Source organism: Agelaius phoeniceus, chromosome 36 (genome assembly GCF_051311805.1).
Source record: "Agelaius phoeniceus isolate bAgePho1 chromosome 36, bAgePho1.hap1, whole genome shotgun sequence".
NCBI classification, from domain to species: Eukaryota; Metazoa; Chordata; class Aves; order Passeriformes; family Icteridae; genus Agelaius; species Agelaius phoeniceus.
The window spans coordinates 1485451-1542998 of NC_135300.1; the positions used below are offsets into that span (position 1 = coordinate 1485451).

Below are 57548 nucleotides of genomic sequence, written 5' to 3' on the forward strand. Positions count from 1 at the left end.
AATCCCATCAAAATCCACAAAAATGCCATCAAAAATCCCCTGAAAATTAAAAAAATCCCATGAAAATTGGAGCAAATTCAACCAAATCCCCTCAAAAAACCCAAAAATCCCATGAAAATAATTAAAAAAAAATCCCATGAAAATGGGACCAAACTCACCCAAATCCCATCAAAATCCCCCCAAAAAATCCCCACAAAAATCCCATGAAAATCGCCCCAAAAAATCCCATCAAAATCCCATTAAAATCCATCCAAAAATCCCATCAAAATCCCAAAAAAACCAAAAAAATCCCATGAAAATCAGACCAAACTCACCCAAATCCCATAAAAATCCCAAAAAATCCCCACAAAAATCCCCTGAAAATTGCCCCAAAAAATCCCATCAAAATCCCATTAAAATTAAAAAAACCCCAAAAATTCTTGTCAAAATCCCATCAAAATCCAAAAAAAATCCCATGAAAATTGGACCAAACTCACCCAAATCCCATCAAAATAAAAAAAAAATCCCAACAAAATGGACCCAAATCCCATCAAAATCCCCCCAAAAAATCCCATAAAAATCCACAAAATCCCCACAAAAATCCCATGAAAATTTTTCAAAAATCCCATAAAAATTCACAAAAAAATCCCACAAAAATCCCATCAAAAATCCCCAAAAAATCCATGAAAATTAAAAAAATTCCCATGAAAATCGGAGCAAATTCAGCCAAATCCCATCAAAATCAACCCAAACCCAACCACACCGTGAACACCGGCCCGTAGCGCTCGCTCAGCTGCCAGGGGGAAATTCCATTAAAAACCACAAAAATAAAAAAAAAATCCCATGAAAATCCCAAAAAATCCCATAAAAATCCCCCCAAAAAATCCCACCAAAATCCCATCAAAATCCAAAAAAAAAATCCCAACAAAATGGACCCAAATCCCATCAAAATCCCCCCCCAAAAAATCCCATAAAAATCCACAAAATCCCCACAAAAATCCCATGAAAATCGCCCCAAACAATCCCATAAAAATCCCCCAAAAAACCCAAAAAAATCCCATGAAAATTAAAAAAAATCCCAACAAAATGGACCCAAATCCCATCAAAATTGCAAAAAATCCCATAAAAATCCCCAAAAAATCCCCACAAAAATCCCATCAAAATCCAAAAAAAATCCCATGAAAATGGGACCAAACTCACCCAAATCCCATAAAAATCCCCCCAAAAAAATCCCATAAAAATCTCCACAAAAATCCCATGAAAATCGCCCCAAAAAATCCCATCACAATCCCATCAAAATCCCCAAAAAATATTTCCAAAAAAATCCTAACAAAATCCCAAAAAATCCCATCAAAATCCCAAAAAATCCCCACAAAAATCCCATGAAAATCGCCCCAAAAAATCCCATTAAAATCCCAAAAAAAGCCCCAAAAAATCTCATCAAAATAAAAAAAAACCCAAAAAATTGGAGCAAATTCACCCAAATCCCATGAAAATCCCAAAAAAATCCCATAAAAATCTAAAAAAATCCTCAAAAAATCCCATAAAATCCCCCAAAAAATCTCATCAAAATCCCCAAAAAATCCCACAAAAATCCCATGAAAATTTTAAAAAATCCCATGAAAATCGGAGCAAATTCACCCAAATCCCATCAAATTCCCCCAAAAAATCCACAAAAATCCCCACAAAAATCCCATGAAAATTTAAAAAAATCCCATGAAAATCGGAGCAAACTCACCCAAATCCCATCAAAATCCCACAAAAATCCCATGAAAATCACCCCAAAAAATCCCATCAAAAATCCCCCCAAAAATCCCCACAAAAATCCCAAAAAATCCCAAAAAACCCAAAAAAATCCCATCAAAATCCCCAAAAAAATCCCAACAAATCCCATCAAAATCCAAAAAAAATCCCATGAAAATCGGAGCAAATTCACCCAAATCCCATCAAAAAACCCCAAAATCCCATCAAAATAATTTAAAAAAAATCCCATGAAAATGGGACCAAATTCACCCAAATCCCATAAAAATCCCCCAAAAAATCCCCACAAAAATCCCATGAAAATCGCCCCAAAAAATCCCATCAAAATCCCATTAAAATCCATCAAAAAATCCCATCAAAATCCCAAAAAAACCAAAAAAATCCCATGAAAATCAGACCAAACTCACCCAAAAAATCCCATCAAAATCCCCCCAAAAAATCCCACAAAAATCCCATGAAAATTTAAAAAAATCCCATGAAAATTGGAGCAAATTCACCCAAATCCCATCAAAATCAACCCAAACCCAACCACACCGTGAACACCGGCCCGTAGCGCTCGCTCAGCTGCCAGGGGGAAAATTCCATTAAAATCCACAAAAATCCAAAAAAAATCCCATGAAAATGGAAAAAAACCCCAAAAAATCCCATGAAAATAAAAAAAACCCCATCAAAATCGGAGGAAATTCAGCCAAATCCCATGAAAATCCCCAAAATCCCCATAAAAATCCTATGAAAATCGCCCCAAAAAAATCCTATCAAGATCCCATCAAAATCCCATTAAAATCCCCAAAAAAAACCCCCAAAAATTCTCGTCAAAATCCCATCAAAATCCAAAAAAAATCCCATGAAAATTGGAGCAAATTCAACCAAATCCCATGAAAATCAAAAAAATCCCAACAAAATGGACCCAAAAATCCCATCAAAATCCCCCAAAAAATCCCACAAAAATCCCATGAAAATCAAAAAAAATCCCATGAAAATCGGAGCAAATTCACCCAAATCCCATCAAAATCCCAAAAAAATCCCCACAAAAATCCCATGAAAATTGCCCCAAAAAATCCCATCAAAATCCAAAAAAAATCCCATGAAAATTGGACCAAATTCAACCAAATCCCATGAAAATCAAAAAAAATCCCAACAAAATGGACCCAAATCCCATCAAAATCCCCAAAAAATCCCCAAAAAATATTTCCAAAAAAATCCTAACAAAATCCCAAAAATCCCATAAAAATCCCAAAAAATCCCCACAAAAATCCCATGAAAATTTGAAAAAAAATCCCATAAAAATCCCCAAAAAAAGCCCCAAAAAATCTCATCAAAAATCCCATCAAAAATCCCACAAAAATCCCATGAAAATTTTAAAAAGTCCCATGAAAATCGGAGCAAATTCACCCAAATCCCATCAAAATCAACCCAAACCTACCCAGCACCGGCCCGTAGCGCTCGCTCAGCTGCCAGGGGGGAAATTCCATTAAAATCCACAAAAATCCCCAAAAAATTCCATGAAAATCCCAAAAAATCCCATAAAAATCCCCCCAAAAAATCCCACAAAAATCCCATCAAAATCCAAAACAAAATCCCAACAAAATGGACCCAAATCCCATCAAAATCCCCCCAAAAAATCCCATAAAAATCCACAAAAATCCCCACAAAAATCCCATGAAAATCGCCCCAAACAATCCCATAAAAATCCCAAAAAAAACCCCAAAAAATACATGAAAATTTAAAAAAATCCCATGAAAATTGGAGCAAATTCAACCAAATCCCATCAAAATCCAAAAAAAAAAATCCTATCAAAATGGACCCAAATCCCATCAAAATCCCCCAAAAAATCCCATAAAAATCCCACAAAAATCCCATAAAAATCCCACAAAAATCCCATCAAAATCGGAGCAAATTCACCCAAATCCCATCAAAATCCAAAAAAATCCCATCCAAATGGACCCAAATCCCATCAAAATCCCCCAAAAAATCCCATAAAAATCCCAAAAAAATCCCCCAAAAATCCCACAAAAATCCACAAAAATCCCCACAAAAATCCCATGAAAATGGAAAAAAACCCCGTCAAAATCGGAGCAAATTCAGCCAAATCCCATCAAAATCCACCCAAACCCAACCCAGCACCGGCCCGTAGCGCTCGCTCAGCTGGGAGGGACAAAATCCCATTAAAAACCCAAAAAATCCCCCAAAAAATCCATGAAAATAGAAAAAAACCCACAAAAATCCCATGAAAATCAAAAAAAATCCCATGGAAATTGGAGCAAATTCACCCAAATCCCATCAAAATCCCAAAAAATCCCATGAAAATCACCCCAAAAAATCCCATCAAATTCCCCCAAAAAATCCCACAAAAATCCCATCAAAATCCCAAAAAACCCCAAAAAAATCCAATCAAAAAAAACCCCAAAAAATCAGAGCAAATTCACCCAAATCCCATGAAAATCCCCTCAAAAAATCCCATAAAAATCTAAAAAATCCTCAAAAAATCCCCACAAAAATCCCATCAAAATCCCCAAAAAATCCCACAAAAATCCCATCAAAAATCCCAAAAAAACCCCAAAAAATCCATGAAAATTAAAAAAAATCCCATGAAAATCGGAGCAAATTCACCCAAATCCCATCAAAATCCCACAAAAATCCCATTAAAATCCCCCCAAAAAATCCCATCAAATTCCCCCAAAAATCCCCACAAAAATCCCAAAAAATCCCAAAAAACCCAAAAAAATCCCATCAAAATCCCAAAAAAATCCCACAAAAATCCCATCAAAATCCAAAAAAAATCCCATGAAAATCGGAGCAAATTCACCCAAATCCCATCAAAAAACCCCAAAATCCCATGAAAATAATTTTTAAAAAAATCCCATGAAAATGGGACCAAACTCACCCAAATCCCATCAAAATCCCCCCAAAAAATCCCAAAAAATCCTCACAAAAATCCCATAAAAATCCCCCCAAAAAATCCCATCAAAATCCCATCAAAATTCCAAAAGTCCCATCAAAATCCCATCAAAATCCAAAAAAAAAATCCCAACAAAATGGACCCAAATCCCATGAAAATCCCAAAAAATCCCATCAAAATCCCCCCAAAAAATCCCACAAAAATCCCATGAAAATTAAAAAAAATCCCATGAAAATCGGAGCAAATTCACCCAAATCCCATCAAAATCCACCCAAAAATCCCACAAAAATCCACAAAAATCCCCACAAAAATCCCATGAAAATCGCCCCAAAAAATCCCATCAAAATTCCAAAAGTCCCACCAAAATCCCATCAAAATCCAAAAAAAATCCCAACAAAATGGACCCAAATCCCATGAAAATCCCACAAAAATCCCATCAAAATCCCCCCAAAAATCCCCAAAAAATCCCCTGAAAATTAATAAAAATCCCATGAAAATCGGAGCAAATTCACCCAAATCCCATCAAAATCCCCCAAAAAATCCACAAAAATCCCCCCAAAAATCCCATGAAAATTTAAAAAAATCCCATGAAAATCGGAGCAAATTCACCCAAATCCCATCAAAATCCCACAAAAATCCCATGAAAATCACCCCAAAAAATCCCATCAAAAATCCCCCAAAAATCCCCACAAAAATCCCAAAAAATCCCAAAAAACCCAAAAAAATCCCATCAAAATCCACAAGAATCCCACAAAAATCCCCTGAAAATTAAAAAAATCCCATGAAAATTGGAGCGAATTCACCCAAATCCCATCAAAAAACCCAAAAAAATCCATGAAAATACAAAAAAATCCCATGAAAATCCCAGAAAAACCCAAAAAAATCCCAAAATATCCCCAAAAATCCCAACAAAATCCCCCCAAAAAAATCCAAAATCGCCCCTAAAGGTCCCTAAAAACACACAAAAAAAATCCCAAAAAACGGCAAAAAAACCCGGAAAAAAAATTCCAAAAAATTCCCCCAAATTCCCCAAATTTACAAAATCCCGAAATTTCCCAAAATCCCCGAATTTTGCCCCAAAATCGCTGAAATTCCCCACCTTGAGCAGGGACTGGAAGGTCCGAGAGGGGCCAAAATCGCCCCTAAAAAAGCCGAAAATCCCCTTAAAAAACCCCAAAAAATCCCAAAAAATTCGGAAAAAATTCCCAAACATTCCCCAAATTCCCAATTTGCCCAAAATCCCCGAATTTTGCCCCAAAATCCCCAAAAATTCCCCCAAAATCGCTGAAATTTCCCACCGTGAGCAGGGACTGGAAGGTCCGAGAGGGGCCCAAATCGCCCCTAAAAAAACACGAAAAAAGCCCAAAAAAACCCCAAAAAAATCCCAAAAAATTCGGAAAAAATTCCCAAAAATTCCCCAAATTCCCAATTTGCCCAAAATCCCAAATTTTACCCCAAAATCCCCAGAATTTCCCACCTTGAGCAGGGACTGGAAGGTCTGAGAGGGGCCAAAATCGCCCCTAAAAAAGCCGAAAATCCCCTTAAAAAACCCCCAAAAAACCCAAAAATCGCCCAAAAAAATCCCAAAAAATTCCCAAAAATTCCCCAAATTCCCAATTTGCCCAAAATCCCCGAATTTCACCCCAAAATCCCCGAATTTCCCACCTTGAGCAGCGATTGCAGCGTTCGGAACGGGTCCAAAAATCCCCTTAAAAATCCCAAAAAAAATCCCCAAAAAACCCAAAAAAAAACCCCCAAAAAAATCCCAAAAAATTCCCAAAAATTCCCAAATTCCCAATTTGCCCAAAATCCCCGAATTTCACCCCAAAATCCCCCCTTGAGCAGAGACTGGAGCGTGCAGGGGGGGTCCTAAAAAACCCGAAAAAAATACGAAAAAACCCCCAAAAATCGCCAAAAATCGCCCAAAAATCGCCCAAAAAATCCCAAAAAATTCCCAAAAATTCCCCAAATTCCCAATTTGCCCAAAATCCCCGAATTTCACCCCAAAAATGCCCAAAATCCCCACCTTGAGCAGCGATTGCAGCGTTCGGAACGGGTCCAAAATCCCCTTAAAAAAACCCAGAAAAAGCCCAAAAAATCCCCAAAAATTTGGAAAAAATTCCCAAAAATTCCCCAAATTCCCAATTTGCCCAAAATCCCCGAATTTCGCCCCAAAAATGCCCAAAATCCCCACCTTGAGCAGCGATTGCAGCGTTCGGAACGGGTCCAAAATCCCCTTAAAAAACCCCAGAAAAAGCCAAAAAATCCCCAAAAATTCGGCAAAAAATCCCCAAAAATTCCCAATTTCCAAATTTTCCCAAAATCCCCGAATTTCGCCCCAAAATCCGCCCTTGAGCAGAGACTGGAGTGTGCAGGGGGGATCCAAAATCCCCTTAAAAACCGCAGAAAAACCCCAAAAAATCACCAAAAAAACCCCAAAAATCGCCCAAAAAAATCCCAAAAAATTCCCAAAAATTCCCCAAATTCCCAATTTGCCCAAAATCCCCGAATTTTACCCCAAAAATGCCGGAATTCCCCACCTTGAGCAGCGATTGCAGCGTTCGGAACGGCGAGAGCTGCAGGAGGTTCCCGAGCAGCGGCAGCGCGGGGGGACCCGGGGGGAGCCTCGAGGCCACCGCGCGATGTCGCGACAGAAGCGACAGCAGCGACAGCAGCGACAGCAGCAGCGACAGCAGCAGCGACAGCAGCAGAGGCGACATCGCGGTGGCGTTTGGGGACAGGGAGGGGACACAGAGGGGACAGAGAGGGACAAGGGGTAAAGGGCGGGGGTGGCGCTAAGGGAGGGGACAGGGAGGGGACAGAGGGGACAGGGAGGGGACAGTGACACCATGGGGACACCGTGGGGACAGGGCAGGGGACAGGAGGGGACAGTGACACCATGGGGGCACCGTGGGGACAGGATTGGGGACAGTGACACGATGGGGACAGGGAGGGGACAGTGCTGGGGGTGGCACTGGCACCGTGGGGACATCATGGGGACAGGGAAGGGACAGAGAGGGGACAGTCCCAGGATGGCACTGACACTGTGGGGGCACCATGGGGACAGGGAAGGGACAGTGACACCATGGGGACACCATAGGGACAGGGCAGGGGACAGAGAGGGGACAGGAGAGGACAGAGAGACCATGGGGACAGTGACACCATGGGGGACAGTGAGGGGACAATGCTGGGGGTGGCACTGACACCGTGGGGACAGGATTGGGGACAGGACTGGGGACACTGGCACCATGGGACAGGATTGGGGACTGTGCTGGGGGTGGCACTGGCACCATGGGGACACCATGGGGACAGGGAGGGGGCAGTGGCACCATGGGGACAGTGAGGGGACAGTGCTGAGGGTGGCACTGGCACCGTGGGGACAGGATTGGGGACAGGAGAGGGACAAGGGGTAAAGGGCGGGGGTGGCGCTAAGGGAGGGGAGGGACGGGAGGGGACAGGGAGGGGACAGGGAGGGGACAGGGAGGGGACAGTGACACCATGGGGACACCGTGGGGACAGGATTGGGGACAGAGAGAGGGGACAGGATTGGGGACAGAGAGAGGGGACAGTGGCACAATGGGGACAGGACTGGGGACAATGACACCATGGGGACACCGTGGGGACAGGATTGGGGACAGTGACACCATGGGGACACCATGGGGACAGGAAGGGACAAAGAGGGGACAGGAGGGGACAGGGAGGGGACAGTTCCAGGGTGGCACTGGCACCATGGGGACACCGTGGGGACAGGATTGGGGACAGTGGCACCATGGGTACCGTGAGGGGACAATGCTGAGGGTGGCACTGACACCATGGGGACACCATGGGGACAGGGCAGGGGACAGAGAGGGGACAGGAGAGGACAGTGGCACCATGGGGACACTGTGGGGACAGGATTGGGGACAGTGACACCATGGGGACAGGGAGGGGACAATGCTGGGGGTGGCACTGACACCGTGGGGACAGGGCAGGGAGGGGACAGTCCCAGGGTGGCACTGGCACCATGGGGACAGGAGGGGACAGGAGGGGACACCGTGGGGACAGGAGGGGACAAAGAGGGGACAGGGAGGGGACAGTGGCACCATGGGGACACCATGGGACACCGTGGGGACAGGGAGGGGACAGGAGGGGACAGGGAGGGGACAGTCCCAGGGTGGCACTGGCACCATGGGGACAGTGAGGGGACAATGCTGAGGGTGGTGGCACTGACACTGTGGGGACACCGTGGGGACAGGGCAGGGGACAGGGAGGGACAGGAGGGGACAGTGGCACCATGGGGGACACCATGGGGACAGGATTGGGGACAGGGAGGGGACAGGGCTGGGGGTGGCACTGGCACCATGGGGACACCGTGGGGACAGGATTGGGGACAGTGACACCATGGGGACAGGGAGGGGACAGTGCTGGGGGTGGCACTGGCACCGTGGGGACACCGTGGGGACAGGAGGGGACAGAGAGGGGACAATGCTGAGGGTGGCACTGGCACCATGGGGACACCGTGGGGACAGAAAAGGGACAGGGAGGGGACAGTGGCACCATGGGGACACTGTGGGGACACTGTGGGGACAGGATTGGGGACAGTGGCACCATGGGGGACACCATGGGGACAGGATTGGGGACAGGGAGAGGACAGAGAGGGGACAGAGAGAGGGGACAGTGACACCATGGGGACAGTGCTGAGGGTGGCACTGACACCATGGGGACAGGATTGGGGACAGTGAGGGGACAGAGCAGGGACAGGGAGGGACAGAGAGGGGACAGGGAGGGGACAGGGCTGGGGGTGGCACTGACACCATGGGGACACCATAGGGACAGGATTGGGGACAGTGACACCATGGGGACAGTGAGGGGACAGTGCTGGGGGTGGTGGCAGTGGCACCGTGGGGACACCGTGGGGACAGTGAGGGGACAGTGCCAGGGTGGCACTGGCTTGGGGACACTGAGGTGACACCATGGGGACACCTTGGGGACACCTTGGGGACACCACGGGGACAGGGCTGGGGGTGGCACAGGCTTGGGGACACCTTGGGGACACCATGGGGACACCACAGGCAGCGTCCCCAGCCCCTGTCCCCGGTGTCCTCACGGGGTCCCCGTGGTGTCACCTCAGTGTCCCCAAGTGCCACCCCCAGTGTTGTCCCCACAATGTCCCCAACGGTGTCCCCATGGTGTCAGTGCCACCCTGGCATTGTCCCCACAATGTCCCCAACGGTGTCCCCATGGTGTCAGTGCCACCCTGGCATTGTCCCCACAATGTCCCCAAGCCTGTCCCCACGATGTCCCCGTGGTGTCACTGCGATGTCCCCAAGTGCCACCCCAGCGTTGTCCCCACATTGTCCCCAACCCTGTCCCTGTGGTGTCCCCATGGTGTCAGTGCCACCCCCAGCATTGTCCCCACATTGTCCCCAACGGTGTCCCCATGGTGTCAGTGCCACCCCCGGCATTGTCCCCACAATGTCCCCAACGGTGTCCCCATGGTGTCAGTGCCACCCTCAGCATTGTCCCCAAGCCTGTCCCCAACCCTGTCCCCACATTGTCCCCAACCCTGTCCCCTGCGGGTGCCCCAGGCCGGGAGGAGCAGGGAGGGGACAAAGGGGACAAAGGGGACAAAGGTGACAAAGGGGACAGGGAGGGGACAAAGGGGACAGGGAGGGGACAAAGGGGACAGGGAGGGGACAGAGGTGGCGCCTCTTGCACAACGCCGGGGGCGGGGACACGGGGACACGGGGACAGGCAGGTGACACCGAGGGTGGCACTGGGGACACACACACAGAGGTGACAGCGAGGGTGGCACTGGGGACACAGAGGTGACACCGAGGGTGGCACTGGGGACACACACACAGAGGTGACACCGAGGGTGGCACTGGGGACACACACACAGAGGTGACACTGAGGGTGGCACTGCTGTCCCCAAGGCCCGGGAGTGTCCCCAAGGCCCTGGTGGCACCCTGGGAGTGTCCCCAAATCCTGGGAGTGTCCCCAAGGCCTCAGTGTCACCTTTGGGAGTGTCCCCAAACCCTGGGAGTGTCCCCAAGGCCCTGGTGGCACCCTGGGAGTGTCCCCAAGATTTTGGTGTCACCTCGGGAGTGTCCCCAAGGCCCCAAATTGTCCCCAGGGCCTCGGTGTCACCTCGGGATCTGTCACCAAAGCTCAGGGGTGTCCCCAAACCTTGGGAGTGTCCCCAAGGCCCTGCTGGCACCTCAGGGGTGTCCCCAGGGTCTGGGGGTGTCCCCAAGGCCCCGGGGTGTCCCCAAGGCCCTGGTGGCACCTCGGGAGTGTCCCCAAGGCCCAGGAGTGTCCCCAAGGCCCCAGTGTCACCTTTGGGAGTGTCCCCAAGGCCTCGATGTCACCTCGGGAATGTCCCCAAGGCCCAGAAGTGTCCCCAAGGCCTCGATGCCAACTTTTGGAGTGTCCCCAAATCCTGGGAGTGTCCCCAAGGGCTCGTTGTCACCTCGGGAGTGTCCCCAAGGCCCCAGAGTGTCCCCAAGGCCTCTGCGTCACCTCAGGAGTGTCCCCAAGGCTCGGGAGTGTCCCCAAGGCCTCTGTGTCACCTCGGGAGTGTCCCCAAATCCTGGGAGTGTCCCCAAGGCCCTGGTGGCACCCTGGGAGTGTCCCCAAAGCTTGGGAGTGTCCCCAAGGGCTCAGTGTCACCTTTGAGAGTGTCCCCAAAGCCTGGGAGTGTCCCCATGGTCTCGGTGTCACCTCAGGGGTGTCCCCAAGGCTCAGGAATGTCCCCAAGACCTCGGTGTGACCTCGGGAGTGTCCCCAAATCTTGGGAGTGTCCCCAAGGCCCCAGAGTGTCCCCAGAGTTGTCCCCAAGGCCTCAGTGTCACCTCGGGATCTGTCCCCAAAGCTCAGGAGTGTCCCCAAGATTTTGGTGCCACCTCAAGAGTGTCCCCAAAGCCCAGGGGTGTCCCCAGAGTGTCCCCAAGGCCCTGGTGTGACCTCAGTGACCTTTGGAGTGTCCCCAAGGCCCTGGAGTGTCCCCAGAGTGTCCCCAAAGCCTCTGCGTCACCTCAGGAGTGTCCCCAAATCCTGGGAGTGTCCCCAAGGCCTCGAAGTCAACTTTGGGAGTGTCCCCAAGGCCCCAAATTGTCCCCAAGGCCCTGGTGTCACCTCAGGAGTGTCCCCAAGGCCCAGGAGTGTCCCCAGAGTGTCCCCAAGGCCTCGGTGTCACCTCGGGATCTGTCACCAAAGCTCAGGGGTGTCCCCAAATCCTGGGAGTGTCCCCAAGGCCTCGCTGTCACCTCGGGGGTGTCCCCAGGTCCAGGGGTGTCCCCAAATCCTGGGAGTGTCCCCAAGGCCCAGAATTGTCCCCAAATCAAGGCCTTGATTTGTCCCCGAGGTCTGGAGCTGTCCCCATGGCCTCAGTGTCACCTTTGGGAGTGTCCCCAAGGCCCAGAGTTGTCCCCAAGGCCCTGGTGGCACCTTAGGAGTGTCCCCAAGGCTCAGGAGTGTCCCCAAGACCTCAGTGTGACCTCGGGAGTGTCCCCAAATCTTGGGAGTGTCCCCAAGGCCCCAGAGTGTCCCCAGAGTGTCCCCAAGGCCCCGGTGTCACCTCAGGGGTGTCCCCAAAGCTCAGGAGTGTCCCCAAGATTTTGGTGCCACCTCAAGAGTGTCCCCAAAGCCCAGGGGTGTCCCCAGAGTGTCCCCAAGGCCCTGGTGTGACCTCAGTGACCTTTGGAGTGTCCCCAAGGCCCTGGAGTGTCCCCAGAGTGTCCCCAAAGCCTCGATGTCACCTCAGGAGTGTCCCCAAGGCCCAGAATTGTCCCCAAATCAAGGCCTTGATTTGTCCCTAAGGTCTGGAGTTGTCCCCAAGGCCTCAGTGTCACCTCGGGAGTGTCCCCAAGGCCCGGGAGTGTCCCCAAGGCCTCAGTGTCACCTCGGGGGTGTCCCCAAGGCCCAGGGGTGTCCCCGTGTCCCCTCTCCGGGGTGTCCCCAAGGTCTGGAATTGTCCCCAGGGTCCGGGGGTGTCCCCAAGGTCTGGGGGTGTCCCCGTGTCCTCTCTCGGGGATGTCCCCAATGCCCCAGAGTTGTCCCCAGGGTCCAGGGGTGTCCCCAAGGCCCGGGGGTGTCCCTGTGTCCCCTTTCGGGGGCGTCCCCAGGGTCCGGGGGTGTCCCCAAGGCCCGGGGATGTCCCCAATGTCCCGGGGTGTCCCCAAGGCCCGGGGGTGTCCCCAAGGCCCAGAGTGTCCCTAAGGCCCAGAGTTGTCCCCAAGGCCCTGGAATTGTCCCCAAGACCTCGGTGTCACCTCGGGGGTGTCCCCAAGGCCCGGGGGTGTCCCCAAGGCCCGGGGGTGTCCCCAAGGCCCCAGCATTGTCCCCAATGTCCGGGGGTGTCCCCAATGTCCGGGGGTGTCCCTGTGTCCCCTCTCGGGGGTGTCCCCAATGTCCGGAGTGTCCCCAATGTCCGGGGGTGTCCCCAAGGCCCCAGCATTGTCCCCAATGTCCAGGGATGTCCCCAATGTCCCCTTGGGTGTCCCCAAGGCCTCGGTGTCACCTCAGGAGTGTCCCAAATGTCCGGGATGTCCCCAATGTCTGGGGTGTCCCCAAGGCTTGGGGGTGTCCCCAATGCCCGGGGATGTCCCCAATGTCCGGGGGTGTCCCCAATGTCCGGGGGTGTCCCTGTGTCCCCTTTCGGGGGTGTCCCCAGGGTCCGGGGTGTCCCCAAGGTCCGAGGGTGTCCCCAAGGTCTGGAATTGTCCCCAATGTCCGGGGGTGTCCCCAATGTCCGGGGGTGTCCCCAAGGCCCAGGGGTGTCCCCAGTGTCCAGGGGTGTCCCCAGTGTCCAGGGGTGTCCCCAAGGTCCAGGGGTGTCCCCAATGCCCGGGGGTGTCCCCAGTGTCCGGGGGTGTCCCCAAGGTCCAGGGGTGTCCCCAGTGTCCGGGGGTGTCCCCAAGTCCCCAGAGTTGTCCCCAATGTCTGGGGGTGTCCCCAGGGTCCGGGGGTGTCCCCAATGTCCGGGGGTGTCCCCAAGGTCTGGAATTGTCCCCAGTGTCCAGGGGTGTCCCCAATGTCCGGGGGTGTCCCCAATGTCCGGGGATGTCCCCAAGGCCCAGGGGTGTCCCCAGTGTCCAGGGGTGTCCCCAATGCCCGGGGGTGTCCCCGTGTCCCCTCTCGGGGTCCCTCTGTCCCTCCCCTCCCTCTCCCTCCCCCTTCGAGTGTGGTTGGAAAAGCCCGGGAGAATCCCGGAGCCTTCATCCCATCATCATCATCATCATCATCGTCATCATCATTGTCATCTTCATCATCAGCATCATCATCCTCATCATCATCATCATCTTCATCATCCCGGAGCCTTCATCCCATCCTCGTCATCCTTGTCATCCTCATCATCCTCATCATCATCATCATCATCATCGTCATCTTCATCATCCCGGAGCCTTCATCCCATCATCATCAGCATCATCATCATCATCATCTTCATCATCATCATCCTGGAGCCTTCATCCCATCCTCGTCATCCTTGTCATCCTCATCATCATCAGGACCCCGGAGCCTTCATCCCATCCTCATCATCATCATCGTCATCATCATCCTCATCATCCTCATCATCATCATCCCAGAGCCTTCATCCCATCCTCATCATCATCAGCATCATCATCATCATCATCTTCATCATCCCGGAGCCTTCATCCCATCCTCATCATCATCATCATCGTCATCATCATCATCATCCCGGAGCCTTCATCCCATCCTTGTCACCATCATCATCATCATCATCCTCATCATCATCTTCATCCCGGAGCCTTCATCCCATCCTTGTCACCATCATCATCATCTTCATCATCATCATCATCAGGACCCCGGAGCCTTCATCCCATCCTCATCATCGTCATCATCATCATCATCATCATCCCGGAGCCTTCATCCCATTCTCATCATCCTCATCGTCATCATCATTGTCATCGTCATCTTCATCATCCCGGAGCCTTCATCCCATCATCATCATCATCATCATCATCATCATCATCATCATCATCCCGGAGCCTTCATCCCATCCTTGTCACCATCATCATCATCATCATCCTCATCATCATCATCGTCAGGACCCCAAAGCCTTCATCCCACCCTCATCATCATCATCATCATCATTATCCGGTCATCCTCATCACCCTGGAGCCTTCATCCCATCCTCTTCATCCTCCTCCTCATCCCGGAGCCTTCATCCCATCATCATCATCATCATCATCATCATCATCATCATCACCATCATCCCCTCGGAGCCTTCATCCCACCCCCATCATCATCATCATCATCATCATCATCCCGGAGCCTTCATCCCATCCCTGCCATCCCATCCTCCTCCTCCTTGTTATCCTGGGGCCTTCATCCCATCCTCCTCCTCCTCCTCCTCCTCCTCCTCCTCCTCTTCATCATCCCGGAGCCTTCATCCCATCCCCGCCCCCTCTGCTATCCCGAGGCCTTCATCCTCCCCCTCTTCTTCCTCCTCCTCCTCTTCATCATCCCGAGGCCTTCATCCCCCCCCCCCTCCCTCCTCCTCCTCCTCCGCTATTCGGGGACCTTCATCTTCATCCCCCCCCCCCCCCCCTTCTTCCTCCTCCTCCTCCTCCTCTTCGTCATCCCACGGGAAATTTTTTTTCCCCCCTCCGTCATCCCCGGAGCCTTCATCCCGCCCCCTCCTCCTCCTCCTCCTCCTCCTCCTCCTCCTCCTCCTCCTCGTCTTAGTCATCCGGGGGCCTTCATCCCGCCCCCTCCTCCTCCTCCTCCTCTTCGTCATCCTGGGAAAAACTTCTCCGTCATCCCGGGGCCTTCCTCCCATCCTCGCCCTCCTCCTTTTTTCCGTTGAGATCTTCATCCCCCCGCCCTCCTCCTCCTCCTCCTCCTCCTCTTCGTCATCCCGGGAAAGTTTTTCCTCCTCCGTCATCCCGGGGCCTTCCTCCCATCCCCGCCCTCCTCCTCCTCCGCCTCTTTTCCGTTATCCCGGGACCTTCCTCCACCCTCGGGACCTTCCTCATCCTCCTCCTCCTCCTCCTCCTGCTCCTCCTCCGTCATCCCAGGACCTTCCTCCCCCCTCCTCCTCCTCCTCCTCTTTTCCATTAACCCGGGACCTTCCTCCACCCCCGGGACCTTCCTCATCCTCCTCCTCCTCGGCTGTCCCGGGACCTTCCTCCCGCCCCCTCCTCCTCCTCTTCGTCATCCCGGGAAAGTTTTTCCTCCTCCGTCATCCCGGGACCTTCCTCCCATCCCCGCCCTCCTCCTCCTCCTCCTCCTCCTCCTCCTCCTCCCCGGCTGTCCCGGGACCTTCCTCCTGCCCCCGCCTCCTCCTCCTCCTCCTCTTCGTCATCCTGGGAAAGTTTTTCCTCCTTCGTCATCCCGGGATCTTCATCCCCTCCCCGCCCTCCTCCTCCTCCTCCGCCTCTTTTCCGTTATCCCGAGCTCTTCCTCCACTTTCGGGACCTTCCTCATCCTCCTCTATCCCGGGACCTTCCTCCTCCTCCTCCTCCTCCTCCTCCTCCTCCTCCTCGGTCCCGGGACCTTCCTCCGGCCCCCGTCTCCTCCTCCTCCTCCTCTTCGTCATCCCGGGAAAGTTTTTCCTCCTTCGTCATCCTGCGATCTTCATCCCATCCCCGCCCTCCTCCTCCTCCGCCTTCTTTTTTCCGTTATCTCGGGACCTTCCTCCACCCCCGGGACCTTCCTCATCCTCCTCCTCTATCCCGGGACCTTCCTCCACTCTCGGGACCTTCCTCATCCTCCTCATCCTCCTCTATCCCGGGACCTTCATCCCGCCCCCGTCTCCTCCTCCTCCTCCTCTTCGTCATCCTGGGAAAACTTTTCCTCCTCCTTCGTCATCCCGGGACCTTCCTCCCCTCCCCGCCCTCCTCCTCCTCCTCCTTTTTTCCGTTATCTCGGGACCTTCCTCCACCCCCGGGACCTTCCTCATCCTCCTCATCCTCCTCCTCGGCCGTCCCGGGACCTTCCTCCCTCCTCCTCCTCCTCCTCCTCCTCCTCTTCGTCATCCCGGGAAAACTTTTCCTCCTCCTCCGTCATCCCGGGGCCTTCCTCCCATCCCCGCCCTCCTCCTCCTCCTCCTCCTCCTCCTTTTTTCCGTTATCCCGGGACCTTCCTCCACTTTCGGGGCCTTCCTCATCCTCCTCCTCCTCCTCGGCTGTCCCGGGACCTTCCTCCCGCCCCCGCCTCCTCTTCGTCATCCTGGGAAAGTTTTTCCTCCTCCGTCATCCCGGGACCTTCCTCCCATCCCCACCCTCCTCCTCCTCCTCCTTTTTTCCGTTATCCCGAGCTCTTCCTCTTCCTCCTCCTCCTCCTCGTCCCGCGGGGTCTCGGGGCCATGGGGGGGGGTCTCGGCGGGGCCCCCCCGTTTCTGTCGCCGTTTCTGTCGCCGCTGTCGCCGCTGTCGCCGTTTCTGTCGCTGCTGGTGGCGGCCGCCGCCCTGGGGGCGACCCCGGCCCCGCCCGGTGAGTGAGGAGGGGGGGGGACCCCAAATTTTGGGGGCGGGTCCCGGTTTTGGGGTGTCCCGGTTTTGGGTATCCCGGTTTTGGGCGGGTCCTGGTTTTGGGCGGGTCTCGGTTTTGGGGTGTCCCGGTTTTGCGGTATCCCAGTTTTGGGGTGTCCCGGGACAGAATGATCCCGAATTTGGTTTTGGGGTGTCCCGGTTTTGGGGTATCCCGGTTTTGGGGTGTCCCGGGACAGGAGGGTCCGGAGTTTTGGGAATCCCGGTTTTGGGGTGTCCCGGTTTTGGGGTGTCCTGGGACAGGAGGGTCCCGGTTTTGGGGAGGATCCCGGTTTTTGGCGGGTCCCGGTTTTTGGCGGGTCCCGGTTTTGGGGTATCCCGGTTTTGGGATGTCCTGGTTTGGGGGTGTCCCGGTTTTTGGCGGGTTCCGATTTTGGGGAGGATCCCGGTTTTGGGCGGGTCTCGGTTTTGGGCGGGTCCCGGTTTTGGGGTGTCCCGGGACAGGAGGGTCCCGGTTTTGGGGGTGTCTCGATTTTGGGGTTTCCTGGTTTTGGGGTGTCCCGGTTTTGGGGAATCCCGTTTTTGGGATGTCTCGGTTTTGGGGTGTCCCGGTTTGGAGGATCCCGGTTTTTGGCGGGTCCCGGTTTTGGGGAGGATCCCGGTTTTGGGGTGTCCCGGGACAGAATGATCCCGGTTTTGGGGTATCCCGGTTTTGGGGTGTCCCGGTTTTGAGGTTTCCTGGTTTTGGCGGGTCTCGATTTTGGGGTGTCCCGGTTTTGGGGATCCCGGTTTTGGGGTGTCCCGGTTTGGGGGATCCCGATTTTGGGAGGTCACAGTTTTGGGCGGCTCCCGATTTTGGGGAGGATCCCGGTTTTGGGGTGTCCCGATTTTGGGGTATCCCGGTTTTGGGGGATCCCGATTTTGGGAGGTCTCGGTTTTGGGGTGTCACGGGACAGGAAGGTCCCGGTTCTGAGCTGGTCCCGGTTTTGGGGTGTCCCGGTTTTGGGGATCCCGGTTTTGAGGTTTCCTGGTTTTGGGCGGGTCTCGGTTTTGGGATATCCCGGTTTTGGGATGTCCTGGTTTGGGGGTGTCCCGGTTTTTGGCGGGTTCCGATTTTGGGGAGGATCCCGGTTTTGGGCGGGTCTCGGTTTTGGGGTGTCCCGGGACAGGAGGTGTCCCAGGACAGAATGATCCGGATTTTGGGGTATCCCCGTTTTGGGGTTTCCTGGTTTTGGGCGGGTCCCGGTTTTGGGGATCCCAGTTTTGGGGTGTCTTGGGACAGGAGGGTCCCGATTTTGGGGATCCCGATTTGGGCGGGTCCCGGTTTTGGGCGGGTCTCGGTTTTGGGGTTTCCCAATTTTGGGGTGTCCCGGTTTTGGGGTGTCCCGTTTTTGGGGTTTCCTGGTTTTGGGGTATCCCGGTTTTGGGGTATCCCGGTTTTGGGCAGGTCTTTGTTTTGGGGTGTCCTGGTTTGGGAGGTCCCGGTTTTGGGGTGTCCCGGGACAGAATGATCCCGGTTTTGGGGTATCCCGATTTTTGGCAGGTCTCGGTTTTGGGGTGTCCCGGTTTTGGGTTATCCCGGTTTTGGGGTTTCCTGGTTTTGAGCGGGTCTCGATTTTGGGGTGTCCTGGGACAGGAGGGTCTCGGTTTTAGGGTGTCCCGATTTTGGGGTGTCCTGGTTTTGGGTTATCCCGGTTTTGGGGATCCCGATTTTGGGCGGATCCCGGTTCTGGGCGGGTCTCGGTTTTGGGGTGTCCCGGTTTTGGGGCTTCCTGGTTTTGGGCGGGTCTCGGTTTTGGGATGTCCCGATTTTGAGAGGTCCAAGTTTTGGGGTGTCCCGGTTTTGAGCGGGTCCCAGTTTTGGGGTGTCCCGGGACAGGAGTGTCCAGATTTTGGGCGGATCCCGATTTTGGGGAGGATCCCAGTTTTGGGCGGGTCTCGGTTTTGGGGTGTCCTGGGACAGGAGGGTCCCGGTTTTGGGGGGTCCCGGTTTTGGGGAGTGTCTCTGTTTTGGGATGTCCTGGTTTTAGGGGTGTCTCGGTTTTGGGTTGTCCTGGTTTTGGGGGTGTCCCGGTTTTTGGCGGGTCTTTGTTTTGGGGTGTCCCGGTTTTGGGGATCCCGATTTTGGAGGTCTCGGTTTTGGGGTGTCCCGGGACAGGGACAGGGTCTCGTGTTTGGGTTATCCCGGTTTTGGGATGTCCTGGTTTTGGGGGTATCCCGGTTTTTGGCGGATCTTTGTTTTGGGCTGTCCCGGTTTGGGGGTGTCCCGGTTTTTGGCGGGTCCCGGTTTTGGGGTGTCCTGGGACAGGAGGGTCCGGATTTTGGGGCATCCCGATTTTGGGGTGTCCCGGTTTTGGGGTATCCCAATTTTGGGGTATCCCGGTTTTGGGGGTGTCTCGATTTTGGGGTGTCCCGGTTTTGGGGTGTCCCGGGACAGAATGATCCCGATTTTGGGGTATCCCCGTTTTGGGGTTTCCTGGTTTTTGGCGGGTCCCGATTTTGGGTTATCCCGGTTTTGGGGTTTCTTAGTTTTGGGCGGGTCTTGATTTTGGGGTGTCCCAATTTTGGAATGTCCCAATTTTGGGATGTCCTGGTTTGGGGTTTCCTGGTTTTTGGCGGGTCCCGGTTTTGGGGTGTCCCGGTTTTGGGGATGTCCCGGTTTTGGGGTATCCCAGAACAAGAGGATCCCGATTTTGGGGCTTTTGTGGATTTTGGGGTGTCCCAATTTTGGGGATCCCAAATTTGGGGGGGGTCTCAGGGTCAGGGGGATCCCGATTTTGGGGAGTCCCAATTTTGCGGTTTTTGGGAAATTTTGGGGGTCCCGATTTTGGGGTTTTTGGGGATCCCAAATTTGGAGATTCCCGATTTTGGGGAGTCCCGATTTTGGGGGTTCCCAATTTTTTGGGAGGATCCCAAATTTAGGGAATTCCATTTTTGGAGTCTCCCAAATTTTGGGCTCTCCCGATTTTGGGGCTCCCAAATTTTGGGGGTTCCCAATTTTAGGGGTTTCCCAAATTTTGAGATTCCCAATTTTAGGGGGATCCCAATTTGGAGTCTCCCAAATTTTGGGGTGATCCCAAATTTTGGGGTCTCCCAAATTTTCGGGTTCCCCAATTTTGGGGGATTCCAATTTTTGGGGTTCCCAAATTTTGGGGTTTCCCAGTTTTAGGGGGATCCAAATTTTGGGGGATCCCAATTTTGGGGGTTCCCAAATTTTGGGGTCTCCTGATTTTCGGATCTCCCAATTTTAGGGTTCCCCAAATTTAAGAATCCCCAATTTTGGGGGTTTCCCAAATTTTGGGGTTCCCCAATTTTGGGGGTTTCCCAAATTTTGGGGTTCCCCAATTTTTAGGTATCCCAAATTTTGGGGTTTCTTTATTTTGGGCTTCCCCAATTTTAAAGGATCCAAATTTTGGGAAATCCCAAATTTTGGGGTTCCCCAAATTTTGATATTCCAAATTTTGGGATCTCTTCAATTTGGGCTTCCCCAATTTTTGGGGTGTCCGAATTTTGGGGTTTTCTGATTTTGGGCTTTCCCAGATTTTGAGATTCCAAATTTTTGGGGCCATCCCAAATTTTGGGGTTCCCTAAATCTGGGGTTCCCCAATTTTGGGGCGTCCAAATTTTAGGAAATCCAAATTTTGGGGTCTCCCAAATGTTGAGATTCCCAAATTTGGGGGATCCCCAATTTTGGGGGTTTCCCAAATTTTGGGGTTCCCCAATTTTTTTAGGATTTTTCCCGGGTTTTTTTTGGGTGGGGCCCAAAATTGGGGGCGGGGCCCCCCCGGGGGGATGGGCGGGGTCCCCTCCCCTCCCCCACCCCGCAGCTGCGGCCCCTCCCCCACCCAAATTCGGCTTTTTTGGGAATTTCCCGAAATTCCCGAAATTCCGGAGCCTCCCCGGGGACCGGGAGGGAGCGCGGGAAACCGGAAACGCCGAATTTGGGCATTTTTGGGCGATTTTGGGGCATTTTTGGGGGATTTTGGGGCATTTTGGGGGGATTTTTGGGTCATTTTTGGGTCATTTTCGGGTGGATTTTTGGGGTGATTTTGGGGCGATTTTATGGTGATTTTTGGGGGGATTTTGGGTGATTTGAGGCCAGTTTTTGGGGTGATTTTGGGTCATTTTTGGGTGATTTTAGGGCGATTTTATGGTGATTTTTGGGTGGTTTTATGGTGATTTTCGGGTCGATTTTGGGGTCATTTTAGGGCGATTTTTGGGGTTGATTTTGGGGGATTTTGGGGTCATTTTAACGTGATTTTGGGGTCATTTTTGGGCGATTTTTGGGTCATTTTTGGGTGATTTTATGGTGATTTTTGGGGCAATTTTGGGGTCATTTTTGGGGCAATTTTGGGGTCATTTTTGGGTCATTTTAGGCTGATTTTAGGGCGATTTTGGGGTAATTTTCGGGTGATTTTATGGTGATTTTCGGGTCGATTTTGGGGTCATTTTTGGGCGACTTTAAGGTGATTTTATGGTGATTTTTGGGATGATTTTGGGGTCAATTTTGGAGTTATTTTAGGGTGATTTTGGGGCCATTTTATGGTGATTTTTGGGGTGATTTTGGGGTCATTTTAGGGCGATTTTTGGGTCATTTTTGGGTGATTTTATGGTGATTTTTGGGGTGATTTTATGGTGATTTTTGGGGTTATTTTGGGGTAATTTTCGGGTGATTTTATGGTGATTTTTGGGTCGATTTTGGGGTGATTTTAGGGCGATTTTTGGGGTGATTTTGGGGTGATTTTTGGGTGATTTCTGGGGTCATTTTAGGGTAATTTTTGGGGTCATTTTGGGGTGATTTTATGGTGATTTTTGGGGTGATTTTGGGATGATTTTAGGCTGATTTTGGGGTCATTTTTGGACGATTTTAGGCTGATTTTCGGGTCGATTTTGGGGTGATTTTTAGGTGATTTTATGGTGATTTTTCAGGTGATTTTGGGGTCATTTTAGGGTGATTTTAAGGTGATTTTTGGGTCGATTTTGGGGTCAATTTTGGGTGATTTTATGGTGATTTTTGGGTCGATTTTGGGGTCATTTTTGGGTGATTTTTGGAGTCATTTTGGGGTGATTTTAGGGCGATTTTTGGTTGATTTTGTGGTGATTTTTGGGGTCGTTTTTGGGTAATTTTTGAGGGATTTTCGGGTGGATTTTTGGGGTGATTTTGGGGCGATTTTATGGTGATTTTTTGGGGGGATTTTGGGTGATTTTAGGCCAGTTTTTGGGGTGATTTTGGGTCATTTTTGGGTGAGTTTAGGGCGATTTTTGGGTGATTTTAGGGCGATTTTATGGTGATTTTTGGGGTGATTTTTGGGTGATTTTAGGGCGATTTTGGGGCGATTTGGGGGTGATTTTATGGTGATTTTTGGGTCATTTTGGGTGATTTTATGGTGATTTTTGGGGTGATTTTATGGTGATTTTTGGGGTGATTTTGGGGTCATTTTAGGGCGATTTTTGGGGTGATTTTGGGGTCATTTTTGTGTGATTTTATGGTGATTTCTGGGGTCATTTTAGGGCAATTTTTGGGGTCATTTTGGGGTGATTTTATGGTGATTTTTGGGGTGATTTTCGGGTGGATTTTTGGGGGATTTTCGGGTGGATTTTTGGGGTGATTTTGGGGCGATTTTATGGTGATTTTTGGGGGGATTTTGGGTGATTTTAGGCCAGTTTTTGGGGTGATTTTGGGTGATTTTTGGGTGAGTTTAGGGCGATTTTTGGGTGATTTTAGGGCGATTTTATGGTGATTTTTGGGGGGGATTTTGGGGTCCTTTTTGGGTCTTTTTTAGGCGATTTTTGGGTGATTTTATGGTGATTTTTGGGCCATTTTTGGGGTGATTTTAGGGTTATTTTTGGGTGATTTTGAGGTCATTTTCGGGTGATTTTTGGGTCATTTTAGGGCGATTTTGGGGTGATTTTTGGGTGGTTTTATGGTGATTTTTGGGGAGATTTTGGGGTCATTTTTGGGCGATTTTATGGTGATTTTTGGGGTGATTTTGGGGTTATTTTAGGGCTATTTTTGGGTCATTTTTGGGTTGATTTTGGGGTCATTTTAGGGCGATTTTGTGGTAATTCTCAGGTGAATTAATGGTGATTTTTGGGGTCATTTTTGGGTCATTTTGGGGCGATTTTGGGGTCAATTTTGGGTGATTTCTGGGGTCATTTTGGGTCGATTTTGGGGTCATTTCGGGTGATTTTATGGTGATTTTTGGGGTCATTTTTGGGTGATTTTATGGTGATTTTTGGGTCGATTTTGGTGTCATTTTAGGGCGATTTTTGGGGTCATTTTTGAGCGATTTTAGGGTGATTTTTGGGGTGATCTTGGGGTCATTTTAGGGCGATTTTGGGGTGATTTTTGGGCAATTTTATGGTGATTTTTGGGGCGATTTCGGGGTCATTTTTGGGTGATTTTGTGGTGATTTTCGGGGCGATTTTGGGGTCATTTTGGGGCGATTTTTGGGGTGATTTTGGGGTAATTTTTGGGTGATTTTATGGTGATTTTCGGGTCGATTTTGGGGTCATTTTTGGGTGATTTTTGGGTGATTTTTGGGGTCATTTTGGGGTGATTTTGGGGTCATTTTTGGGTGATTTTTGGGTCATTTTGGGTGATTTTATGGTGATTTTTGGGGTGATTTTATGGTGATTTTTGGGTCATTTTGGATGATTTTATGGTGATTTTTGGGCCATTTTTGGGGTGATTTTGGGGTCATTTTAGGCTGATTTTTGGGTGATTTTGAGGTCATTTTCGGGTGATTTTTGGGTCATTTTAGGGCGATTTTGGGGTGATTTTTGGGCGGTTTTATGGTGATTTTTGGGGAGATTTTGGGGTCATTTTTGGGCGATTTTATGGTGATTTTTGGGGTGATTTTGGGGTCATTTTAGGGCTATTTTTGTGTCATTTTTGGGGTGATTTTGGGGTCATTTTTGGGGTGATTTTGGGGTAACTCGGGTGAATTAATGGTGATTTTTGGGGTCATTTTTGGGTCATTTTGGGGCGATTTTGGGGTCAATTTTGGGTGATTTTATGGTGATTTTTGGGGTAATTTTGGGTTGATTTTGGGGTAATTTTCGGGTGATTTTCGGGTCGATTTTGGGGTCATTTTTGGGCGATTTTTGGGGTCATTTTTGGGTGATTTTATGGTGATTTTTGGGGTCATTTTGGGGTAATTTTCGGGTCGATTTTGGGGTCATTTTTGGGCGATTTTTGGGCGATTTTATGGTGATTTTTGGGGTGATTTTATGGTGATTTTTGGGGCAATTTTTGGGTCATTTTTGGGTGATTTTATGGTGATTTTTGGGGGGATTTTGGGGTAATTTCAGGGCGATTTTGGGGTCATTTTTGGGTGATTTTATGGTGATTTTTGGGGTCATTTTGGGGTCATTTTTGGGTGATTTTAGGGTGATTTTGAGGTATTTTTTGGGCAATTTTTGGGGTCATTTGCGGGTGATTTTATGGTGATTTGGGGAGATTTTGGGGTCATTTTTGTGTGATTTTATGGTGATTTTTGGGGTCATTTTTGGGTGATTTTAGGGTGATTTTTGGGGCGATTTTGGGGTCATTTTTGGGTCATTTTAGGCTGATTTTAGGGCGATTTTGGGGTAATTTTCGGGTGATTTTATGGTGATTTTCGGGTCGATTTTGGGGTCATTTTTGGGCGACTTTAAGGTGATTTTATGGTGATTTTTGGGGTGATTTTGGGGTCAATTTTGGAGTCATTTTAGGGTGATTTTGGGGTGATTTTATGGTGATTTTTCGGGTGATTTTGGGGTGATTTTTCGGTCATTTTCGGGCGATTTTATGGTGATTTTTGAGGTGATTTTGGGGTCATTTTGGGGCGATTTTTGGGCCATTTTTGGGGTGATTTTGGGGTCCTTTTAGGGTGATTTTTGGGTGATTTTGAGGTCATTTTGGGGTGATTTTGGGGTCATTTTAGGGCTATTTTTGGGTCATTTTTGGGGTGATTTTGGGGTCATTTTAGGGCGATTTTGGGGTAATTCTTGGGTGAATTAATGGTGATTTTTGGGGTCATTTTTGGGTCATTTTGCGGCGATTTTGGGGTGATTTTTGGGTGATTTTATGATGATTTTTGGCGTCATTCTGGGGTAATTTTTGGGTGATTTTTGGGTCATTTTGGGGGGATTTTATGGTGATTTTGGGGGGATTTTCGGGTCATTTTGGGGCGATTTTATGGCGATTTTCGGGTCGAGTTTGGGTCATTTTGGGATGATTTTAGGGCGATTTTTGGTTTATTTTATGGTGATTTTTATGGTGATTTTTGGGTCATTTTTGGGTGATTTTAGGCTGATTTTCAGGTCGATTTTGGGGTCATTTTGGGGGGTTTTATGGTGATTTTTGGAGGGATTTTGTGGTGATTTTAGGGCGATTTTGGGGTCATTTTTGGGTGATTTTATGGTGATTTTCGGGGCAATTTCGGGGTCATTTTTGGGCGATTTTTGGGGTGATTTTGGGGTAATTTTTGGGTGATTTTATGGTGATTTTAGGGCGATTTTGGGGTCCTTTTTGGGTCATTTTTTGGTGATTTTTGGGTCATTTTAGGGCGATTTTTGGGGTGATTTTGGGGTCATTTTTGGGCGATTTTGGGGTCATTTTTCAGTGATTTTATGGTGATTTTTGGGGTCATTTTGGGGTGATTTTATGGTGATTTTTGGAGGGATTTTATGGTGATTTTTGGGGAGATTTTTGGGTCATTTTTGGGTGATTTTAGGCTGATTTTGGGGTAATTTTTGGGTGATTTTATGGTGATTTTGGGGTCATTTTTGATTGATTTTATGGTGATTTTTGGGGTGGTTTTGGAGTCATTTTGGGTCGATTTTGGGGTCATTTTTGGGCGATTATGGGGTAATTTTAGGGCAATTTAATGGTGATTTTTGGGGTGATTTTGGGTCATTTTTGGCCGATTTTAGGGCAATTTTTGGGGCAATTTTGGGGTCATTTTTGAGCAATTTTTGGGGTCATTTTGGGGCGATTTTGGGCGATTTTTGGGGTCATTTTGGGGCGATTTTATGGTGATTTTTGGGGCGATTTGGGGGTCATTTTTGGGTGATTTTAGGGCGATTTTTGGGGTGTTTTTGGGGTGATTTTTGAGTGATTTTAGGCTGATTTTCGGGTCGATTTTGCGGTGATTTTATGGTGATTTTTGGGGTCATTTTTGGGTGATTTTGCGGTCATTTTAGGGCGATTTTGGGGTAATTTTTGCGTGATTTTATGGTCATTTTCAGGTGATTTTATGGTGATTTTCGGGTCGATTTTGGGGTCATTTTGTGGCGATTTTATGGTGATTTTATGGTGATTTTTGGGGTGATTTTGGGGTCATTTTTGGGTCATTTTTGGGTGATTTTATGGTGATTCTTGGGCAATTTTGGGGTCATTTTTGGGTGATTTTATGGTGATTTTTGGGGTGATTTTGGGGTCATTTTAGGGCGATTTTGGGGTCATTTTAGGGCGATTTTTGGGTCATTTTTTGGGTGATTTTGGGGTCATTTTTGGGTGGTTTTATGGTGATTTTTGGGGGGATTTTCCTGGATTTCAGGGTGGTTTTTTTCCCCATTTTTTCCCCATATTTTCCCCATCTTCCTCCATTTTTTCCCCATTTTCTCCAATTTTTTTCCCCGTTTTTTTTGGAATTTCGGTATTTTTTTCCAGAATTCCCATTTTTCCCCCATTTCTCACCCATTTTTCACCCATTTTCCCCCAATTCCAGGTGTGACATTCCGGGGTAGTTTTTGCCCATTTTTTCCCCATTTTCCCCCCATTTTCTCCAATTTTTTCCTGTTTTTTTGGAATTTTGGTAATTTTTTTTGGAATTCCCATTTTTTACCCATTTTCCCCCATTCCAGGTGTGACATTCCAGGGTGGTTTTTGCCCATTTTCCCCCCATTTTTCCCCCATTTTCCCCCCATTTTTCCCCCATTTTCCCCCCATTTTCCCCATTTTTCCCCCATTTTTCCCCCAATTCCAGGTGTGACATTCTGGGGTGGTTTTTTCCCATTTTTCCCCCATTTTTTCCCCCATTTTTCCCCATTTCCCCCCATTCCAGGTGTGACATTCCGGGGTGGTTTTTGCCCATTTTTCCCCATATTTTCCCCATTTTTTCCCCATTTTTCCCCCATTTTCTCCAATTTTTTCCCCGTTTTTTTTGGAATTTCGCTATTTTGTTCCAGAATTCCCATTTTTCCCCATTTTTCCCCCATTTTTCCCCATTTTCCCCCATTTTCCCCCCATTCCAGGTGTGACATTCCGGGGTAGTTTTTTATCAATTTTTGCCCATTTTTTGCCTATTTTTCCCCCATTTTCACCCATTTTCCCCCCATTCCAGGTGTGACATTCCGGGGTGGTTTTTGCCCATTTTTCCCCATATTTTCCCCATTTTTCCCCCATTTTCTCCAATTTTTTCCCCGTTTTTTTTGGAATTTCGGTATTTTTTTCCAGAATTCCCACTTTTCCCCCATTTTCACCCATTTTTCACCTATTTTTCACCCATTTTCCCCCCATTTTTTCCTCATTTCCCCCCATTCCAGGTGTGACATTCCGGGGTGGTTTTCACCCATTTTTCCCCCATTTTTCCCCATTTTCTCCCCATTTCCTGTCCCCATCCCAGGTGTGACATTCCTGGATTTCAGAGTGGTTTTTTCCCCATTTTCCCCCATTTTTCACCCATTTTCCCCCAATTCCAGGTGTGACATTCCGGGGTGGTTTTTGCCCATTTTTTCCCCATTTTTTCCCCATTTTTCCCCATTTTCTCCAATTTTTTCCCCGGTTTTTTTTTTTTGGAATTTCACTATTTTTTTTCCAGAATTCCCATTTTTCCCCATTTTCCCCCAATTCCAGGTGTGACATTCCAGGGTGGTTTTTGCCCATTTTCCCCCCATTTTTCCCCCATTTTCCCCCCATTTTTCCCCCATTTTCCCCCCATTTTTCCCCCATTTTCCCCCCATTTTCCCCCCATTCCAGGTGTATCATTCCGGGGTGGTTTTCCCCCATTTTTCCCCCATTTTTCCCCATTTCCCCCCATTCCAGGTGTGACATTCCGGGGTGGTTTTTGCCCATTTTTCCCCATATTTTCCCCATTTTTTCCCCCATTTTTCCCCCATTTTCTCCAATTTTTTCCCCGTTTTTTTTGGAATTTCGCTATTTTGTTCCAGAATTCCCATTTTTCCCCATTTTTCCCCCATTTTTCCCCCATTTTTCCCCATTTTCCCCCCAATTCCAGGTGTGACATTCCAGGGTGGTTTTTTCCCATTTTCCCCCCATTTTTCCCCCATTTTTCCCCATTTTCCCCCATTCCAGGTGTGTCATTCCGGGGTGGTTTTTGCCCATTTTTCACCATATTTCCCCCATTTTCTCCAATTTTTCCCCATTTTTTTTGGAATTTTGGTAATTTTTTTTGGAATTCCCATTTTTTACCCATTTTTCCCCCATTCCAGGTGTGACATTCCTGGATTTAAGGCCGGTTTTTCCCCATTTTTTTCCCATTTTCCCCCATTTTTCCCCATTTTCTCCAATTTTTCCCCCGTTTTTTTTGGAATTTCGGTATTTTTTTTCCGAATTCCCATTTTCCCCCATTTTCCCCCATTTCCCCCATTTCTCACCCCTTTCCCCCCAATTCCAGGTGTGACATTCCAGGGTGGTTTTTTTACCCATTTTTTCCCCACTTTCCCCCATTTTTTCCCCATTTTCTCCAATTTTTTCCCCGTTTTTTTTGGAATTTCGGTATTTTTTTTCCAGAATTCCCATTTTTCCCCCATTTTTCCCCCATTTTTCCCCCATATTTCCCCATTTTTCCCCCATTTTCCCCCCATTCCCAGGTGTGACATTCCGGGGTGGTTTTCACCCATTTTTCCTCCATTTTTTCCCCATTTTCTCCCCATTTCCTGTCCCCATCCCAGGTGTGACATTCCTGGATTTCAGGGCGGTTTTTCCCCATTTTTTCCCCATTTTTTCCCCATTTTCCCCCATTTTTCCCCAATTTTTCCCCATTTTCCCCCATTTTCCCCCCATTCGAGGTGTGACATTCCGGGGTAGTTTTTTATCAATTTTTGCCCATTTTTTGCCTATTTTTCCCCCATTTTCACCCATTTTCCCCCCATTCCAGGTGTGACATTCCGGGGTGGTTTTCCCCCATTTTTCCCCATATTTTCCCCATTTTTTCCCCCATTTTTCCCCCATTTTCTCCAATTTTTTCCCCATTTTTTTTGGAATTTCGCTATTTTGTTCCAGAATTCCCATTTTTCCCCATTTTTCCCCCATTTTTCCCCCATATTTCCCCATTTTTCCCCCATTTTTTCCCATTTTCTCCAATTTTTTCCCCATTTTCTCCAATTTCTTCCCCGTTTTTTTTTGGAATTTCGGTATTTTTTTTCAGAATTCCCATTTTCCCCCATTTTTCCCCCATTTTTCCCCATTTCCCCCCAATTCCAGGTGTGACATTCCGGGGTAGTTTTTGCCCATTTTTTCCCCATTTTCCCCCCATTTTTCACCCATTTTCCCCCATTTTTCCCCCATTCCAGGTGTGACATTCCGGGGTGGTTTTTTCACATTTTTTTACCCATTTTTCCCCATTTTTTCCCCATTTTTTCCCATTTTCTCCAATTTTTTCCCCATTTTCTCCAATTTTTTCCCCGTTTTTTTTTGGAATTTCGGTATTTTTTTTCCGAATTCCCATTTTCCCCCATTTTCCCCCATTTCCCCCATTTCTCACCCATTTCCCCCCATTCCAGGTGTATCATTCCGGGGTGGTTTTTGCCCAATTTTTCCCCATTTTCCCCCCATTTTCTCCAATTTTTTCCCGTTTTTTTGGAATTTTGGTAATTTTTTTTGGAATTCCCATTTTTTACCCATTTTCCCCCATTCCAGGTGTGACATTCCAGGGTGGTTTTTGCCCATTTTCTCCCATTTTTTCCCCATTTTTTTCCCCATCTTCCTCCATTTTTCCCCATTTTCTCCAATTTTTCCCCCGTCTTTTTTTTGAATTTCGGTATTTTTTTCCAGAATTCCCATTTTTCCCCCATTTTTCACCCATATTTTCACCCATTTTCCCCCCATTCCAGGTGTGACATTCCAGGGTGGTTTTTTCACATTTTTTTACCCATTTTTTGACCATTTTCTCCCCATTTCCCCTCCCCATTCCAGGTGTGACATTCCGGGGTGGTTTTCCCCCATATTTTCCCCATTTTCCCCCCATTTTTCACCATTTTTCCCCCATTTTCCCCCCATTCCAGGTGTGACATTCTGGGGTGGTTTTTTCCCATTTTTCCCCCATTTTTCCCCATTTCCCCCCATTCCAGGTGTATCATTCCGGGGTGGTTTTTTCACATTTTTTTACCCATTTTTCCCCATTTTTTCCCCATTTTTTCCCATTTTCCCCCATTTTCCCCCATTTTCTCCAATTTTTCCCCCGTTTTTTTTGGAATTTCGCTATTTTTTTCTCAGAATTCCCATTTTTCACCAATTTCCCCCCATTTCCCCCCATTCCCAGGCCTCTCCTTCCTGCTCCACCCCTCGGACGCGCGCGCGGCCCCGGGGGGGGAGGTGCGGCTGCGCTGCCGCGCGCGGGGGGCGGGGCCGGGGCCGCCCCCGGAGCTGGGCTGGGAACGCGACGGGCGCGACAGCGACGGCGACAGCGACATGGCCCAGGTGGCGCTGCCACAGGGGGGGTGGCTCGTCACCTCCCAGCTCAGGTGAGACTTTAATGTCACCTTTATGTGTCACCTGTGTCACCCGTCTGTGTCATTATTGTCACCTGTGTCACCTGTGAGCCGTTATTGTCACCCCTGTGTGTTTGGGGACAGCGCCATGGCCCAGGTGGCGCTGCCGCAAGGGGGGTGGCTCGTCACCTCCCAGCTCAGGTGAGACGCTATTGTCACCTGTGTGTGTCACCTGTGTCACCTGTGAGTGTCATTGATGTCACCTGTGTCACCCCTGTGTGCTTGGGGACAGCGCCATGGCCCAGGTGGCGCTGCCGCAAGGGGGGTGGCTCCGCACCTCCCAGCTCAGGTGAGACACCTGTGTCACCTGTGAGTGTCACCTGTGTCACCTGTGTCACCTGTGTGAGCTGTGTCACCTGTGTGTGTCATTGATGTCACCTGTGTCACCCCTGTGTGTTTGGGGACAGCGACATGGCCCAGGTGGCGCTGCCGCAAGGGGGGTGGCTCGTCACCTCCCAGCTCAGGTGAGACACCTGTGTCACCTGTGAGTGTCACCTGTGTCACCTGTGTCACCTGTGTCACCTGTGAGTGTCATTATTGTCACCTGTGAATCGTTATTGTCACACCTGTGTCACCTGTGTTCTATTGATGTCACCTGTGTGAGCTGTGTGTGGTTATTGTCACACCTGTGTCACCTGTGAGCCGTTATTGTCACCCCTGTGTGTTTGGGGACAGCGCCATGGCCCAGGTGGCGCTGCTGCAAGGGGGGTGGCTCCGCACCTGCCAGCTCAGGTGAGGCTTTAATGTCACCTTTATGTGTCACCTGTGTCACCTGTGTCACCTGTGTGTGGTTATTGTCACACCTGTGTCACCTGTGTCACCCCTGTGTGTTTGGGGACAGCGCCATGGCCCAGGTGGCGCTGCCGCAAGGGGGGTGGCTCGTCACCTCCCAGCTCAGGTGAGACACCTGTGTCACCTTTATGTGTCACCTGTGTCATTATTGTCACCTATGTGTGGTTATTGTCACACCTGTGTCACCCCTGTGTGTTTGGGGACAGCGACATGGCCCAGGTGGCGCTGCCGCAAGGGGGGTGGCTCCGCACCTCCCAGCTCAGGTGAGGCGTTAATGTCACCTTTATGTGTCACCTGTGTCACCCGTCTGTGTCATTATTGTCACCTGTGGATCGTTATTGTCACCTTTATGTGTCACCTGTGTCACCTCTGAGTTGTTATTGTCACACCTGTGTCACCTGTGGATCGTTATTGTCACACCTGTGTCACCTGTGAGCCATTAATGTCACCTTTATGTGTCACCTGTGTCACCTGTGTCACCTGTGTATGGTTATTGTCACACCTGTGTCACCTGTGAGCCGTTAATGTCACCTCTATGTGTCACCTGTGTCACCTATGAGTCGTTATTGTCACCCCTGTGCCACCTGTGAGTGTCATTATTGTCACCTGTGTGTGGTTATTGTCACACCTGTGCCACCTGTCTGTGTCATTGATGTCACCTGTGTCACCTGTGAGTGGTCATTGTCACACCTGTGTCACCTGTGAGTGTCATTGATGTCACCTGTGTGAGCTGTGAGTGGTCATTGTCACACCTGTGTCACCTGTGTCACCTGTGTGTGTGCCATTATTGTCACCTGTGGATCGTCATTGTCACCTGTGTCACCTGTGTCACCTGTGTGAGCTGTGAGTGGTCATTGTCACACCTGTGTCACCTGTGTGTGGTTATTGTCACCTGTGTGTGGTTATTGTCACCTCTGTGTCACCTGTGTCACCTCTGAGTTGTTATTGTCACACCTGTGTCACCTGTGAGCCGTTAATGTCACCTTTATGTGTCACCTGTGTCACCTGTGATTGTCATTGATGTCACCCCTGTGTCACCTGTGTCACCTGTGTCACCTGTGTGTGGTCATTGTCACCCCTGTGTCACCCCTGTGTGTTTGGGGACAGCGACATGGCCCAGGTGGCGCTGCCGCAAGGCGGGTGGCTCGTCACCTCCCAGCTCAGGTGAGACACCTGTGTCACCTGTGAGTGTCATTATTGTCACCTGTGTCACCTGTGTCACCTGTGTCACCCCTGTGTGTTTGGGGACAGCGCCATGGCCCAGGTGGCGCTGCCGCAAGGGGGGTGGCTCGTCACCTCCCAGCTCAGGTGAGACTTTAATGTCACCTTTATGTGTCACCTGTGTCACCTGTGTGAGCTGTGAGTCGTTATTGTCACACCTGTGTCACCCCTGTGTGTTTGGGGACAGCGCCATGGCCCAGGTGGCGCTGCCGCAGGGCGGGTGGCTCCGCACCTCCCAGCTCAGGTGAGACACCTGTGTCACCTGTGTGAGCTGTGTCACCTGTGTCACCTGTGAGTGTCACCTGTGTCACCTGTGTGAGCCATTGATGTCACCTGTGTGAGCTGTGAGTGGTCATTGTGTCACCTGTGTCACCTGTGAGCCGTTATTGTCACACCTGTGTCACCTGTGAGCGTCATTATTGTCACACCTGTGTCACCTGTGTGTGGTCACTGTCACCCCTGTGTGTTTGGGGACAGCGACATGGCCCAGGTGGCGCTGCCGCAAGGGGGGTGGCTCGTCACCTGCCAGCTCAGGTGAGGCACCTGTGTCACCTGTGTCACCTGTGTCACCTGTGTCACCTGTGAGTGTCATTATTGTCACCTGTGTGAGCTGTGAGTGGTCATTGTCACCTGTGTGAGCTGTGAGTGGTCATTGTCACACCTGTGTCACCTGTGAGCCGTTATTGTCACCTGTGTGTGTCACCTGTGTCACCTGTGCATTGTTATTGTCACACCTGTGTCACCTGTGAGTGTCACCTGTGTCACCTGTGTGTGGTTATTGTCACCTGTGTCACCTATGAGTCATTATTGACACACCTGTGTGTGTCCTTAATGTCACCTTTATGTGTCACCTGTGTCACTTGTGTATCATTATTGTCACACCTGTGTGAGCTGTGAGTGTCATTGATGTCACCTGTGTGAGCTGTGAGTGGTCATTGTCACACCTGTGTCACCTGTGAATCGTCATTGTCACTGTTATGTGTCACCTGTGTCACCTCTGAGTTGTTATTGTCACACCTGTGTCACCTGTGTGTGTCATTAATGTCACCTGTGTGTGGTTATTGTCACACCTGTGCCACCCGTCTGTGTCATTGATGTCACCTGTGTCACCTGTGAGTGGTCATTGTCACACCTGTGTCACCTGTGCATTGTTATTGTCACCCCTGTGTCACCTGTGAGTATCACCTGTGTCACCTGTGTCATTGATGTCACCTTTATGTGTCACCTGTGTCACCTGTGAGTGTCATTATTGTCACCTGTGTGAGCTGTGAGTGGTCATTGTCACCTCTGTGTCCCCTGTGTGAGCCATTAATGTCACCTGTGGATCGTTATTGTCACCCCTGTGTCACCTGTGAGTGTCATTATTGTCACCTGTGTGTGGTCATTGTCACCCCTGTGTCACCCCTGTGTGTTTGGGGACAGCGACATGGCCCAGGTGGCGCTGCCGCAGGGAGGGTGGCTCCGCACCTGCCAGCTCAGGTGAGGCGTCATTGTCACCTGTGTGTGTCACCTGTGTCCCCTGTGTCACCTGTGTCACCTGTGTGAGCTGTGAGTGGTTATTGTCACACCTGCGTCACCTGTGTCACCTGTGGATCGTTATTGTCACACCTGTGTCACCTGTGTCACCCCTGTGTGTTTGGGGACAGCGCCATGGCCCAGGTGGCGCTGCCGCAAGGGGGGTGGCTCGTCACCTCCCAGCTCAGGTGAGACTTTAATGTCACCTGTGTGTGTCACCTGTGTCACCTGTGTGAGCTGTGAGTGGTCATTGTCACACCTGTGTCACCTGTGTGAGCTGTGATTCGTTATTGTCACCCCTGTGTCACCTGTGTCACCCCTGTGTGTTTGGGGACAGCGACATGGCCCAGGTGGCGCTGCCGCAGGGCGGGTGGCTCGTCACCTCCCAGCTCAGGTGAGGCGTCATTGTCACCTTTATGTGTCACCTGTGTCACCTGTGTCACCTGTCTGTGTCATTATTGTCACCTGTGTGTGGTTATTGTCACCTGTGTCACCTGTGAGCCATTATTGTCACCCCTGTGTGTTTGGGGACAGCGCCATGGCCCAGGTGGCGCTGCCGCAAGGGGGGTGGCTCGTCACCTCCCAGCTCAGGTGAGGCTTTAATGTCACACCTGTGTCACCTGTGAGTGTCATTATTGTCACCTGTGTGAGCTGTGAGTGGTCATTGTCACACCTGTGTCACCTGTGAGCCGTTATTGTCACCTGTGTGTGTCACCTGTGTCACCTGTGCATTGTTATTGTCACACCTGTGGCACCTGTGTGTGTCCTTAATGTCACCTGTGTCACCTGTGTGTGGTCACTGTCACACCTGTGTCACCTGTGGATCGTTATTGTCACCTTTATGTGTCACCTGTGCATCGTTATTGTCACCCCTGTGTCACCTGTGAGTGTCACCTGTGTCACCTGTGAGCCATTGATGTCACCTGTGTGAGCTGTGAGTGGTCATTGTGTCACCTGTGTCACCTGTGAGCCATTATTGTCACCCCTGTGTCACCTGTGGATTGTTATTGTCACACCTGTGTCACCTGTGTGAGCCGTTATTGTCACCTGCGTGTGGTTATTGTCACCCCTGTGTCACTGACATAAAACAGCGTCCCCATGTCCCCACAATCCCCAAATCCCAAATTCCCAAATCCCCAAAATCCCAAATTCCCAAAATCCCAAATCCCAAAATCCCAAATCCCCAAATCCCAAATCCCCAAATCCCAAATTCCCAAATCCATCCCCATTCCCAAAATTCCAAAGTCCCCAAATCCCAAAGTCCCAAATCCCAAAATCCCCAAATCCCCAAATCCCCAAATCCCAAAATCCCAAAATCCTAAAATCTTAAAATCCCAAATTCCCAAAATCCCCAAATCCCAAAATCCCCAAATCCCAAAGTCCAAATCCCCAAATCCCAAATCCCCAAAAAGCCCCAAAAACCCCAAAAATCCCCAAAATGCCCCAAAAAGCCCCAAATTTCCCCATTTTCCCTCAGGCTGTTCCCGGTGTCGCTGTCGGATTCCATAAAATCCCCATAAAACCCCATAAAAACCCCCCAAAAAACCCCCCAAAAACCCCCAAAAAACCCCCAAAAACCCCATAAAACCCCACAAAAAAAAAACCCCAAAATCCTCATAAAATCCCCAAAAATCCCCAAAAATCCCCAAAAATGCCCAAATTTCCCCAAATTTCCCCATTTTCCCCTCAGGCTGTTCCCGGTGTCGCTGTCGGATTCCATAAAATCCCCCATAAAAACCCCCCAAAAACCCCCAAAAACCCCCCAAAAATCCCAAATTCACCCCCAAAAAATCCCCCAAATCCCCAAAAATCCCCAAAAAGCCCCAAAATGCCCCAAAAAGCCCCAAATTTCCCCCATTTTCCCTCAGGCTGTTCCCGGTGTCGCTGTCGGATTCCATAAAATCCCCCATAAAAACCCCACAAAAACCCCCAAAAAACCCCACAAAAACCCCATAAAACCCCACAAAAAAAGCCCCAAAAACCCCCAAAATCCCCCAAAATCCCCAAAAAGCCCCAAAAATCCCCAAAAATCCCCAAATTTCCCCCATTTTCCCCTCAGGCTGTTCCCGGTGTCGCTGTCGGATTCCATAAAATCCCCCATAAAAACCCCCCAAAAACCCCCATAAAAACCCCACAAAAACCCCACAAAACCCCACCAAAACCCCACAAAAACCCCCTAAAATCCCCAAAAATCCCCAAAAACCCCAAAAATGCCCCAAAAATCCCCAAATTTCCCCAAATTTCCCCCATTTTCCCCTCAGGCTGTTCCCGGTGTCGCTGTCGGATTCCATAAAATCCCCCATAAAATCCCCCACAAAAACCCCCCAAAAACCCCACAAAAACCCCCCAAAAACCCCATAAAACCCCTCAAAAACCCCCAAAAAATCCCAAATTCACCCCCCAAAACCCCCAAAAATCCCCAAAAAACCCCAAAAATCCCAAAAACGCCCAAATTTCCCCATTTTCCCCTCAGGCTGTTCCCGGTGTCGCTGTCGGATTCCATAAAATCCCCCATAAAAACCCCCCCAAAAACCCCCAAAAAACCCCACAAAAACCCCATAAAACCCCACAAAAAAAACCCAAAACCCCCTAAAATCCAAAAAAAACCCCAAAAATGCCCCAAAAATGCCCAAATTTCCCCATTTTCCCCTCAGGCTGTTCCCGGTGTCGCTGTCGGATTCCATAAAATCCCCCATAAAAACCCCCCAAAAACCCCCAAAAAACCCCCAAAAAACCCCCATAAAACCCCCACAAAAAAAAACCCCAAAACCCCATAAAATCCCCAAAAATCCCCCAAAACCCCCAAAAAGCCCAAAAATCCCCAAAAATCCCCAAATTTCCCCTCAGGCTGTTCCCGGTGTCGCTGTCGGATTCCATAAAAATCCCCCATAAAAACCCCCCAAAAACCCCATAAAAAACCCCAAAAAACCCCCAAAAACCCCATAAAACCCCACCAAAAAAACCCCAAAACCCCCTAAAACCCCATAAAATCCCCAAAAAACCCCAAAAATCCCCAAAAATGCCCAAATTTCCCCATTTTCCCTCAGGCTGTTCCCGGTGTCGCTGTCGGATTCCATAAAATCCCCCATAAAAACCCCCCAAAAACCCCCAAAAAACCCCATAAAAACCCCCAAAAACCCCACAAAAACCCCATAAAACCCCACCAAAAAAACCCCAAAACCCCAAAAATCCCCAAAAAGCCCCAAAAATGCCCAAATTTCCCCAAATTTCCCCATTTTCCCTCAGGCTGTTCCCGGTGTCGCTGTCGGATTCCGGCCGCTATCGGTGCTGGGCCCGTGTGGGGGAGGGGCAGCGGCTGCTGTCCCGTGAGGCCACGCTGGAGCTGGCAGGTGAGAGCCGAAAAACCCCAAAAAATCCCAAAAATATCCCCGAAAAAAAACCAAAAATATCCCCCAAAATATGCCCTAAAAATCCCAAAAAATCCCACAAAAAATCCACTAAAAATCCCCTAAAAATCTCACAAAAAATCCCAAGAAAATCCACAAAAATCCCCCCAAAAATCCCACAAAAAATCCCCAAAAATCCCCCAAAAATCCCAAATTCATCCCAAAAATATCCCCAGAATCTGGAAAGAATTCCCCCCAAAAAACCCCACAAAAAATCCGCAAAAATCCCATGAAAAATCCCCCAAAAAATCCCCACAAATCCACAAAAATCCCCTCAAAAATCCCAAATTCATCCCAAAAATATCCCCAGAAATATCCCCTAAAAATCCCCAAAAAATCCACAAAAATCCCACAAAAATCCCCCAAAAACAACCCCAAAAACAACCCCAAAAACCCCAAAAATCCCAAAAATATCCCCAGAAATATCCCCAAAAATCCCACCAAAAAAATCACAAAAAATCCCACCAAAAATCCCCAAAAACAACCCCAAAAATCCCAAATTCACCCCAAAAATATCCCCAGAAATATCCCCAAAAATCCCCCAAAAATTCCCCTAAAATCCCCTAAAAATCCCAAAAACATCCCCAGAATCTGCAGAGAATTCCCCCCAAAATCCCCCGAAAAATCCCACAAAAAAATCCCCAACAAATCCACAAAAATCCCCAAAAACAACCCCAAATCAACCCCAGAAAAACCCAAATTCATCCCAAAAATATCCCCTAAAAATCCCCAAAAATATCCCCAAAAATCCCACAAAAAATCCCCTAAAAATCCCCAAAAAATCCCACAAAAATCCCACAAAAAATCCCACAAACAACCCCAAAAACAACCCCAAAAAACCCCCAAAACAACCCCAAAAATCCCACAAAAATCCCCAAAAATCCCACCAAAAATCCCACCAAAAATCCCAAAAACAACCCCAAAAACAACCCCAAAAATCCCAAAAAATCCCCCAAAATCCCACAAAAAATCCCCAAAAATCCCCCCACAAAAAATCCCCAAAAATCCCACAAAAAATGCCACCAAAAATCCCAAAAACAACCCCAAAAAACCCCAAAAACAACCCCAAAATTCCCCAAAAATATGCCCTAAAAATCCCAAAAAAATCCCCAAAAATCCCACAAAAAATCCCAAGAAAATCCACAAAAATCCCACAAAAAATCCCCTAAAAATCTCCTAAACATCTCACAAAAAATCCCAAAAATATCCCCAGAAATATCCCCCAAAAATCCCCTAAAAATCTCACAAAAAATCCCAAGAAAATCCACAAAAATCCCACAAAAAATCCCCTAAAATCCCACAAAAAAATCCCCAAAAAATCCACAAAAATCCCTCCAAAAATTCCAAAAAAATTCACAAAAATCCCCCAAAACTCCCCCAAATTCGTCCCAAAAATATCCCCAAAAAAAAACCCACCAAAAAACCCCAAAACAACCCCAAAAAAAACCCAAAAGTATCCCCAAAAATATCCACAAAAATATCCCCAAAAATCCCACAAAAAATCCCTAAAAAATCCCACCAAAAATCCCAAAAACAACCCCAAAAAACAACCCCAAAAACACCAAAAACAACCCCAAAAATCCCACAAAAACCCCCAAAAATATCCCCGAAAAATCCACTAAAATCCCACAAAAAATTCCCTAAAAATCCCACCAAAAATCCCAAAAAATCCACAAAAATCCCCCCAAAAATGCCAAAAAAACCCCAAAAACAACCCCAAAAATCCCCAAAAATATCCCTGAAAAATCCACTAAAATCCCACAAAAAATTCCCTAAAAATCCCACCAAAAATCCCAAAAAATCCACAAAAATCCCCCCAAAAAGCCCCAAAAAATCCCCAAAAATATCCCCAAAAAATCCCAAAAAAATCCCAAAAAATCCCCAAAAATCCCACAAGAAATCCCCTAAAAATTTCACAAAAAATCCCCCCAAAAATCCCAAAATATCCCCCAAAAATATCCCCAGAAATATCCCCAAAAATTCCACAAAAATCCCCCCCAAAAATCCCACAAAAATCCCCAAAAAATCCACAAAAAATCCCAAAAAATCCACAAAAATCCCCCCCCCAAAAATCCCAAATTCATCCCAAAAATATCCCCAGAATGTGGAGAGAATTCCCAAATTTTCCTGAATTTTTCCTGAATATTTCCCAATTTCCCCTCAATTTTCCCCAATTTTTTTCCTGAATATTCCCCAAATTTTCCTGAATTTTTCCCCAATTTTCCCTGAATTTTTGCTGAATTTTCCCCAAATTTTCCTGAATTTTTCCCCAATTTTCCCTGAATTTTTTCCCAATTTTCCCCTCAATTTTCCCCTCAATTTTCCCCCAATTTTCGCTGAATTTTTGCTGAATTTTTTCCCAATTTTCCCCCAATTTTCCCTGATTTTTTTTCCCAATTTCCCCCCAATTTTTCCCCATTTTCTCTGAATTTACTCTGAATTTTTCCTGAATTTTTTCCCAATTTTCCCCTAAACTTTCCTGATTTCCCCCCAATTTTCCCTGAATTTTTCCCAAATTTCCCCCAATTTTCCCCCATTTTTTCCCCAATTTTCTCCCCAATTTTTGCCAATTTTTCCCAATTTTCTCTGAATTTCCTCTCAATTTTCCCTGAATTTTTTCCCAATTTTCCCCGAATTTTTTCCCAATTTCCCCTCAATTTTCCCCCAATTTTTCACCCATTTTTTCCCAAACTTTTCTGATTTCCCCCCAATTTTCCCCCCAATTCTCCCTGAATATTCCCCAAATTTTCCCCAATTTTTTCCCAATTTTCCCCTCAATTTTTCCCCAATTTTTCCCCCAATTTTCCCTGAATTTTTTCCGAATTTTCCCCCCAATTTTTCCTGAATTTCCCCCCAATTTTCCCCCATTTTTTTCCCAATTTTCCCCGAATATTTCCCCTCAATTTTCCCCCAATTTCCCCCAAGTTTTTCCTCAATATTTCCCAATTTCCCCCCAATTTTTCCCAATTTTCCCTGAATATTTCCCCCAATTTTTCCCCAAACTTTCCTTTTTTCCCCCCAATTTCCCCCCAAATTTCCCTGAATTTTCCCCCAAATTTCCCTGAATTTTCCCCCAATTTTTCCCAATATTTCCTCAATTTTCCCCAATTTTTTTCCCAAATATTTCAAATTTTCCCTGAATTTCCCCTCAATTTTCCCCCAATTTTCCCCCAATTTTCCCTGAATTTCCCCCCAATTTTCCCCCATTTTTTCCTGAATTTTCCCTGAATTTTCCCCCAATTTTTCCCCATTTTTTCCCCAATTTTTGCTGAATTTTCGCTGAATTTTCCCCCAATTTTCCGTGAATTTTCACTGAATTTTCCCTGAATTTCCCCCCAATTTTTCCCCATTTTTTCCCCGAATTTTCCCCCAATTTTTGCTGAATTTTCGCTGATTTTTCCCCAATTTTTCCCCAATTTCCCCTGAATATTTCCCTGAATTTCTTCCCAATTTCCCCCCAATTTCCCCCCAATTTTCCCCCTGAATTTTCCCCCAATTTTTGCTGAATTTTCACTGAATTTTCCCCCAATTCCCCCCCAATTTTTCCCCAATTTTCCCCCGAATTTTTGCTGAATTTTTTCCCAATTTTTCCCCAATTTTCGCTGAATTTTTTCCCAATTTCCCCCCAATTTTCCCTGAATTTTCACTGAATTTTCCCCAATTTTTCCCCCATTTTTTCCCAATTTTTTCCCAAATTTTCCCCATTTTTTCCCCAATTTCTCCCCAATTTCCCCCCAATTTTCCCCAATTTCCAACCAATTTTCCCTGAATTTTCCCTGAATTTTCCCTGAATTTTCCCTGAATTTTCGCTGATTTTTTCCCCAATTTCCCCAAATTCTCCCCAATTTTTTCCCCAATTTTTTCCCTGATTATTTCCCCTATTTTTCCCAATTCTTCCCCAATTCTCCCCCAATTTTTGCCCCCAATTTCCCCTCAATTTTTCCCTTATTTTTTCCCCAATTTTCCCCCAATTTTCACTGAATTTTCGCTGAATTTTTGCTGAATTTTCCCCCAATTTTTGCTGAATTTTCGCTGAATTTTCCCTGAATATTTCCCAATTTTTTTCCCAATTTCCCCCAATTTTCCCCCTGAATTTTCTCCCAATTTTCCCCCAATTTTCGCTGAATTTTCCCTGAATTTTTTCCCAATTTCCCCCCAATTTTTTTCCCAATTTCCCCCAATTTTCCCTGAATTTTTCCCGAATATTTCCCTGAATTTCCCCCCCATTTTTTTCCCAATTTCCCCCCAATTTTCGCTGAATTTTCCCCCAATTTTTCCTCAATTTTCGCTGAATTTTCGCTGATTTTTTTCCCAATTTCCCCCCAATTTTTCCCCATTTTTTCCCCAATTTTTCCCCAATTTTCGCTGAATTTTCCCCCCAATTATCCCTGAATTTCCCCCCAATTTTTGCTGAATTTTCGCTGAATTTTTCCTGAATATTTCCCAATTTTTTTTCCCAATTTTCCCCCAATTTTCCCCCATTTTTTCCCAAACTTTTCTGATTTTCCCCCAATTTCCCCCCCCAATTTTTTCCCCAATTTTCCCCGAATTTTCCCCCAATTTTCCCTGAATATTTCGCTGAATTTTTTCCCAATTTCCCCTCAATTTTCCCCCAATTTTCCCCAACTTTTCCCTGAATATTTCCCTGAATTTTCCCCCAATTTTCGCTGAATTTTCCCCCAATTTTCGCTGAATTTTCCCCCAATTTTCCCCAATTTTTTCCCAATTTTTCCCGAATATTTCCCAATTTTCCCCCATTTTCCCCGCAGGTCTCCCGGTGTTCCTGGAGGAGCCCCAGGACCTAAAAATCGCTTTTTTCTCCCCATTTTCCCTGAATAATTCCCCCAATTTTCCCTGAATTTTTGCTGAATTTTCGCTGAATTTTCCCCCCAATTTTCCCTCAATTTTCACCCAATTTCCCCCCAATTTTTTCCCAAATTTTTCCCCAATTTTTCCTCTAATTATTTCCCCTATTTACCCAATTTTTCCACAATTTTCTCCCCTGAATTTTCCCCCAATTTCCAACCAATTTTCGCTGAATTTTCGCTGAATTTCCCCCAATTTTCGCTGAATTTTCCCCCAATTTTCCCCAAATTTTCCCCCCAAATTTTCCCCCAATTTTCCCCCATTCTTCCCCATTTTTTCCCCAATTTTTGCTGAATTTTCGCTGAATTTTTGCTGAATTTTTCCCCAATTTTCCCCCAATTTTCCCCCAATTTCCCTCCAATTTTTTTCCCAATTTCCCCTCAATTTTCACTGAATTTTCCCTGAATTTTCCCCCAATTTTCGCTGAATTTTCCCCCAATTTTCGCTCAATTTTCGCTGAATTTTCGCTCAATTTTCGCTGAATTTTCCCCATTTTTTTCCCAGTTTTTTTCCCAATTTTTCCCGAATATTTCCCAATTTTTTCCCCCATTTTCCCCGCAGGTCTCCCGGTGTTCCTGGAGGAGCCCCAGGACCTAAAAATCGCTTTTTTCTCCCCATTTTCCCTGAATATTCCCCAAATTTCCCCCATTTTCCCCCTCAATTTCCCCCCAATTTTTTTCCCAAATTTTTCCCAATTTTCCCCCAATTTTTGCTGAATTTTCGCTGAATTTTTTTCCCCTCAATTTCCCCCCAATTTCCCCTGAATATTTCCTTGAATTTTCCCCCAATTTTTCCCCCATTTTTCCCCATTTTTCCCCCATTTTCCCCCAATTTTTTTCTCAATTTTTTCCCAATTTTCCCCCATTTTCCCCCCATTTTTTCCCCATTTTTTCCCCAATTTTTCCCAATTTTTTTCCCCATTTTTTCCCTGAATTTTCCCTGAATTTTTTGCTGAATTTTCCCTGAATTTTCCCCCATTTTTTCCCCAATTTTCCCCCAATTTTCACTGAATTTTCCCTGAATTTTTCCTGAATATTTCCCAATTTTTCCCCAATTTTCCCGGAATTTTCCCTGAATTTTCCCCCAATTTTTCCCCAATTTTCCCCCAATTTTTCCCAATTTTCCCCCAATTTTCCCTGAATTTCCCCCAATTTTTCCCCACTTTTTCCCCGAATTTTCCCCATTTTTCCCCCATTTTTTCCCCAATTTTTGCTGAATTTTTGCTGAATTTTTCCCGAATATTTCCCAATTTTTTTTCCCAATTTCCCCCCAATTTTCCCTGATTTTCCCCTGAATATTTCCCTGAATTTCTTCCCAATTTCCCCCCAATTTTCGCTGAATTTTCACTGAATTTTCCCCAAATTTTCTCCAAATTTTTCCCAATTTTTTTCCCAATTTTCACCATTTTTCCTGATTTTTCCTCCCCAGGTCTCCCGGTGTTCCTGGAGGAGCCCCAGGACCTAAAAATCGCTTTTTTCTCCCCCATTTTCCCTGAATAATTCCCCCAATTTTCCCCCATTTTTTCCCCATTTTTTCCCCGAATTTTCCCCAATTTTCGCTGAATTTTCCCCAATTTTTTTCCCAATTTTTCCCGAATATTTCCCAATTTTTTTCCCATTTTCCCCGCAGGTCTCCCGGTGTTCCTGGAGGAGCCCCAGGACCTAAAAATCGCTTTTTTCTCCCCATTTTCTCTGCGCTGCAGCGCCCGGGGCCCCCCCGAGCCCGTGCGGCTGCTCTGGCTCCGGGATGGGACCCCCCAAAACCGCCTGGGGGACCCCCTGGGCCAGAGCCCCTCCACCCTCTGGGTGCCAGGTGGGATTTGGGGACAATTCCGGGGATTTTGGGACATTTTGGGACATTTTGGGACATTTTAGGTTGGAGATTTTGGGATTTTTTGGGTTTTTTTTGGGGTTTTCTGGGGGTTTTTGACCCCCTGGGCCAGAGCCCCTCCACCCTCCGGGTCCCAGGTGGGATTTGGGGAAAATTCCGGGGATTTTGGGACATTTTGGGACATTTTGGGTGATGGAAAATGGCGAAATTTGGGATTTTTTGGGGTTTTTTTTGGGTTTTCTGGGGTTTTTTTGGGTTATTTGGGGGGGATTTTGGGGTTTTTTGGGGCCTCAGGGACCCCCTGGGCTCGGAGCTGCTCCACCCTCAGGGTGCCAGGTGGGTTTGGGGACAATTCTGGGGATTTTGGGACATTTTGGGTTGGAGATTTTGGGATTTTTGGGGATTTTTTTGGGATTTTTTGGGGTTTTTTTGGGTTTTTTGGGGTTTTTTGGGATACTGGGAGGGATTTTGGGGCCTTCAGGGACCCCCTGGGCCGGACCCTTTGCACCCTCAGGGTCCCTGGTGAGGGTTTGGGACATTTTGGGGACATTTTGGGACAATTCCGGGGATTTTGGGACATTTGGGGACAATTTTTGGTATTTTGGGTTCGAGATTTTGGGGTTTTTTGGGATTTTTTTGGGGTTTTTTGGGGGGATTTTGGGGTTTTGGGAGGGATTTGGGGTCTCAGAGACCCCCTGGGCAGAGCCCCTCCACCCTCTGGGTCCCAGGTGGGTTTGGGGACATTTTGGGGACATTTTGGGGACAATTTTGGGGATTTTGGGACATTTGGGGACAATTTTTGGTATTTTGGGTTGGAGGTTTTGGGCAAAATTTGGGATTTTTTGGGGTTTTTTTGGGCTTTTGGGGGGGATTTTGGGGGGCTCAGGGACCCCCTGGGCAGGGCCCTTTGCACCCTCTGGGTGCCAGGTGGGATTTGGGGTCATTTGGGGACATTTTGGGGACATTTTGGGGACAATTCCGGGGATTTTGGGGACATTTTGGTCGATGGAAAATGGCGAAATTTGGGATTTTTTGGGGTTTTTTTTGGGGTTTTTGGGGCGTTTTGGGAGGGATTTGGGGTTGGGGGTCAGAGCCCCTCCACCCTCAGGGTGCCAGGTGGGTTTGGGGACATTTGGGGACATTTGGGGACATTTTGGGACAATTTTGGGGATTTTGGGACATTTGGGACAATTTTTGGTATTTTGGGTTCAAGATTTTGGGGTTTTTTGGGATTTTTTCGGGTTTTTTTGGGTTTTTGGGGGGATTTTGGGGTTTTGGGAGGGATTTGGAGCCCTCAGGGACCCCTGGGCTCGGAGCTGCTCCACCCTCAGAGTGCCAGGTGGGTTTGGGGACATTTTGGACATTTGGGGACATTTTGGGATTTTGGGACATTTTGGGTTCAAGATTTTGGGATTTTTTGGGATTTTTTGGGTTTTTTTTGGGATATTGGGAGGGATTTGGGGCCTCAGGGACCCCCTGGGCCAGAGCCCCTCCACCCTCTGGGTCCCAGGTGGGTTTGGGGACATTTGGGGACAATTCCGGGCATTTTGGGACATTTTGGGACATTTTAGGTTGGAGATTTTGGGATTTTTTGGGATTTTTTGGGGGTTTTTTGGGGTTTTTTTGGGGGTTTTTGGGAGGGATTTGGGGTCTGGGGGTCAGAGCCCCTCCACCCTCAGAGTCCCTGGTGAGGATTTGGGACAATTCCGGGGATTTTGGGACATTTTGGGGACAATTTCGGGATTTTGGGACATTTTGGGTTGGAGAATTTGGGATTTTTTGGGATTTTTGGGGATTTTTTGGGGTGGATTTTGGGGTTTTTTGGGGGGCTCAGGGACCCCTGGGCCAGAGCCCCTCCACCCTCAGGGTCCCAGGTGGGTTTGGGGACAATTCCGGGGATTTTGGGACATTTGGGGACAATTTTTGGTATTTTGGGTTGGAGGTTTTGGGCGAAATTTGGGATTTTTTTGGGTTTTTTGGGGGATTTTGGGGCGTTTTGGGAGGGATTTGGGGGTCTCAGAGCCAGAGCCCCTCCACCCTCAGAGTCCCTGGTGAGGATTTGGGGACATTTGGGGACATTTTGGGACAATTTGGGACATTTTGGGACATTTTGGGCGATGGAAAATGGCGAAATTTGGGATTTTTGGGGTTTTTTTTGGGGTTTTTGGGGCGTTTTGGGAGGGATTTGGAGCCCTCAGGACCCCCTGGGCCGGAGCCCCTCCACCCTCAGAGTGCCAGGTGGGTTTGGGGACATTTTGGGGACAATTCCGGGGATTTTGGGACATTTTGGGACATTTTGGGCGATGGAAAATGGGGAAATTTGGGATTTTTGGGGGGTTTTTTTGGGGGTTTTTGGGGCGTTTTGGGAGGGATTTGGAGCCCTCAGGGACCCCCTGGGCCAGAGCCCCTCCACCCTCAGGGTGTCTGATGAGGGTTTGGGGACATTTGGGGACATTTTGGGGACAATTCCGGGGATTTTGGGACATTTGGGGACAATTTTGGAGATTTTGGGACAATTTTGGGATTTTTTTGGGTTTTTTTGGGGATTTTTTTGGGGTTTTTTTTGGGCTTTTGGGGGGATTTTGGGGCTCAGGGACCCCTGGGCCAGAGCCCCTCCACCCTCTGGGTGCCAGGTGGGTTTGGGGACATTTGGGGACATTTGGGGACAATTCCGGGGATTTTGGGACATTTTGGGTTGGAGATTTTGGATTTTTTGGATTTTTTGGGATTTTTTGGGGGTTTTTTTGGGTTTTTTTGGGATATTGGGAGGGATTTTGGGGCCTTCAGGGACCCCCTGGGCCGGACCCTTTGCACCCTCAGGGTCCCTGGTGAGGGTCTGGGGACATTTTGGGGACATTTGGGGACAATTCCGGGGATTTTGGGACATTTGGGGACAATTTTGGGATTTTGGGTTCGAGATTTTGGGTTTTTTGGGATTTTTTCGGGGTTTTTTCGGGGTTTTTTGGAGTGGATTTTGGGGTTTTGGGAGGGATTTGGAGCCCTCAGGGACCCCTGGGCCAGAGCCCCTCCACCCTCTGGGTCCCAGGTGGGTTTGGGGACATTTGGGGACATTTGGGGACATTTTGGGTATTTTGGGTTGGAGGTTTTGGGCGAAATTTGGATTTTTTGGGGTTTTTTTGGGCGTTTTGGGAGGGATTTTCGGGGGCTCAGGGACCCCCTGGGCTCGGAGCTGCTCCACCCTCAGGGTCCCAGGTGGGTTTGGGGACAATTTGGGGACATTTTGGGACATTTTGGGACATTTGGGGACATTTTGGGGACAATTCCGGGGATTTTGGGACATTTTGGGCGATGGAAAATGGGGAAATTTGGGATTTTTTGGGGGTTTTCTGGGGGTTTTTTTGGGTTTTTTGGGGGGGATTTTGGGGTATTTTGGGGGCCTCAGGGACAGAGCCCCTCCACCCTCAGGGTGCCAGGTGGGTTTGGGGACACTTGGGAACATTTTGGGGACAATTCCGGGGATTTTGGGACATTTTGGGACATTTTAGGTTGGAGATTTTGGGGTTTTTTTGGGTTTTTTTGGGGTTTTTTGGGTTTTTTTCGGGGTTTTTGGGGCGTTTTGGGAGGGATTTTGGGGTTGGGGATCAGAGCCCCTCCACCCTCAGGGTGCCAGGTGGGTTTGGGGACATTTTGGGGACATTTGGGGACAATTTCGGGGATTTTGGGACATTTTGGGTTGGAGATTTTGGGATTTTTTGGGATTTTTTGGGGTTTTTTTTGGGTTTTTTTGGGATATTGGGAGGGATTTTGGGGCCTTCAGGGACCCCCTGGGCCGGACCCTTTGCACCCTCAGGGTCCCTGGTGAGGGTTTGGGGACATTTTGGGGACATTTTGGGACAATTTCGGGGATTTTGGGACATTTGGGGACAATTTTTGGTATTTTGGGTTGGAGGTTTTGGGCGAAATTTGGGATTTTTTGGGGTTTTTTTGGGCGTTTTGGGAGGGATTTTCGGGGGCTCAGGGACCCCCCTGGGCCAGAGCCCCTCCACCCTCAGGGTGCCAGGTGGGGACACTTGGGGACATTTGGGGACAATTCCGGGGATTTTGGGGACTTTTGGGGACAATTCCGGGCATTTTGGGACATTTTGGGCGATGGAAAATGGGGAAATTTGGGATTTTTTGGGGGTTTTTTTGGGTTTTTTTTTGGGGTTTTGGGGCGTTTTAGGGAGCCTCAGGGACCACCCTGGGCCAGAGCCCCTCCACCCTCTGGGTGCCAGGTGGGTTTGGGGACATTTTGGGGACATTTTGGGACAATTTCGGGGATTTTGGGACATTTGGGGACAATTTCGGGGATTTTGGGACATTTTGGGTTGGAGATTTGGGACATTTTGGGATTTTTTTTTGTTTTTTCAGGATTTTTTTGGGTTTTGGGGGCAATTTTTGGGTTTTGGGAGGGATTTGGAGCCCTCAGGGACCCCCTGGGCTCGGAGCTGCTCCACCCTAAGGGTCCCAGGTGGGTTTGGGGACATTTTGGGGACAATTTGGGGACAATTCCGGGGATTTTGGGACATTGGGGGACAATTTTTGGTATTTTGGGTTGGAGGTTTTGGGGCAAAATTTGGGATTTTTTGGGGTTTTTTTGGGCTTTTGGGAGGGATTTGGGGCCTCAGGGACCCCCTGGGCCAGAGCCCCTCCACCCTCAGGGTCCCAGGTGGGTTTGGGGACATTTGGGGACATTTTGGGGACAATTTCGGGGATTTTGGGACATTTTGGGTGATGGAAAATGGCGAAATTTGGGATTTTTTGGGGGTTTTTTTTGGGCTTTTGGGGGGCATTTTTTGGGGTTTTTGGGGCATTTTGGGGGTTAGGGGCCAGAGCCCCTCCACCCTCCGGGTGCCAGGTGGGATTTGGGGACAATTCCGGGGATTTTGGACATTTGGGGACATTTTGGGGACAATTCCGGGATTTTGGGACATTTTGGGTTGGAGATTTTGGGATTTTTTGGGGTTTTTTGGGAATTTTTTTGGGTTTTTTTGGGGTTTTTTTTTGGGTTTTTTGGGATTTTGGGAGGGATTTTGGGGCCTTCAGGGACCCCCTGGGCCGGACCCTTTGCACCCTCAGGGTCCCTGGTGAGGGTTTGGGACATTTTGGGGACATTTTGGGGACAATTCCGGGATTTTGGGACATTGGGGACAATTTTGGTATTTTGGGTTGGAGGTTTTGGGCGAAATTTGGGATTTTTTTTGGGATTTTTTGGGGTTTTTTTGGGGTTTTTTTTGGGTTTTTTTGGGATATTGGAGGGATTTTGGGCCTTCAGGGACCCCCTGGGCCAGAGCCCCTCCACCCTCCGGGTCCCAGGTGGGATTTGGGACATTTGGGGACATTTGGGGACATTTTGGGGACAATTCTGGGGATTTTCGGACATTTTGGGCGATGGAAAATGGGGAAATTTGGGATTTTTTGGGGTTTTTTTGGGTTTTTTTTGGCTTTTGGGGGGCATTTTTTGGGGGTTTTGGGGCGTTTTGGGGTTGGGGGCCAAAGCCCCTCCACCCTCAGAGTCCCTGGTGGATTTGGGGACATTTGGGGACATTTTGGGACAATTTCGGGGATTTTGGGACATTTTGGGACATTTTAGGTTGGAGATTTTTGGGATTTTTTGGGGTTTTTTGGGTATTTTGGGGGTTTCTGGGCGTTTTGGGGGCTCGGGGCCAGAGCCCCTCCACCCTCAGGGTCCCTGGTGAGGATTTGGGGACATTTTGGGGACATTTGGGGCATTTTGGGGACAATTCCGGGGATTTTGGGACATTTGGGACATTTTAGGTTGGAGATTTTGGGTTTTTGGGGGTTTTTTCGGGGTTTTTTGGGTTTTTTGGGAGGGATTTGGGGGCTGGGGGTCAGAGCCCCTCCACCTCAGAGTCCCTGGTGAGGATTTGGGGACATTTGGGGACAATTTCGGGATTTTGGGTTGGAGATTTTGGGGTTTTTGGAGGTTTTGGGGTTTTTTTTTGGCTTTTTGGGGGAATTTTTGGGCTTTTTGGGGGGATTCATCCCCAAACTTTTCATCCCCAAATTTTTGTCCCCAAACTTTTGTCCCCAAAATTTTCATCCCCAAACTTTCGTCCCCAAATTCATCATCCCCAAATTTTCCTCCCCAAAATTTTCATCCCCAAACTTTTGTCCCAAATTCGTCCTCAAACTTTTGTCCCAAACTTTTGGTCCCCAAATTTTCCTCCCAAATCCATCCCTAAAATTTTCATCCCCACATTTTCATCCCCAAATTTTCATCCCCAAACTTTCATCCCAAATCTTTTGTCCCCAAAACTTTTGGTCCCCAAATTTTCATCCCCAAATCCATCCTAAAATTTTCATCCCCAAACTTTTGTCCCCAAAATTTCATCCCCAAACTTTGTCCCCAAATTCATCCCCAAAATTTTCATCCCCAAATTTTCATCCCCAGATTCGTCCCCACATTTTCATCCCCACATTTTCATCCCCACATTTCATCCCCAACTTTTCATCCCCAAAATTTTCATCCCCAAATTTTCATCCCCACATTTTCATCCCCAGACTTGCATCCCCATTTTTCGTCCCCAAATTTTTGTCCCGAAATTCATCCCCAAAATTTCATGTCCACATTTTCATGTCCACATTTTCATGTCCACATTTTCATCCCGAAACTTTCGTCCCCAAATTTCTGTCCCCGAAGTCACCCCCAAAATTTCATCCCCAAACTTTTGGTCCCCAAATTTTCATCCCCAAACTTTGGTCCCCAAATCCATCCCCACATTTTCATCCCAAAATTTCACCCCCAAATTTTCATCCCCAAACTTTTGTCCCAAAATTTTCATCCCCAAATTTTCATCCCTGAATTTTCATCCCCAAACTTTTGTCCCCAAATTTTCATCCCAAATCCATCCCTAAAATTTTCATCCCCACATTTTCATCCCAAAATTTTCGTCCCAAAATTTCATCCCCACATTTGCGTTCCCAAATTTGTCCCCAAATTCATCCCAAATTTTCATCCTCAAACTTTTGTCCCCAAAATTTTCATCCCCAAATTTTCATCCCCAAATTCATCCCCAAACTTTTGTCCCCAAATTTCATCCCAAAATTTTCCTCCCCAAATCGTCCCCAAATTCATCCCCAAACTTTTGTCCCCAAATTCACCCCCAAAATTTTCATCCCAAAATTTTCGTCCCCAAATTTTCATCCCCAAACTTTTGGTCCCAAATCCATCCCCAAAATTTTCATCCCCAAACTTTCATCCCCAAATTTTCGTCCCCAAATTTTCCTCCCCAAAATTTCCTCCCCAAATTTCGCTGTCCCCAGGGCTGAACCGCAGCAGCTCCTTCGCCTGCGAGGCGCACAACGAGCGCGGCGTCGCCACCTCCCGCAGCGCCACCGTCACCGGTGGGGACACCTGGGCACACCTGGGCACATCTGGGCACACCTGGGCACATCTGGGCACAGCTGGGAAAAAAACCCCGCGAAAATCGGCCCCCGGATTGGGGAAAAACGCGGGAAAACGGGGCTGGGACGGGCAGGAAATTGGGGGGAAATTGGGCAAAAAGTGGATGGAAATTGGGGGGAAATTTGGGCTGAGGTTGGTGTAAAGTTGGGCTGAATTGAAATGAAATTGGGATAAAATGGGGTAAAATTGAGATAAGATTGGGACAAAAATTGGCCTAAAATTGACATAAAATTGGTCAAAATTGGCCAGAAATTCGTCCTAAAATTGGCATAAAATTGGTCTGAAATTGGCATAAAATTGGTCAAAATTGGCCAGAAATTGCTCTAAAATTGGCCCAAAATTGACATAAAATTGGTCAAATTTGGCCCAAAATTCATCCTAAAATTGACATAAAATTGGTCAAAATTGGCCAGAAATTGCTCTAAATTGACCCAAAATTGACATAAAATTGGTGAAAATTGGCCCAAAATTCGTCCTAAAATTGACCCAAAATTGACATAAAATTGGTCAAATTTGGCCCGAAATTTGTGCTAAAATTGACATAAAATTGGCCCAAAATTGAGCCACAATTGGCCCAAAATTGACATAAAATTGGTAGAAATTGGCCCAAAATTCGTCCTAAAATTGGCATAAAATTGGCCCAAAATTGACATAAAATTGGTCAAAATTGGCCCAAAATTTGTCCTAAAATTGACATAAAATTGGACAAAATTGGGCCAAAATTGGCCCAAAATTGACATAAAATTGGTCAAAATTGACCCAAAATTCGTCCTAAAATTGGCCCAAAATTGGCCCAAAATTGAGCCACAATTGGCCCAAAATTGATATAAAATTGGTCAAATTTGGCCCGAAATTTGTGCTAAAATTGGTATAAAATTGGGCTGCAATTGAAATGAAATTGGGACAAAATGGGTCAAAATTGAGATAAAATTGGGACAAAAATCGTCCTAAAATTCGTCATAAAATTGGTCAAAATTGGCCCGAAATTCGTCCTAAAATTGGCATAAAATTGGTCAAAATTGGCCAGAAATTGCTCTAAAATTGGCCCAAAATTCGTCCTAAAAATTGGCACAAAATTGGCCCAAAATTGAGTCAAAATTGGCCCAAAATTGACATAAAATTGGTCAAAATTGGCCCAAAATTCGTCCTAAAACTCGTCCTAAAATTGGCCCAAAATTGAGCCACATTTGGCCCAAAATTGACATAAAATTGGTGAAAATTGGCCCAAAATTCGTCCTAAAATTGACATAAATTGGTCAAAATTGGCCCAAAACTCATCCTAACATTGACATAAAATTGGCCAAAATTGAGCCACAATTGGCCCAAAATTGACATAAAATTGGTAGAAATTGGCCCAAAATTCGTCCTAAAATTGACATAAAATTGGTCAAAATTAGCCCAAAATTCGTCCTAAAATTGACATAAAATTGGTCAAAATTGGCCAGAAATTGCTCTAAAATTGGCCCAAAATTGACATAAAATTGGTCAAAATTGGCCCAAAATTCATCCTAAAATTGACGTAAAATTGGCCCAAAATTGAGCCAAAATTGGCCCGAAATTGACATAAAATTGGTCAAAATTGGGCCAAAACTCGTCCTAAAATTGGCCCAAAATTGAGCCAAAATTGGCCCAAAATTGACACAGAATTGGCACAAAATGGGTCAAAAATTGACATAAAATTAGTCCAAAAATCGTCCTAAAATTGGTCCTAAAATTGGCATAAAATTGGTCAAAATTGGCCCAAAACTGCATCCTAAAATTGGCATAAAGTTGTCCTAAAATTGACATAAAATTGGTCCACAATTGGCTCAAAATTCGTCCTAAAATTGACATAAAATTGGCCAAAATTGAGCCACAATTGGCCCAAAATTGCTCTAAAATTGACCCAAAATTGACATAAAATTGGTCAAAATTGGCCCAAAACTCGTCCTAAAATTGACATAAAATTGGCCCAAAATTGGCATAAAATTGATCTAAATTGGCCAGAAATTGCTCTAAAATTGGCCCAAAATTCGTCCTAAAATTGACATAAAATTGGTCAAATTTGGCCCAAAATTCAGCCTAAAATTGATATAAAATTGGCCCAAAATTGAGCCACAATGGGCACAAAATTGACACAGAATTGGCACAAAATGGGTCAAAAATTGACATAAAATTAGTCCAAAAATCGTCCTAAAATTGACATAAAATTGGTCAAAATTGGCCCAAAATTGGTCCTAAAATTGACATAAAATTGGCCCAAAATTGAGCCACAATTGCCCAAAACTCGTCCTAAAATTGGGCCAAAATTGACATAAAATTGGTCAAAATTGGCCCAAAATTCGTCCTAAAATTGGCCCAAAATTGAGCCACAATTGGCCCAAAATTGACATAAAATTGGTCAAAATTGGCCCGAAATTTGTGCTAAAATTGGCATAAAAATTGGGCTGGAATTGAAATGAAATTGGGACAAAATGGGTCAAAAATTGACATAAAATTAGTCCAAAAATCGTCCTAAAATTCGTCCTAAAATTGACATAAAATTGGTCAAAATGGCTCAAAATTCGTCCTAAAATTGACATAAAATTGTCCCAAAATTGAGCCACAATTGGCCCAAAATTGACATAAAATTGGTCAAATTGGCCCAAAATTCGTCCTAAAATTGGCATAAAATTGGTCAAAATTGGCCAGAAATTGCTCTAAAATTGGCCAAAATTCGTTCTAAAATTGACATAAAATTGGCCCAAAATTGACATAAAATTGGTCAAATTTGGCCCAAAATTCGTCCTAAAATTGACGTAAAATTGGCCAAAAATTGAGCCACAATTGGCCCAAAATTGACATAAAATTGGTCAAAATTGGCCCAAAATTGGTCGTAAAATTGACATAAAATTGGGGCTGGAATTGAAATGAAATTGGGATAAAATGGGCAAAATTGATATAAAATTGGGACAAAAATCGTCCTAAAATTTGTGGTAAAATTGACATAAAATTGGTCAAAATTGGGCCAAAATTCGTCCTAAAATTGGCATAAAATTGGCCCAAAATTGAGCCACAATTGGCCCAAAATTGACATAAAATGGTTAAAATTGGCCCAAAACTCGTCCTAAAATTGACATAAAATTGGTCAAAATTGGCCCGAAATTCGTCCTAAAATTGGCATAAAATTGAGCCACAATTGGCCCAAAATTGATATAAAATTGGTCAAAATTGGCCAAAAATTGGTCCTAAAATTGGCATAAAATTGGTCAAAATTGGGCCAAACTCGTCCTAAAATTGACATAAAATTGGCCCAAAATTGACATAAAATTGGTCAAATTTGGCCCGAAATTTGTGCTAAAATTGGTATAAAATTGGGCTGGAATTGAAATGAAATTGAGATAAAATTGGACAAAAATCGTCCTAAAATTGACATAAAATTGAGCCACAATTGGCCCAAAATTGACATAAAATTGGTCAAAATTGGCCCAAAATTGGTCCTAAAATTGACATAAAATTGGTTAAATTTGGCCCAAAATTCTTCCTAAAATTGACATAAAATGGTCAAAATTGGCCAGAAATTGCTCTAAAATTGGCCCAAAATTCGTCCTAAAATTGGCCCAAAATTGAGTCAAAATTGGCCCAAAATTGACATAAAATTGGTTAAAATTGGCCTAAAATTCGTCCTAAAATTGGCCCAAAATTTAAGCCACGATTGGCCCAAAATTGACATAAAATTGGTAGAAATTGGCCCAAAATTCGTCCTAAAATTGACATAAAATTGGTCAAATTTGGTCCAAAATTTGTGTTAAAATTGGCTTAAAAATTGGGCCAAAATCGAGATAAAATTGGTCAAATTTGGTCCAAAATTTGTGTTAAAATTGGCATAAAATTGGCCCAAAATTGACATAAAGTTGGTCAAAATTGACCCAAAATTCACCCTAAAATTGACATAAAATTGGCCCAAAATTGAGCCACAATTGGCCCAAAATTGACATAAAATTGGTCAAAATTGGCCCAAAAATCGTCATAAAATTGGTACAAAATTGGCCCAAAATTGACATAAAATTGGCCTGAATTGATATAAAATTGGTCAAATTTGGCCCGAAATTTGTGCTAAAATTGTATAAAATTGGGCCGGAATTGAAATGAAATTGGGACAAAATGGGGCAAAAATTGAGATAAAATTGGGACAAAAATTGGCCTAAAATTGACATAAAATTGGTAGAAATTGGGCCAAAATTCGTCATAAAATTGGTACAAAATTAGCCCAAAATTGACATAAAGTTGGGCAAAATTGGGCCAAAATTCGTCCTAAAATTGGCATAAAATTGGTCAAAATTGGCCCAAATTTCGTCCTAAAATTGACACAAAATTGGCCCAAAATTGACATAAAATTGGTCAAAATTGGCCAGAAATTGACATAAAATTGGCCCAAAATTCGTCCTAAAATTGACATAAAATTGGTCAAAATTGGCCCAGAATTCGTCCTAAAATTGGTATAAATTGGCCCAAAATTGAGCCACAAATGGCTCAAAATTGACACAGAATTGGCCTGAAATTGACATAAAATGGACACAAAATTGGCAGAAATTGGCCCATAATTAATCCTAAAATTGACCCAAAATTGGCCAGAAATTGCTCTAAAATTGGCCCAAAATTGGCCCAAAATTTGTCCTAAAATTGGCATAAAATTGGCCCAAAATTGACATAAAATTGGTAGAAATTGGCCCAAAATTCGTCCTAAAATTCACATAAAATTGGCCAGAAATTGCTCTAAAATTGGCCCAAAATTTGTGCTAAAATTGGCATAAAATTGGTCAAAATTGGCCCAAAACTCGTCCTAAAATTGACATAAAATTGGCCCAAAATTGAGCCAAAATTGGCCCAAAATTGACATAAAATTGGTCAAAATTGGCCCAAAAATTGCCCAAAAATTTACCCAAAAATCGCCCAAAAATCAATAAAACTGCCCCAAAATTGAGCTCAAAATCGCCCTAAAATCCACCAAAATCAGCTCCAAATTCAGCCCCAAAAATCGACCGAAAATTTCGAAACTGGCCCCAAAAATCTCTCGAAAACCAAAAAGGTCCCAGGGGTGGCACTTGGGGACCTTGGGGTGGCATTTGGGGACCCTGGGGTGGAATTTGGGGACCTTGGGGTGGCACTTGGGGACCTTGGGGTGGAATTTGGGGACCTTGGGGTGGCACTTGGGGACCCTGGGGTGGAATTTGGGGACCTTGGGTGGCACTTGGGGACCTTGGGGTGGAATTTGGGGACCTTGGTGGAATTTGGGGACCCTGGGGTGGAATTTGGGGACCCTTGGGGTGGCACTTGGGGACCTTGGGGTGGAATTTGGGGACCCTGGGGTGGCACTTGGGGACCTTGGGGTGGCACTTGGGGACCTTGGGGTGGAATTTGGGGACCCTGGGGTGGCATTTGGGGACCTTGGGGTGGAATTTGGGGACCCTGGGGTGGAATTTGGGGACCCTGGGGTGGCATTTGGGGACCCTGGGGTGGAATTTGGGGACCCTGGGGTGGCACTTGGGGACCTTGGGGTGGCACTTGGGACCTTGGGTGGAATTTGGGGACCCTGGGGTGGCATTTGGGGACCTTGGGGTGGCACTTGGGGACCTTGGGGTGGCACTTGGGGACCTTGGGGTGGCACTTGGGGACCCTGGGGTGGCACTTGGGGACCTTGGGTGGCATTTGGGGACCTTGGGGTGGCACTTGGGGACA

General features: G+C 47.2%; 2 protein-coding genes across 2 annotated transcripts in view; one reads left to right on the plus strand and one right to left on the minus strand.

The window, feature by feature from the left end:
* The first annotated feature begins 16670 nt into the window (after nucleotides 1-16670).
* On the plus strand, nucleotides 16671-52124 carry LOC143696492 (tyrosine-protein kinase receptor UFO-like). The gene is made up of 7 exons (XM_077192889.1): nucleotides 16671-17076; nucleotides 30563-30720; nucleotides 34670-34713; nucleotides 37566-37669; nucleotides 44222-44404; nucleotides 51710-51804; nucleotides 52101-52124. The coding sequence occupies exons 1-7, from the start codon at nucleotides 16950-16952 to the stop codon at nucleotides 52122-52124; spliced, it is 735 nt and encodes a 244-aa protein (XP_077049004.1). The 5' UTR covers nucleotides 16671-16949.
* Nucleotides 52125-54464: 2340 nt separating this feature from the next.
* Nucleotides 54465-57548, minus strand: part of PFAS (phosphoribosylformylglycinamidine synthase) — a 57962-nt gene continuing 54878 nt past the window's right edge. The window contains exon 12 of the mRNA XM_077192890.1: nucleotides 54465-54486. Within this exon, the coding sequence (XP_077049005.1) occupies nucleotides 54465-54486 (22 nt within the window). The remainder of the gene's footprint in view (nucleotides 54487-57548) is intronic.

Excerpts from the sequence above, each read along its gene's own strand:
- LOC143696492 (XM_077192889.1), top strand. The coding sequence starts at position 16,950 with ATGGGGGGGGGTCTCGGCGGGGCCCCCCCGTTTCTGTCGCCGTTTCTG. Across the intron at positions 34,714-37,565 it reads CTCGTCACCTCCCAGCTCAG|GCTGTTCCCGGTGTCGCTGT; the intron begins GTGAGGCGTCAT and ends ATTTTCCCTCAG. Across the intron at positions 37,670-44,221 it reads GGCCACGCTGGAGCTGGCAG|GTCTCCCGGTGTTCCTGGAG; the intron begins GTGAGAGCCGAA and ends TTTTCCCCGCAG.